Raw genomic sequence first — 62277 nt, 5'->3', positions numbered from 1 at the left:
TGGTTCAAGAGTAAAGTCTATGTGGTTCAAGAGTAAAGTCTGTGTGGTTCAAGAGTAAAGTCTGTGTGGTTCAAGAGTAAAGTCTGTGTGGTTCAAGAGTAAAGTCTGTGTGGTTCAAGAGTAAAGTCTGTGTGGTTTAAGAGTAAAGTCTATGTGGTTTAAGAGTAAAGTCTGTGTGGTTCAAGAGTAAAGTCTGTGTGGTTCAAGAGTAAAGTCTATGTGGTTTAAGAGTAAAGTCTGTGTGGTTCAAGAGTAAAGTCTGTGTGGTTCAAGAGTAAAGTCTGTGTGCTCACAAGAGTAAAGTCTGTGTGGTTCAAGAGTAAAGTCCATGTGGTTCAAGAGTAAAGTCTGTGTGGTTCAAGAGTAAAGTCTATGTGGTTCAAGAGTAAAGTCTGTGTGCTCACAAGAGTAAAGTCTGTGTGGTTCAAGAGTAAAGTCTGTGTGGTTCAAGAGTAAAGTCTGTGTGGTTCAAGAAAATGTCTGCGTGATTCGATAGTAAAGTCTGTGTGGTTCAAGAAAATGTCTGCGTGATTCGATAGTAAAGTCTGTGTGGTTCAAGAAAATGTCTGCGTGATTCGATAGTAAAGTCTGTGTGGTTCAAGAAAATGTCTGCGTGATTCGATAGTAAAGTCTATGTGGTTCAAGAGTAAAGTCTGTGTGGTTTAAGAGTAAAGTCTGTGTGGTTCAAGAGTAAAGTCTGTGTGGTTCAAGAGTAAAGTCTGTGTGGTTCAAGAAAATGTCTGCGTGATTCGATAGTAAAGTCTGTGTGGTTCAAGAAAATGTCTGCGTGATTCGATAGTAAAGTCTATGTGGTTCAAGAGTAAAGTCTGTGTGGTTTAAGAGTAAAGTCTGTGTGGTTCAAGAGTAAAGTCTGTGTGGTTCAAGAAAATGTCTGCGTGATTCGATAGTAAAGTCTGTGTGGTTCAAGAAAATGTCTGCGTGATTCGATAGTAAAGTATGTGTGGTTCAAGAAAATGTCTGCGTGATTCGATAGTAAAGTCTGTGTGGTTCAAGAAAATGTCTGCGTGATTCGATAGTAAAGTCTGTGTGGTTCAAGAAAATGTCTGCGTGATTCGATAGTAAAGTATGTGTGGTTCAAGAAAATGTCTGCGTGATTCGATAGTAAAGTCTGTGTGGTTCAAGAAAATGTCTGCGTGATTCGATAGTAAAGTCTGTGTGGTTCAAGAAAATGTCTGCGTGATTCGATAGTAAAGTATGTGTGGTTCAAGAAAATGTCTGCGTGATTCGATAGTAAAGTATGTGTGGTTCAAGAAAATGTCTGCGTGATTCGATAGTAAAGTCTGTGTGGTTCAAGAAAATGTCTGCGTGATTCGATAGTAAAGTCTGTGTGGTTCAAGAAAATGTCTGCGTGATTCGATAGTAAAGTCTGTGTGGTTCAAGAAAATGTCTGCGTGATTCGATAGTAAAGTCTATGTGGTTCAAGAGTAAAGTCTGTGTGGTTTAAGAGTAAAGTCTGTGTGGTTCAAGAGTAAAGTCTGTGTGGTTCAAGAAAATGTCTGCGTGATTCGATAGTAAAGTCTGTGTGGTTCAAGAAAATGTCTGCGTGATTCGATAGTAAAGTCTGTGTGGTTCAAGAAAATGTCTGCGTGATTCGATAGTAAAGTATGTGTGGTTCAAGAAAATGTCTGCGTGATTCGATAGTAAAGTCTGTGTGGTTCAAGAAAATGTCTGCGTGATTCGATAGTAAAGTCTGTGTGGTTCAAGAAAATGTCTGCGTGATTCGATAGTAAAGTATGTGTGGTTCAAGAAAATGTCTGCGTGATTCGATAGTAAAGTCTGTGTGGTTCAAGAAAATGTCTGCGTGATTCGATAGTAAAGTCTGTGTGGTTCAAGAAAATGTCTGCGTGATTCGATAGTAAAGTATGTGTGGTTCAAGAAAATGTCTGCGTGATTCGATAGTAAAGTATGTGTGGTTCAAGAAAATGTCTGCGTGATTCGATAGTAAAGTATGTGTGATTCGAAAGTAAGACTGCTGGTTCGTGAGTAGCCCTATGTTGTGTGGTTCGAGACTTAACTGTATGGTTAGAGAGCAATAAAAAAAATCTACGTTAGTTGAATCTAGAGTCTAGTATCTTATCTTATAAAGTACAGACGTTACTTTGAAAAAGATGATTACGTCCTACGAGAAGATGATTATTACGTATAGTAGATTTTATATATCATATATATACATGTATACATTAGTATATCTAGCCTTAATCAATATCTGCTTCTAGATTGTCTGGTGATGCTTAGTTTGCGTAGTCTTGGGAAACATTGCACTTTAGACCTTAATTGGGGGGGGGGGGGGGGGATTGAAGACATTCATTTGCCATTTTTAGGCTTATGTTCTTTGTCTTGATCTTCAATTTTGTTTATAAATTACCTCAAACCTAGGATGTAGGCCCATATTCTTTAGTTATAGATCTAGACATCATTCGTCTACTTACTTGTTTCAAGTTCTTTTACTGGCTATTAAATACAAACTAATTTGTCGATAATTATACCATAAAGTTGAGAATTCTCTTAGACTGGTTGGTTCATCTTGCACTTCCTGAAGGTGAACTGCTGGTACGTCATCTCAATTTTGCACACTTTGACGGCGCGCATCAATTTTTTGAATTGGTTTCATGCCGCACTTTATTTGAAAACTCAGTTACAAGTAGAAATTATGGACACTCTCCAATACGTACTCTAGACAAGAATCTAAATTTAGCATTACAGTTTACTTTCTTTGCAACTTTAAAACTAACAGTAGATCTAGACATAAACATAGTAACAGGCTAGAGTCTACAATGTTTAGGCCTAAATAGTTTTCAATGATCTCATCAGTTGGATCACAGGTACGTGAAATGGTGAAGAAAAAAAATTAAAGCATATCTCGTTATTATTATAATTAGATCTAGATATATCTGACCATAACAAACGAATATTCACATTTGACTAGAGTAACACCTTTGTTAAATCACTAAATTTAGAAAGCCTTCAGGACAGAAGACTCAAAAGTAAAGTAGCAATTATACATAAAACACTGAACCATAATCTTCAAATATAAAATTTAATAATATACTCAGAAAGACACAAAGATAAAGGCACATTCCTCATCCCATATGCTAGGACAAATTTGTACAAATACTCCTTCTTCCCTAGTGCTATTAGAGCATGGAATGGGTTGCCTGAGATAGTCAGGAAAACCAGTGTCTTGGCAGAATTTAAGTCATTGGTTAATATGCATGACTGAATGCATGACGCGTAGGACGTAATCATCTTCTTTTTTGAAGTAACGTCTGTATTATATAAGATAAGATATCATCTAGACTAGACCTACTGGCCTATTATTAGTAACAAAGTCACAATGTCCTTCTATGGACATAACGATTTCTTCCTTGTGATTTCATATTCTTCTCAATACCGTGCCCAGGCTAAGCCAGCGGATACTACTGTGGTAACAAACATCGTAATGTTTTGTTTCCCAATCTTCAAGTACTTCTTGGTGAAGACTCCTAGTTCTCATAAGTTTGATTACTGAGATAATTGGCTCAATACTATGTTTGATAAGCAATATATAACTTTGCACTAACGTTCCCGTGTAGAGCTTATGGTTGGGAGCTTGCTCTCTAATTTATTAAAAACCTGTTTTCTCATTCAAAGCACGGGCTTCTGATCAGTTGCTACATTCGCCTTTTTGTTTCAAGCCAACCAACACTTTCAGCACAGTTTCTTCATTGGATTGAATAAATATTTGCCTAAGTTTGTGTCTTTGACTGAATGTTTCGAAATATTGCCAATAAGAATAATCTTTATTTACTTTAAACTTTTTAGAAAGACGTAGAGACAATGCGGCCCGCGGGTCGTAATTTGCCCACCCCTAATACTCTAGACTAATACTCAAGATCCAACAGTCCACAAATACGACATAAGAAAAAGCGAACGAATAATAATCCATAAAATAATCCAAGAAATGATCGCAAACATAACAACCGACATAGTGAAACATAGCAAGAGTTACACCTTTAGTCAAATCACTCAATTTAGAAAGCCTTCAGGACAGAAGACTTCAAAGTAAAGTAGCAATTATACATAAAACACTGAAACAATCTTCAAATACAAAATTTAATAAAATACTCCGAAAGACACAAAGATAAAGGTACATCCTTCATCCCATATGCTAGGACAAATTTGTACAAATACGCCTTCTTCCCAAGCGCTATTAGAGCATGGAATGGGTTGCTTCTGCTAGCCAGGAAAACCAGTGACTTGGCAGAATTTAAGTCATTGGTTAACTAAAGCATGGCTAACAAAGAAATAAACTAGAGTTTCTTCTTTTGGTATCCACGGAGATAGGGTTGTAGTTTCTGATAGTCTTTCTGAAAATATTGAAACCTGCCTAAGCGGACCACTTAGGCGGCAGATTTTTGTGTTTTCACACAAACTGTCTCTGTAGCCTAGTTTTTAAATCGTAATCTGACACGTTATTAGTGAATACCGGTCTCACTTCCATATACAAAGCTGTATTTCGCACGATGCCAACTTTCATTTGGTCGCTCACTTCATCGTTTTCTTATCAACGGTGGAAGTACAATGTTCTATATAATATCTATAGATGATTCTCAGCTCGAGTTTTATCCTGATTTGTCTGCGCTAGGGTAAAGCTTTATTTGTCCGTCCAGAAGCGTGCATGCAATCAATTTGATAACTTTTGTGAACAATATCCTAAAGGGTGGCGGTTTTACCAACGTGTCACTGAAACCTAAAAGGACGTCTACATAATTTGTGGTAGAATTCATTCTATCAACGTGTGTTAACAATAATATCAATACGTCAAAATACTATTCTTTTTAAGCATCTGCATCTCATATTCTTTTACAGTTCATATTATTTTCAAATATTTGTATATTATTTTAGAAAAGTGACCACTAGGTGTTAGTAACAATACATTTTCTTTCAATCATAATCACTGAAAACATTAAACAGAAACAAATCAAGCAGTAATTATAGAAAGTTTAGATCAGGGATGATTTTACTAAAATGTTTAATTTTATTTTTAATTTCTTTAATTTTATTTTTAATTTCAATAATCAACTAATAATTCACACAATGACAAAAATAAAGCACAAGTGAACATATGGACATCAACGACAATACACAAATACCGAAAGATTTGTAGAAAACATTAAACTTGACTTCAACAGTAGATGATGATGGCTTGTCACCCCTACAGAACACAAAATGTAAAAACCACTTATGACATTAGGTTCACTTGTTTTTAAACTTAATGTCAATAAATATAACTGGCTCCTAAGCTGCAATAATACCTGCATTGCAACAGTAAATCAACATCATAAGCTGTACAGTATTAAACAAGGATTCCTATAAATTAAAGAAAGAGCATAATTATTTTTAAAACTTTAAAAGCAGATTTTTCTTTCATCCATTCACAGCTTTTCAAACCTTATACTCAATGAATCAGCAGATGACTTTACTTATGGTCATGCTGGAGGCCAGACACCATTTCCCTCAGTCAAATATCCACAGAGATCAACATCCCTTATCTTGGATGGGGGGAGAATATTGATTTGAACAAAAAATAAAACAGCTCGTACCCATTTGGTCAAAACTGAAAGATTCTGTGCTCAAAGTAATTAAACAAAAAGTAAACATTTCACAAACAGAAATTTATAAGTAGAGGCTATGCAATCTGTCCGTGGAGAAATACAATAGGCCATCTGCCTAACCCCCCACTCACACATGAAGAAGTTTGAAATTTTGTTTTTCATTGCACAAGAAAGTGAGGTGAAAAGAATTCTTTTATTTTGTGATATCAATTATATTTTCTACATTGGAAGCATCCTGCCCTACAACCAATACTCCAACATACTGACTTTGTCCTTTAGACTTACTTTCTTGGTCCATGGGTAAGCCTTCTTGTAAGATATTTCCTTTGATTCTCTGAGAACTTTTCAATGAGTCTGTTTGAAATGAAATTAAACTATGATCAGAAACCAACAACGATTTTGAATATTTTTTCTCAGTGTGATATTTGGAAGTTTTCCGCCTTTTCTTTTCAGGGCTGGTACAAGAATCAGCCTCAACCGTTTTGGTCTTTTCACAGCCAGTTTTCAAAACAGTAAAAGAGTGTCTCTGTTTGATTTGGCTAGAACCATTTTCAAGCTTCTCAATGGATATGATGGGAAGTTTATAAGCACTATCCTGAAACAAATTAGTAGAGATCAAAGATTTCACATCATCTTTTGAAAAAACACTCAGCCAATTTCTGCTGCCATCTATTTTTGTCTTCTTCATTTTTGTTGTGTCGATGTCTGGGCTTGAGTCAATGACAATAACTTCATTCTTTTTGGAAGTAACAGGAGACATATTTTCCACTTCTCTTACTTTTGAGTCCAAACGATAACAATCCTTTAAAAGAACATTACAATTCACTATTTCAACACAGTCATCATCATTTACTTTGGAGTCTTCTTGATCGCAATCACTGTCATTTACAATTACATAGGAATTCACTACTTTAACACAGTCATCATCATTTACTTGAGATTCACTGTCATTTGCAAGTACATTGGAGTTCACTACTTTAACACAGTCATCATCATTTACTTGAGATTCACTGTCATTTGCAAGTACATTGGAGTTCACTACTTTAACACAGATATTTCCTTTAGATTCTTCTTGATCACAATCACAGTCACTTGTATGAGTGTTATTAGAATCCAGCAGGGCTACTTCCTCCTCCCATGAGGAAAACACTTCTGCTCTGTCAGGTAAAAATTGTTCAGAACAGATTGAGTCACAGCTCTGTTGACTATCATCGGAGTTCAGGATTGATAATCTGACCTCATCTGCTGAGAAATATTTAGGTACTGTTAATCTATTCTTTTTCACACTCTTTGCAGTTAAAGAATTTGAATAATGTTTGTCACTAAACAAGTCTCGAAAACAATGGTTATGGTTACGTCTTCGAACCTCCTCAAGATGCTCAGAACTTTTGGTTTTCTTTTTGAGGCAGTTTAATTGGTCCAAATTTGATTTGGATCTGTCGTCTTCTATATGAATTTCATTTTTCTGGGTGGAATATGAATTTACAAGTTTGGTCTTGGATGCATTTTTAATATTTGATGCATTTAAGTTGACTTTACATTTCTCATGAGTCTTAAGAGGAATATTACTGGGCTCAACTTTGGTATTTGTAGCTTCAATTAGTCTTAACGACTCCAGTGGCTGTCCTTGTTTCTGTAAAGAGAAATATAAATATTTATATTAAAGAATTAACATCTTAACTTACTAGTTATATTAGTTTAGACAAAAAAAAAAGCAAAATACAAAAGAATATTTCCTTTCATAAACAAAGCTTAAATTAAGTGTATCAATTGGTTTGGATCAGTCATGTAATTAAATTTGTAATAAGACGTCAATCTGTAAAGGGAACTAATTCAGCTTATACCACCTCTTAAGCCAAGTACTATTTCTTTCCCTTAGAAAGGGGACCAATTTAGTTTATACTACCACTTCAGTCAAGTACTATTTCTTTCCCATGTTTGATATTAAACAAAATAATTTACCAACAGTCAATCAACTAATTGGTTAATTTTTCTTGTGTTGTCATGTATAATTATGCAAAATTTCAGCTTGATCCGAGATTGGGTATCAGAGAAATAATGTGTAAAAACTTTTGGTCAGACAGAGTGAGTTGATATAAGTTTTGAAAAAATTATTGTTAGTCAAAGAAAATCTTAGATTCAACTTACTAATAATAAATATATTTTACAAAATCATGCTCAAGATAAACTGTGATAATTTAAGGTCATCTGCCCACTACCACACACACATTAAGACGTTTGAAATGTTTATGATTCACTCTCCAGTAATTACACAAATTACCCTGCATTAATTATATAATAAAGAGTAATATTGGTTTTACTTGCCAATAAATTAGTAAGTTCTTGGATTATATTATGTAGCACTCTATCTATGTTTTTTTCAAGTGATGAGCTCATAAATAGTAAACCTTGCTGTTTCATGAATTCAGTCCTCACCATTCTCTTGGTTATAACACTAGAATCACACAAAGAAAAAAATTCTGTTACCATTTCTTTGTTAGTACTAACAAAATCTTTATTATTGTTAGATAGATAAGAATCAGTCTATAAAGCTGCATAAGGATCAATAAAGCAGTCATAGTCTTAATATAGAAGTTATGACAATACTTTTATTGTGTAGTACAAATAAATAGTATATTGATTATAAAGTGTAAATCTTGAGCTAGCGAGTGTACTGGCCCCTGGAGTATGTATTATATGTACACTACATCAGTACATAGCTGCTTTAAAGCAGCCATCTAGATCATTACTCTCAGGCCAAACTAGATCTCTTCTAGATTTAGACATTATTCTAGAATCCTAGTAAATGTATCACTTAGATTAGAACTAAATTTAGAGCTAGAAAAGAACAAGTTTCATGTATACTACCTACTTGACATCTGATCTTGATACAAAACATCTGATAGATTTTTCAATGCTGTTATAATCCATCTAAGTCTGATGTCTCTTGAGATGTGTAGATGTTTACTAATTTCGATCCTAAAAATATAGAGAGAAATAATTATAAGTCTCTACTTCTCTATAGATTATAGATGTACACATTGTAGTATTTTAGTAATAGATAGATACTAAAAGTAGTTACTAAATTTTAAAGTATAGATTCTAAAATCTAGTTAAGATTTTTAAATCATTTTAGGCTTCTAAAGGAGGACTCTAGATGACTCTTCATCTAGATCTGTATATCTGTAGAAAGATTGTTTTCTTTTTTTTTTTATGTGAATAGTAAACAGATCTAGAATATATAAAATAGATCTATAAATATATATAGATATCTTTAAAAATCATTTTAAAAAACTAACTTAAGAGTTAGCTCAAGCAGCCTTCCATTGATCTGCTTAAGAACACCTGGATATCCAGGGAAATAAGCACCACCACCAAGATCAGGTTCTTCAACACCACTGCCATTTGTACTACTTTATGGAGCAGAGACATGAAGAACCACTGACCCACTGTCTCCACCATGAAAAAAATTCAGGTATTCATCAATACCTGCCTCAGGAAGATTCTTATGATAGAATGAGAACTGTGGCAAAGAACAAACTCACAGCCCATTGAAGTAGAGATCCTTCAGAGATACTGGAGATGGATGGGCCACACCCTTCGCAAACCTGCGTTCAACATAACACCTACCCCCCCCCCCCAGAAAAGAGGAATTCATCATACATGATGGTATCACATGGTGCTGCAATATCTGTATATATGGAAGCAGATGCCAGGCGAATGGGCACAATGTGGGGACAGTTGGTGAAAATCACTCAGAACAGAGATGCTGGAAGGAAGCTGGCCGGAGGGTTCAGCCCCCATCGTCTCAGCGTGGCACCCTCGTTGGGGTGTCTAGTAGTGGAACTAGATAGGCTATGTATGGGAAGTGAACTAAGCCACTTCCGGGCTACCTAGGGCGAACTTGTGTTTTTGGAATAAGTTGCCCGGAGACCCAGCCCCAAAAAAGTCTGCCACCCGTTTCACAAAGAGGAAGACACCAGTGTCCCATCAGCTGGAGTGTGACTATCCCTACATATAACAGTGGCAGTTACTGTATAAGAATATGAGGAAAATTCCCCATGGTTAGCACTGCCCTCTGCCACTTATAGTTATAGTGAGTGGGAGCCAGGAACGAGGCGCAGTGCGCTCTGTACACTGTACAATCCCCTTACTCAGTCCATGGCCCAGTGGCGTAGCTAGGAAGCTGCCATCATTTGGGGCCCCGGGGGGCTTGATGTCTATGCGTCTATGGGTCCCATGCATTTTGCATAATATTTAATGTAAATTTCTCAAAGCATTAAGTATATTTTAAGCATAGCCATATGCATGGCATATGCCATGATATGCCTGATAAATGGCTGATTATCTGATATAGATCTATATGGAACGAGTGACTAGTCTAGTCAGTCTAGAGTAGAAATAAACTAGATAGACCCCCCTATAATTAGATCTAGTATTAAAATTAAGTATAGATCTAATCTAGAATGACTAGATTGACTAGAACTTAGAACCTATTATTATAGAGTCTAGATTCTAGTAGACTAATACACTAATACTAATAGGCTATTAGTATTACTACTAGACTCTAATAGAGATCTAAGTAGATTCTAGAGATCTAGATCTAGATCTCTAGCTAGAGTACTAGACTTAATACTAGAGAGTAGAGTCACAAGAGCAGTAGAGAGTGTAGAATTAAGACTTGTAGAATTAGAAGACTAAGTAACTAACTCACTGGCACTGGTTACTAAGAGATCGAGATACCCTGTCCCTTGCGTCAGTCACACCATCATCACTAGATCTCAGTCATTTGAGTCATAAATTGATAAATTTACAGTGGAGTGACGGTCTTCTAGACTTAGAAATATTGAACTTAGATTCTAGATCTAGACTCTCTATGATCTATATTTACCGCCACTTCGTGATAATCACAAGTGCTGCCAACTCTACATATTTAAGCTAGAAAAAAAACAACATATTCCTTATATTATATAGACTCTATCTAGAATGATCTGTGTCTATAGGTCCATGGGCGTAGCCAGGATTTTTTTCCCCCCACCCCCCGCCATTTAAAAAAAAATATATGTGTATTTATTAGGGGTGCAAAGGATAGTACTTTTTGATATTCGGCCTAAGCCAAATATTGCCGGATAGTAAAATATGATATTTGGCCATTGCCGAATACCTACATGTCTTGTAAATATTATAGCTTGTGTTGCTGAGCATTTTGCAAAACTGTTAAATAACATACATATATTCGTAATAATTGTTTTCCTTTTATTTACCTTATTGCTTAAAACTCTTTTAATGATTGGTGAATTAAAGCTTAACAGTATTTATAAACAGATAGGCCTATCACAAACCACTAGCGGATCTAGAACTTTGGAGTGGGGGGGGGGCGATTTTTTTCCAAACCCTAACCCTAACGCCCAGTAAACCCTAACCCTACGCATAAACGTGCATACAGCGCGCGCGCGCACACACACACACACACACATATATATGTATATATATATATATGCCTATATATATATACTAGACATATGTTACCCGCGACCCGCGGGTCTTTATTTGCGCATTACTGTCGATATAGTCACTGAGAGTGTTTGTAAACAATTAAACGAAATAATAATGTAATAAGTAAAGCGAATGTGTCAATGTAAAAATAGTGCGAATGAAGCTATCAAATCAAAATAGCTAATAGGCTTAAATCCATTTTTTTTCAAATTAAAACATTTGCTTTTGAATAATCTAGTGGATTGGATTTAGATGTATGTTAAACGTAGCTAATGATCCTTTCACGTTATTTCTCTTTCGCTACGAACATAAAATTAGTTTTGCGAAAATGGTTCACCCGAAGTCGATACATTGTTATCTATTAAAAACGAAATATAGCTTTGTTAAATAAATTGGATTATAAAGTAACAATAAAACGAAATAATTTTTAGTACGCGATTCATGAATGAATATATGGTAGATTCTTATAACTGAACACCGACTTTCGGGAACTAGGTCAATTTTTTATTTTATTTTTTTATTTGGTGACGGTTTAACTTACAAAAAAACTGAAAGCAGATTCTTATTCTGCAACTAAAGGACTATAAAAATAGCTGTGTTCCTTTGTATTACCACCCATAGTCAAGATTTTATTTTAAAATAAATTAGGTCACTTCATGCTCCTATTTTGAACGCAGTTTTTGGGCTTTCTCCTTTAGTTGAACAGTGAGCACCGGTGTTGAACACCACTATGTAATTGCTAATAAATTATATCGGTGTTACTTAAAAATTATTTAGATTGTAGTAAAAGAAGTAGATTCAATTTTGCAATATGTATTTATAGTCTATTTCCTCATATACTCTCTCTATTTCTCTCTTTATATATATATATATATATATATATATATATATATATATATATATATATATATATATATATATATATATATATATATATTAAATACCTATATAATCTATGTGTAGAAACAGACAGAAATAAATTTATATAGATTATAGAGCTATAAATTAATTATTTTAATTTAATAAACATGATATTTTCTACTAGGCTACTTGTATTTTCTCTCTGTCTTTCTTTTAACTCCCATCCAAGGACCCTCTTCTTGTTTTCATAATTTGGATGTTCGTTTTGTGACACCTTAACATCCCCTCCCTCCCATAGATGCTTATAATTCTTTTCATGACTCTCTCCCCCTTCCCTCCACTGCCTGTTGGATAGTTTGTGACACTACTCGCTGAGTGTAGCCTATACCTCTCCTTATCTTGCGTGATCACATGCAGTGGGCATGGTCTCTGGCTTCAAATTAGCAGCCCACACTTTTTCTTTCATTCATAAGTTATATATTCTAGATATCTCTATCTAGGTCATGTTTATTCATTGAAAAAATCATAGATTTATTAATCCCAATAATAATTCTTAATACGATTTTGCTGTGTTCAAAAAGGAGAATGAGCTGAATTCATTATTATTTGTTTGGACACCCCCTTTTTTAATTTTATTTAACAGCTAACGGTATAAATGTGATTGGAATGTCTTTCTAAAGATGTTTGGAAGCTTATTTTGATATGCCCATCAGCCTACGATCAAACAGGCTCATGATATAGCTTTCATCCCTTATATGGGTATGAATTGCCGGGGGAGGTTAAAACAACAGCTTAACATACATGGTTACCGAGAATCTAAATAACTGCCATCTGCTTTGGAAAAACGGAACAAAATTACCAGAACTTATCTAAAATTGGACATGATCAGTCCCGAATCGTCGATTTTAGCTCCAAACATAAAAACAAATGAATTACAAACAAAAAAAAGCGACCCGTTTAGAAAGGAGAATCCGATGGGGTGTTCAAACTATAAGAGCCTCCTCTAGATCTAGGCCTTTAACTCGGCTGCGCAGCTTTCGAAAATGAATGTAGCTTTAAAAACCAAATTTGAATGTTTATTTGATCAAAATATGAAATGAATGGACTTCATTTAATATGTTTATGTGTTAAAGTATAAAACTATCTGTGCGAAGAGAAGTTTTATCATCTTAGAGTTGAATTAGAGTTTTAGATCTAGGGATGGGATTATAAAGTAAACAATTAAACGAATTAATATTTAGTACGCGATTCATTACTGAATTGTCTAATGAAAGAATGTTCGTCAGGAAATCTGTAATCACAGATATAAGGAACTAATTAATGTAAAAAATGCTTTTGAAACACAAAATTGAAGGTTAATTTTATTATATAATGAAATCAATGGATCTTCTTTTGTCTTTTCATGTGTCAAAGTAAAAAACTATCTGCGCAAAGTGTATTTCTTAAAATTAGATCTAGGTCTAAATCCTTTCTATCTTTTCTCATGTCAACATTGTAGACATGGCCTAGATCCATAAAATACTATAGCTGTAATAGAGTCGGACAACTTTATTTTTTTTGAGGGTCTTAAGTTTGTTTTAGGGCTACAATACATACACTACGGTCTAAGTTGGTACCCAAGGAACATTCCTGCCTAGTTTTATCAAGATTGGTCAAGCGGTTTTGATGTCTATAAGTAACATACATACATACATACATACCCCTCACATTCTACTTTATAATATAGATATATATAAAAATATGAGAATAAAAAAAGCAGCATTTCTCAACCTTCGGCGAAAAACAAAACAAATGGGGCAGCGCTATAAGGTTCTCTGTTTAAGTTCGGGGCGAAGCCCCGACGCCATAAGCGTTTTCTTGCTTTTTTCACTGCAGAAACGCATTCTCCTGACAAGTACAGCTCATTATTCATCAATGGAGTTCGGGGCGAAGCCCCGACGCCATAAACGTTTTCTTGCTTTTTTGACTGCAGATACGCATTCTCCTGAGAAGTACAGCTCATTCTTCACAATGTAGTTCGGGGCGAAGCCCCGACGCCAAAAGCGTTTTCTTGCATTCTTCATTGCAGAAACGCATTCTCCTGACATCTACAACTTGTGACAAGTCAAAAACTCGCTGTCAGAGTCACTCAAATTTATCACAGCATTAATTATTATTTTTCATTATTTATTTATCTTATTTTAATTATCTCCCCATCCTACCCCCAAATTATTCACCCGCCACACCTTTTCCGCTCCAGGCTAGACTTAGTTGACCACATTGGAGATAGCTAGGCCGCGTCTTTCGACTTATCTTCCCTTGACCGGGGCAAAGATAGCCACGTTCTCTTTGATCGTACCGGCCGGATGTCTGACGGGCGCAGATGAGATGACACCACCTTGTGTGGAATGCAAGTCACCCCCCCCCCTTTCTCCCACGTCTCTCTTTGATCTAAAAGATTACCCTGGTCAACACACCGCGTGATATTCCAAGGTGCGACTCCCACCTCGAGTCTAATCCACCCACGTGTAAGATAAATCTTAGCCTAGGACATTTCCTGTCTCCGCCAACATTCTCCAGGCCTGTATATAAGGTAAATTAAATCAGGCCAGACTCTCTTTCATTTCTCATTCGAGCTGAGCAATCGAGTCTGGACTATATCATTTATTCGGGAGAGGAATACCTGGTGCCTCCCTCAGGTGTCTGCCTATTTATTTATTGGATCAACGATCTATTTACCTGCCTATTTACCTATTTATGTGCTTAGTGCTATTCGGCACTGCACTTGCCTACTGAGATCTACTCAACTCTACCACTTGGCGCTATCGGCATTGCCCGCCTATTCGACAGCCCACCTGTCAAGCTATTAGGTGCGACGTCCCTATAGATTCAGATCTGTGTGAGACGTCATAGCTACGCCAACCCTCTGCAACTCACTGGACATATCCTGTCAACTACGCTGCCCACGACAGATCAGCTCTGCCCGCAGTAACCTTGTGCCCACGGTAGCCGGCCACCCGCCCTACTGTGCCCACTACAGGTATTAGATTTTGGGGATTGAGACTCCACAAGAACTCTAGGCCTATCACCGGCGTCCCTCTATCCGCTAGAGCGCCACCTCCAGCTGCAGAACCTCAAGCCAGGACACAGCCAGCTGCGACATCAACAGGACAACCAGCTAAGTCAGAGGACAAAGTGACATACTCTCTTATTAAATGCAAGAGTGATGATTAAAGCTAGTATTATTTAGAGATAGAGGCAAACCCTCCCCCTTTTTATTCTTATATGTATATTTATGTAAATAAATATTCTTCATTTTTAACTTTTGTATCTATCTTTCATTGCTTTGTCTCGTTGCGTGTCTGCTCCCGATTCATATTATGATAGGTTGGTGTGTGATAGCTTTAAAAATAATCATCCCCTAGACATAAAACGCGCCAAACACACGTCACATTTCCCCACCTGTCACACAACTCATTACCCATAAATGAAGTTCGGGGCGAAGCCAAAAGCGTTTTTTTTTGCATTCTTCTCTGCAGAAACGCATTCTCCTGACATCTACAACTCATTACTCATAAATGGAGTTCGGGGCGAAGCCCCGACGCCAAAAGCGTTTTCTTGCATTCTTCACTGCAGAAACGCATTCTCCTGACCTGAAGCTCATTATTCATACTATTAAAAAACGACCTTTCGAATAATGTTGTACTTGAAAAATATTCTAATTTGAATTTATAGGCCCATAATACATTGCAAATAAAACCGATTTGTTCCTTGAAAAGATAGGATACCCCACGTATTTAGATTTTTGCTTTCAGGATCGCCGCCGAAAAAAAACTTATTCGATAAATAGTATTCAAGAAAACTCCAGTATAAATTGTGAGTAATAGTCCCAAATTTATTTAGCTAGAAAAATATCAGATTGAGTAAAGGTTGGGAAAAGGCGACTATGAAAATGTTATTTGAGTTTAGAACTCATCTCAATCATGACTCTTATACTGAAAAATTTCGTTTGAATTCTAACTTTTCCAATGCAAAGTCTTTCTTAAAATACTTATGATAAATTCATGTGAAATTACATAAAATCTGTCTGGAAAGGGGAGGGGCGATTGAGTGAAAACGACTTATCCTCGCTTTTTAAAATAATTTCTGCTAATGATTGCATTTGGCATTAAAGAATAGGGGTGGGGCGACTCGATATAAGAATTTAATTTATAGCATATTTAAATTATATCAGTGACAATTTTTTAATTTTGTAATTTCTTAACTATAATACAAAAAGAAAAAGTATTGATTTGTCCGATGGGGGAAATGCGATAGCATGTATCGCCCCTCCCACCTGGTACAACCCTTTTTCATTTAAATTTACTAATGATACAATTTGAGATTAGAGTGTGGTACGACATATTTACAATGGGTCACATATCAATACGTAGTTTATATTATATAGATATTCAACTAATTTTATTCACAAACTATGATTCTCCACAAAAATAGGACCGCCCCCCCAGCACTCAGAGGGCTAGAGTGAGGAGGGCAGTACATGCAATCGCCCCCCCCCCCTCACCCCGCCGAATCGGCCAAAATACCAGAAAGGGAGCGACATAATATAAAATGTATATATTAATTTAACTAATTTTGTTCACAAACTATGATTTCTCCATAAAAACGGACCGCCCCCCCCCCCCACTCAAAGGGTTTAGGTGGGAAGGGCAGAAGAGGTATTCGTCCCCCCCCCCCCCTCACACCAATCGGCAAACAGGGAACGACATAATATAAAGATCGGTTAAAATATCAATAACAAGTTACAAGGATATAGATGTTTAATTGATTTTGTTAGCAGGCTGTCATTTCTACCAATAAATTGGACCGCCCCCCCCCACTCGAAAGTGTAGGGGGGGGGGCGGGATTGATACCATCGCCCCCCTCCCGACCCCACCAAATCGGCCAACATACTAGAAAGGGGGGGGGGGCGAAATAATCTAAAAATAGGTTGAAATATAAATAATTAGTATATATTTATAACATAAGTAATAAATTCGTATACAAATTGTGTGAATCCTATACTAAAGTTCGTCCGCCCCCCCCCTTCGGGGGGGGGGGGGGCGGCCGAGTGGGGGGGGGCGATCGCCCCTACCGCCCCCCCCTGGATCCGCCAGTGTCACAAACTAATCTGTATAGTATGAGTGTGTGTATTATTCGTACGAGTCCACCAACTGTAAAGGGGTGTGTGGCATAGTAAACTTCCACTTTTAGACCTTTTTTAAGTCTTTTTCAATTTTGGTAGATGACTATTCACTGCAATTTATTAATGGAGCCCAGCAACTGGTAGAAATTTATAACCTCTCTAGGCCAAGCTCTTGGAATTAGGTGACTGTAGTTTATTTTAGATTTTAAATCGAAAAGGGAAGTTCTATCGACAAATTCATCTGTTGGGGGGTTTTAAACTTAACAAATTCTAAACCCCCTTAGCTACGCTCATCGGATTTATTGACTGTATTTTGCTTTAGAAGAATATTGAAGAGAGAGCTTTTCAACCTCAAAACTCATCTTAAGGGTGTTTTTAAACTCAAAACCATCTTTTAAACTTTAAAAACAGCCCTCTGGAGGAAGGAGGATTAAACCCCCCATTAGCTTGGCTACGCTCAAAGAATTTTTAGTGTGTAATTTTCTTTTTTTTTTTTAATATTGAAGAGGTATTTTTTTTAGCTTTAAACCCCACTGAAGGGGGATTAATAGACTCAAAACCCTTTTGGCTACGCTCATAGCATTTTGAGTGCCTATAAATTTGCTTTTTTTTATATTGAAGTATTTTTTAGCTTCAAACCCCACTTAAGGAGGTTTAAACTCAAAACCCCCTTTGGCTACGCTCATTGCATTTTGAGTGCGTTATTTGCTTTTTTTATATATATATTGAAGAGGTATTTTTTTTTTAGCTTTAAACCCCGCTGAAGGGGGATTTAGACTCAAAATCCTTTTGGCAACACTCATAGCATTTCGAGTGCCTAATTTGCTTTTTTTTTTTTATTGAAGAGGTATTAGTTAGCTTCAAACCCCGCTGAAAAATCAATGCCTACCATGCAATGGTTCTCTCAACTCTTCTGAGACATGGGTGTTATACAGAAACCAACTAAGACTACTTGAACGCTTTCAGCAAAGATGCTTGCACTCCATTATGGATATACGGTGGCAAGACCACACTTCAAACAGCAATGTCCTTTTGCGAACGCCGGTATACTCTAGACTATAGAGAGACAGTTACGCTGGACAGCACGAACACGTATCCCGTATGGGGGACAAACGTTTGCCAAAAGCAGTCTTTTTCGGTGAGCTGAAAGGTGGTCGACATAACAGAGGTGTCCCATGGAAACGCTTTGAAGACCAGCTGAGGCGCCAACTTGCTTTAACTGACATATTTTGGATGAGAGCATCTGGTTACAGGCGGCTTCAGAACGAGACAGCTGAAGATCGCTTACAAAGGCTGCGGGATACACATTTGAGACCAAAAGAAAATCCGCTGCCAAGGACAGACGTAGACGGTGAAAAGAAAATCTAAATCGACCACCGGCGGATAATTGTTTTGTATGCGCTACATGTGGCAAAATATGTAGGTCGCATCTGGTGCTGCGTAGCCACGGGAAATACTGCATTCCTCATTAATCTTCGAACTCGAAAACAAGCTTTATTATTATACACTCACACTCCGTTACGTTGTGTGATAAAAATCTTAAACATTGATACTGACCATTGGGAAGACAGTCTTAGACCGCACTAGTTGGAAAGAGATGGTGACCAAGAAAGCTATATATAGACAGCGAGAAAACGTGGGCTCGATTCTTGAAGAAAAGCGTGCCACACGGAAAATAGCCAGCTCCTCTACCACCAAAGCGAAAGCCACATTGACATGTAATATATGTGGACGGGAGTGTCTCTCCAAAATAGGGCTCCACAGCCATATGAAAAAGTGTTCGAGATGAACCATAGTCCTTTCACGACTTAAGGAGGCCAATGATGATGATAAGCCTACACTTTATACTATAGGCTATATCTAATAACCATCGTACCATCTGTACCTATAACCATGACACCACACAACATTAAGTCTAAAATACTTTTTTTTTCATTGCAATTTTATTTTGGTACAGTTATCTATATTACTTATATAGTTATCCATGCTGGTCCCAAGTGGTTCAAGCCGATTGTCTCTATTGTTTTTGTTGGTTTCGCTAGCGAATGCGCTAATTGGCCCTAGTAGTGCCCAATGTATCAATGAGTCACTATATACATAAATGTATTTTAATAACACTAGGATGCTTTCATTTTGAGACAAATTCATCACTTTGGCATCGAGATATCGGGCTGCCTTATGTTCAGCATCTATGATCTACTGTTGTACTGGCCTATTCTTTGCTCCTTTTCGGCCCTTGCTGTGGTTGACCTCAACCCACAGGAGCTCCAGTATGTCTCTGATCATCTGACCAACCAAAAGTGTAATGAACTCATAGATGCTCTCAACCAAAAAGGTTTTCAGGTAATATTAATAATTTAAAAAAATGTTTGGATAGACAAAAGTTGTTCTTGATAATATATAAATATATATACGTGCTGTTAAGCACTCTTTTGTTTTTTTATTTTCAACACCAACTGCACAGTCCGCAAAGTAGGCCCATCTCAATGCAAGAAAACTCAAGGACTAAACTGCGTCTTCCAGCCTCCACAATTGTAAAATTGTAGGGCCTGCAAATCAACTCAAATCTTCTTCCTTGTCAATCAAGATCTTATTCTTCCTCTTATTTTACTTACTATTGATAAACTGCCCTGGAATCAGACATAATATATAGGGCCTAGGCCTAAAACAACCTTAGTTGAAAGATGTCAACAGCACATTATTGCATTATTGGTTTAGTTTCAGATGGCAATCGAGTTTTTTTTTTCTTTTAGCTACACCCAGAGCTCTTCCCTGTTCATACCAAGTTCAGAGGTCACCCACCAAGACCTTGCCTTGTCCGACTCCGAGAATGGGGCAAAGGTCAGGGAGGAAACATGACCTTTGACTTTCTGGCCTTACGATTGAAAGAAATTGGATTAGAAAAGGTTATTTTATTTATTTAAGGTTACCGTAATATTGTGCACACTATACAAAGATATTGACTGTCATTCTAAAAAAGTTATTCGCCAAAAAAAGTTTAGCTATTTGTGGAAATAAGTTAGATATTTATTTCTATCAAAAGAAATTATAACGAGGTCTGTATTAACTGATAGGGGAACTGAAGAGAACAAGAGAAGATAATTACATGTCAGTCTCTTCTTCTAGCCTCTAATTATTCCCTCCCTTTTCTATTGAGAACAAAATCATTTTTTTTTAAAGCACACGTCTTATAATACTTAGTTTCTGAGATAACTATATATAGTTCAAGTTGGCATCCACAAAGGCATCAGCAGTTTTTACTGTCCCCATTAGTTTAACTTTTTAAGAGCGCATTCTCAAAGTGTGTAACCAGTAAGTCTTGTGTGACATGCCAAAATGTGATCAAAACCTGCAGTATAGTTTTAAAAATTGCATCTCATTCACCTAGCATTAAAATACTTGACTCTGATTAACAATGTGAAATGAAATATTTGATAGAAAATTAAAAACATGTGCCAATCCTTTCATTAGGTAGCAGACAAATTGTCTGGCCTTGTGTTGGGAGAAACTGTCAGGGAGCTCCACAAGTTTTTCCTTGATGACCCTTATAAAGACATGGTGCCAACAGATTCTCTGATGGTGGACAAACAGGAGGATACCACAAAAGTGAGTGTAAGGTGACCCAAGAAACATGTGTAACTAAGAATACAATGGCATACAAATGACTAAATCTTCATGGTATCAAAAATAGATTTATCTTGCCTATGTTCTCACTTTTATTTATATATGCCATTGAAGGTTGACATCTTTGAACATTCATTATTCTATAATATATAGATCTATATCTTCATTATTTGGTAAAACTCTGTTAGCTTTAATGTATTAACCCTAACCCTATTTGGAAAATGTCAGAACAGGATTTCCTTCACTTTCCTTGTTTCTAGATGATTCCTTCAGATGAAGGTGAAGACATCAATGAGTCGCTGTTTGTGGCCATTGTGATATTGACGGTCATCTGCCTAACTCTGTTCATGTGCATCACTGTGTGCCTGGTCTGTCCGAGACTTGGACACATTATTTGTCAGTTCGCCTGCCCTACGCCCTGTATGGTCATGTATGATACAATGATTAATAACTGTCTAAACTGCTGGTCGATCACAAGGAGGAACATGGATAAGTACATGCTAGTGGCGCCCAAAGGAGGGGGAGGACTGATGCTCTAAAGGACACCCACCACAACATGGAAAGAGAACAGGAAAAAATTAGTCTTTTTAATCAATCAATGAATCGAATGCCCTTCTATTCAACTAGAAGAAAGGTCACCATTGGATTTAATAGATTTTGAAAATATTCGATATATTTAGATGAATTTTAAATAAATGGAACTATAGACCTATGTTCATTTTTCTTAAGTTTAGATTTAATGTAAAAAAACAACAATTTCACAGTGATGTTATTCAGTAGTTTGAATGCCCAGTGATTGCTGTGACAATAGGAAAACTAATGCCAAATATTATTAATACAATATTGTATAGACATTTCTTAAATTCATAGGCAGTTTTTCATTGGCAAATTGTATAATGTGCATATTAATGTGTAATTTTAAGCATTTTTTTTACTTTGTTAGTTAGGTTTATGAAACTTAAAAATTGTATGTTTCTATTAATAATATTTTCAATACAAAAAAGTGCTATAAACATTTGCATTCGATATTGCTTGCCATTATTTCCACCAATTTTCAATTGTGTCCTAAAGTGTGGATTTCATTCACAAAATAAAAACAAAATAAAACATGGAAATAATCTTTATTTACAGCCAACAATTAATGTATTAACATAAAAATGACAACAAATGACAAATGTATTTATATAGAGATTAATTAAAATTATGAATTTCATGACCTATGAAATGATAACTGTGCCAACAGTTAGCCATCTTTTGGCTTTCTAACCAAAAATGTTGATTAAATGGCCTCAGTTCAGAAACATTTTTTATGCCCACATGCTCATTATTATTTTTTAAACAATTTCATTTTCTTACTTTCATATTTTTTCTCATCTCATCTGAAAGTAAAAGTTCAATAATGAACTAACTTGACATAACATTTAATGAACTAAATTGACAGAACATTTGTTCTAAAAAAAAAAAACAGCAGATCAAAATGTCTAAACATATTCTTTAACAAAAATATCTTGTTAACTTCAGAAAAGAACTGTCAAGTTCTTGATGTCCTGATGGCTTCATTTTTACAATAGAATTTACCAATAATTTTAGTTTTTTCAATAAATATGTAAAGTTGAGAATTAAGTTGTTGCATTGTCCTCACTTTCAACATTGCACTGTGGGCTGTTCTGGTGTGTATAATCTCTGTTAGATTCACCTTTGTGACTTGATTGTGTTTCATTATGAGTTCTTTCATCATCTTGGTTGGACTGAGCATCATTATCAGGATTGGATGTAGCATGATTGGATAGGGCTGTAGCATGATTGCTGTTGTCCTCACTGACTGATTGGTCTTCTTCACTATCACCACCACTTTCAGAAGCGTCACTGTCATTGTCACTCTCAGACTTTGTTTTGGAATCTGGTAGGAATGAACAAAGCCATGAGAACATCTCAGGAGTAGAGCTACCACTAAACACTCATAATGTTCTCTTCCCTTAATTGGTCATAAAGCATCCTGATGCAGTCCCAGCTGCGATGGGCAGGCCACATCAGCAGAATGGAAGACTCTCACATCCCTAAAGGACTACTTTATGACCAATTAAGGGAAGAGAAGTGATCTTGTGATCTTGGTCAAAGAAAATGCTTTAGTGACAACCTCAAAGCTTCTCTGAAAGCCTTCAGCATTGACCCCGCCACCCGGGAGACAGAAACACATGATAGAGCATCATGGCATCACTCTGGGAAAACTGACACACAGATTGCAGAGGACAATTGGACTGGACTAACCTGCCCAGAGTGCAGCCAAACATTTCGGGCTCACATAGGTCTCACCAGCCACAAGAAGAGGCACAAAACCCCAGTGCAAAGCCCTCAGCCCCCCTGGATGATAAAAGTGGTCCTCATCAACCACGATGGATAGTTATACATAAGTTATACACCTTGAATACCCAGTCCAGCTACAACCAAAATAACTAGATGAATTGAGTGTGTACAGAGTAAGTTTTATTTACCTGACTGATAGTGTTAATAACATTAACTAACAAACTGAGTGTTGATAACATTACTAAAAGACTGAGAGTTGATACAAATAATGGATATAAATAATCACTGACTAAGGGTGTGGAAAAAAATGTAATGAGCTCACCTGAACCAGTTTTCTTTTTCATTTTCTTGGCTTTGAGTTTCTCTTTCTTTTTTAATCTAAGAAATAACAGAATGGAACAATGGTCATTACATAAGGTGCATCTCTTTTTAAAACATTACAAACTACACATTCTTTTCAAGCTTAAATAATAAATTTCAAGATGTACCCAGTAGCAGCAACATCTTTTTTTAAGTAAAATAAAAATAAAAAAATAAAAAAATAAAAATATATATATATATATATGATACTGTAAAAAAAAAAAGCTTTTACAAAGTGCAGACCTGCCTACCAAAAAAAAGTCCAAATGCGTAACGCTGATGGTCCAAATGCATATTTTGGCACCAGAATGCGTTACACGATCCACTATTTTTATTTTGTCATATATATATATATATATATAATATTAGATCTAGATTTCATGATTAGATCTACAATCTAAATCTAGATCAATACGACAATAGAGATGATATCTAGACTAGATCTGGATCTATGTCTATATAATCATAATATAATGAATGTAATCTACTCTAGATCTGGGCTCAAGAGTGTTACCTGTTACAAACGTAGGTCTACTCCAAACTTTCGTAGGCCTACCTTCATCCTCGATCTGTTCTATACTAAGACTAAGAATCTAGTCAAGATCTAGACTAGATGGTAGTAGATTCTAAGTAGATGTTATCGATCTAGATCTAGTCAATCTAAATTGACTAAATCATACTACAACTAAATTGGATCTAGATTGTAGATTGTAGAGTAATGTAGAGAATCATGACATAACATAATGTCTAGCTAGACTCTAGCTAGATTATCTATTCCTGTATAACAAGTTATCTAGATTCTAGATCTAGAATCCAGATCTAGATCTAGACTAGATATCTACAATGTCACTCAATGTGTTTTGAATCGATAGCACTTCGATATTTTTTTCTACACAAATGAATACGGGAATCAGGGATTCAACATAATTAACCATAATGAACTTACAAAAAAAAAGTCACGTTGGTGTATCAGCTAACTGATGGTACCAACCCGCCACTCCCTCACTCTCGCATTCTTCATTTCTTGACTAAATCTAATTGCTTTTAAAAACCAATCAACGTATAGATCTGGACACAATGTGTTCCCCCACCTTTTCTCCTCCCCCCCCCCCCACAGGACAGCTTAGCGTGACCTCCGAAGCTCGTAAGCTAGTCTAGAGAGGAAAAAAAAAAAGGATACGAAATGCGTACCGCGACGGGTTAAATGCGTATTTGCGTACTGACTGTCATTTTCTGGACATTTTGCGTAACGAATACACATTTTGCGTAACAGTAGGCAGGTCTGAAAGTGCAATTGTATCAATTAGTTTGGATCAGTCATGTAATTAAATTTGTAATAGATATATCACTTATCTGGACCAGTTGGGAACATTATAGGGATATCTGGCTGAATTTTTGCTGTAAACAGTTTATAAAAAAAATAGAACGTCCTGAATTCAAACTTTTGGCTCACACCTGCTCAAGCTGACATAATAACACTTTGCTTATACCACCACTCAGTCAAGTACAATTTCTTTCCTTTATTTGAAATACCAAACAAAGCAGCTAATTACCAATAGTTAATTAACTAATTGGTTAGTTGTTTTTTTTTGTTTTTTTTTTTTATTGATTCTTGTGTTGTCAGTTAAAAAAAATAATACTGCAAAATTTCAGCTTGATCTGAGATTGGCTGTCAGAGAAATAACCTTAACAAACTTTTTACCAGAGAGACAGAGTGAGTTGATATAAGCTTTATAATAAAATTTAAAGGCAAATACCTTTTTGCTCTCTTCTTAGATGTCCTCTGTTCAGCTTCAAGTTTATGCTGCTCCAAACTTTTCTTGTAAGCTAAATCAGCTTCTTCCTATACACACATACAATTTAAATACACTGGCTTAGAATTATTTTATTTAATTATTTTTAATTATAATAATGCATTGTTTTCAAGCACCAGAGACTAAAGAAGATTGAAGAAATGCACAATGAACCATCTGCGATCAACTTATTTAGCAACATACTGCAGATCAAGCAGTTGAAAGGTTTTCTAATTAAAAGCTAGGGACACATTCCTTGATGGAAATGTTTTAGAAGCTTTTTATGTAACATCAATGTCCATATAGCTAATGACTGTGTGGTAGACATGTCTGTTTGTCAAGAGTCAAAGAATTATTGCACCAACCATTTTAAACATTGGGACCAAGTAAATGCCATTGGGAGTTCTGGAACATGACTTCTATTTTTAGTTTAATAGTCCAAAAATATGTATGAACTCTATCATTCCCCATGATAAAAACATCAGATTCAGTGGGAGCATCTAAAGTGCAATTGTTGAAGTTCTATAAGGATCCACTCTTTGTTTTAATAGGAGACAATAATCACTGCAGGTTAAACATAAAACCAAAGAAATAGAAGAAAAAGTTGAGGCAAATACACAGTCTTCTTTTACATAATACTTCATAAAGAAGTGTGCAGACAGGTGACCATTGTATACAATTAGTATAATCAATGGGGATCAATCATAAAGTGAATTCAAACTTTGTACTCTTAGATTATTATTATTTTAATTTTACATACATGTATCAACCAAGATTAGTTACACAAAATTAGCAACTGAGCAAGTGCTTTCATTGATTCATAAATGAAATAGCACAGCATTTTTTAAAGAACTTCATTAACTAAGACAAATGTTGACTAAAATAAAAAGAGTCTTTGTAATCACACAAAAATTCCAATAAAGATCAATAAAACTGTCTTAGTCTATTCTTCATATAATGTTTTAAATTAGTTTAGCACAGAAGCCTTTCTATATTCTTTAAAACCAATTAAATTTTTGGTCATTTCAACAAGTCATTATAATTTAACAATAAATAATTCAACTAAAATCAGCTATTTTATGAAATCACCTTATCAGCCATTTCTTTGATAAATTTTTGACGAGCATATTCCCTCCTTCGGACACCTCGGTAGACATGAAAGTCCCCACTGCCAGCTCCAGCACTGGATCCTATTAGACAAACATTTATTTGTATATATACTTGGTGACAATTTAACATACAAATAAAATTATTTCATCAGTATGGTATGTGCATATTTTGATATGTTTGTTGCAAGCTAATTTTTTTTTATTCGGGCTATTAAACTATTAAGAATGAAAAAAAAAAGGCATATAATGATTGTTAAGGTCAAAAGAAAGTAAAGTAGCAAATGTGTTTGTATGCCATAAACAAAAATGTAAATTAGATCAAGAACAAAACCGATTTTACTGATTTGGCAAACAGCGAGCTTGGAAATACTGTCAGTTGCAATATAATGAATTGGTTACAGATAACAAATAAATCATCATACTTTTGACTCCTAGTGGAGTATAAGGCCTAATAGTACTTCGAATAGTACTTTGCCATCGAACTCTAAACTGGGGAATTCCCTAGAGTTGGGTCCAGCATTTCTTTTGTGCTGTGGGTTCCAGTCAATCACTCGCTTTGCACAATATTCTTCTGTGCCCTCTACATAATTGAAATATTTCTTTTTATTCACATGGCATTTCTATTAATTCATTAACCCTCTACAACATTAAAATGCAATGCCATTTTCAAGACTACCACATTGTGAAAATTTGAAAGAAACTATAGGTAAAACATTTAGGAATTAGTTCAGGTGTCAGCTTGCCCTTTCTGTCACAGAAGAGAAAACATACAAACTTAAGGCCTCCAATACTGATAGAGAACTCTATATATTATCTTATCTTATATAATACAGACGTTACTTTAAAAAAGAAGATGATTACGTCCTACGCGTCATGCATTCAGTCATGTATATTAACCAATGACTTAAATTCTGCCAAGTCACTGGTTTTCCTGGCTAGCTCAGGCAACCCATTCCGTGCTCTAATAGCACTAGGGAAGAAGGAGTATTTGTACAAATTTGTCCTAGCTTATGGGATGAGGAATGTGCCTTTATCTTTGTGTCTTTCTGAGTATTTTATTAAATTTTGTTTTTGTATTTGAAGATTATGGTTTGGTGTTTTATGTATAATAACTACTTTACTTTTGAGTCTTCAGTCCTGAAGGCTTTCTAAATTTAGTGACTTTCAAGACTCTGGGTCATACCACAGAAGACAAATTCAGATCTTGAAAAATAACTTAATCCACCAGCCCCAGCGCAACCTGGCAATCAAAGACTTCTTTGAATGAGATATGAAAAAATATGCAGTTGGGTCAGTGTAGTCATGTGACATGCTGCACTATGTCTTTACCTTCAGACTTGAAGACAAAGCAACTTGACAAATTTCTGATTAACACTTGAATATCAGCCTACATGATTAAACATCGAGATAAAAGCAGATTTGCCAACATTTAAAAATAAACTTCTTCTATCATTTCTAATAAAATAGAATTTCTGATAAAAGCAAAGTAGATTGATAGAAGCCAACAGTAAAAATGATTATGATAGTCTGCAGCGCAATGTTTACTGTATTTTTTCATGTATTGGCAAAATGGTGAGTGACTGACAGATAAGAAACAAAGTTAACTTCCCCAATGGAACTTAAAACCTTTGATCCTGGTAGCCCAAGTTGACTGAAGTTATCTAGGAAACAATCTCAAGACTTCTAGATATTTAGTTGTTACACACATTTCTTATTACCCCAAATATTTCTGATGAATTCCAAAGGAGCCCTCAGTGCTTTTTCTTTGGACTTTTCAGGTATGACAACTTCTTTGGTCTGAAAAGTCATGAGAAAAACAAAAAGACATTTACAACAAGTGTAAAACATATTAACTCTAACTCATCATAAGAAATATTTTAACAAAGCAACACAAATTAATATATGTAAAGAATCAAGTGAATGTTTTGAAAATATCTCAAAGTCTTTTTATTTCAACTTAAGTTATAAACAGTAAACAGAACCTTTGAGTAAAATTATCTTAAAATTCTTTTTCTTCAAATTATGTTCATAATAAATAGTGACTTAAGAACTAAAGAATAAAGAACTAAAGAATTTTAACTTATAGCTTTCTAAGCCAATCTAATTAATCTTGATCTTCTGCTATTGTGTCAGTTAGGGTGTTTGATATATATAAATAAATATCAGCCAGTGCTAATGGTGGAAATTGATCATTCTCTCCCATAGACAATACTGTTTCACTTTTTGCAAACTATTATATTTTGGAACAAAGATTTACTGCTGCAGTAGTGAACAACTGTTTAGAAAGCACACACTAAACATACATCTAGGTAACCTTGCCAGACCAAGTCAAAACAAAGAACATTTGGGTCATGAGGATAATAAAGCAAACAAACAAAAAGACAAACAGTTAACACAAAATAGGCTTAAAGACCAACTGAAGAGGTTTTTTTCGAAATTGAGATAGCGATTGATTTAGATAGTAGATAGCATCAAAGTTAGTTCCTAAAAATTTGAGATTTTAGAAAAGCGTATTTATATTAGAAAAAGTAATTTGAAAGTGTAAAAAATAACGAGATTTGAAAATCAGCTTCAATGGCCGAAACCGGAAGTGACGTATTGTAATGGACTGAGAAAATGTAAATAAAAATAGACATGGCTGGATACGTTATTGATAGCGATTCAGATGAAAAACTTATCTAAATGTAGCTGTCCAACAGTTTTAAATGATACTTATCATGGGATGCACCAAAATGCCATGAAGAGAACTCTTCTACTTTTTCAAAATATATTCTAGAGCAGACTATTGAATTAATATAATTATAGATAGATTATAATAATAGGACTAGCTAGTCACTAGTAGATTGTCACTAGACGTGACTAGATCACTAGAATCTAGATCTACTACTCAGATCTAGACCTAGTCTACTCTAGTAGTAGTCTCTAGTATCATCAAGTACTAGTAGATCATCTAGGTCTAGGTATACTATACTTAGACTATACTAAGTCTAATAGTTATAACAAAACTAAATGGTTAGATCTATCTATATTATTTTCTATATCTCTAAGTCTAATTCTAGCTAGGCCTTCTAACAATTTTACTAGTCACTCACTAGAATTCACTAGATCTAGAGTTTATAAATACTTGACTTGTATTATTGTACTAATTGTAGTAATACTACTAGTAGTACTAGTAATAGTTTATAAACTAGTAGATTTAACTAATTAAGTAGATCTAGAGTAATCTAGACTAGCCTCTATGTTAAGTCTAAGCCCAGTCGCCAACATTTTTTGGTAATCGGTAATAGCTTGTAATAGTAAGACCTAGTGAGTAGTGTCCTAGCAATAGCATAAAGATTATTCATAGATATAAATATAATATTATAATAGTCAAGGACTAAACCTAAAGCCTAAGCTAAATCTATATAGAATATATTTATACTCTTTACTAGCCCTTACTATACTAATTAATAAGGCTAAACTTTAGATCTAAAAAAATAATAAGTCATCATTTATATTGGTAATATAAAATACAGATTTTTACTAAACACATGTGACATTTCTTTAAGTCTTAAACTTAAACAGGGCCGGTCCTAACGATTGCGGGGCCCTATGTGAAACTGATTGCGCGGGGCCTAGTCTGGGTGGGAATAAGGATAATAAGTGAAAATTAAGATTTCGTATTTAAAAAAAATTCGACTTTGAATTTTATTAAATCTTTACTAAGTACAAGATTACGATCAAATTAACTTTACTTTACGAACTTTGCAACCTATGGCATATTAAAATGCCAGTCACTCTATTAAAGTAAATAAAGTATGGAAACTTCTGATTAAAGTGAAAATTTGCCTAATTATTACATTTTAGTACATGAAAGCTGACAATGTCTTATTTCGTTTATCGCGCGTAGGATTAGCGTTTTCGGAATGAATGACACCCACAATTTTGTCTATTTTTCAGGAGATTTTTATGAGATTTCCAGGTTTTATATATACCGATATATATATATATATTGCAATTTAACTATTACACCTAGAATTAGCACGAAGCCTATGAAAGTGCAGGGCCCACTGCGACCGCATAGGTTGCAGTGGCTTAAGACCGGCCCTGGTCTTATATATATTAGATTGCCTAGACCTAGAGTAGAGTAATTTATTATTATTAAGAACAATAAGAGTTAGATGTTGATGTTAGATCAGATAATCAGTATAACATATATAATATATATATATATATAACCACTAGTTCTATATATGTATACATAATTAAGTATAAATGTTAATAAATAAATTTTTTAAAATCTATTTTACAGAAAACATATATGACATGTGGCGTACAGACAAGTTTACTAGATGGATCTTTCATCATTTTGGAAATACAATATTCCCTGTGAAACAAATCACAGAAACATTCTACAATTTTATTTTATATAATAAATACCAATAAATGTAAATACAAAATCACATTTTAATAGAGTTCTTCATTATACACACAACATTATTTTAGTATGTTCCTTTTCACTTGCTAGGTTTAGACAAAGTTTCGAATCAGGATTTAATACTATTAAGTCATAGCCCAAAACTCCAGCAGGATGTTAGTTAATGGCAGTGGTCAATGTTTGAACCTGAGACCACAGAGAAGACAGTTCGGAATGCAAACCACACAACTTTCTGCGTTTCGAAACCTATTCAAATTTTGATCATTTTTATGTTAATGCAGATCTGAATGTCCATTGCAATGATGACTTGATCTGTAAAGGGGTTACATTTTTAAAAAATAAGTTGGATCTCATTCTTCGAATGATGCTATTTATTAGAAATTGCAACGTGGAATACATATTAGAGGCCAAAAGAAAATCCACTGATGAGGGAAGACGTAGACGTCGTAAAGAACATTTAAATTGACCACCAGCTGAATATGGTTATGTCTTCGCTGGACGCGGCAAAATATCTAGTTAGCAGCTGGGGCTGCGTAGCCATGGAAAATACTGATTTCTCATTAATCTTTCGACTCGACTGCCAGCCTTATTTATTAAACACTTTAAATTATGAATAGCTCTGCATTTTTTAATAACAATAAAAAAAAAATATATATTCAGTGATTAACTGGCAATAATTGAGTTACTAAAATTTAATAAAATGAGTTGCATAATTACATCAACAGTAGCCTATATGCATTACTTAACATTATATTGATACTATAATTTATTTTCCACTTCCCTGACTTCCCAGAGAAAAGAAAAAAATGACAACTCCTTCTCCAATAGGATAATCTCTTTCATTTATAGTCTAAACACAATTTAAAACTTTGTTACCTACAGTTACAGATTAACTTGCTAACTTAACTATCTAATAATCTAATGATTCTATTCCAATCAACAAATGAGTCAAGCGTGAGATAAATGAAAACTCTTAAATTTTTAGATACATATTTATAGAACTATGTAAGTATATAGGCCCGAATATGCGGTACGAATATATTTAAATAAGAGTGTAATAAAATCCATATTTCGTATATTAATAATATTATAGAATTGGTAGATCTAGGTATAATTTTTGCCTTATAGATTAGTTTTTAGAAATTTAGATCTAGTACTTTTTTTACTAGTAGATCTAAATCAGACTACTTTTAAGTCTAAGTTAAGGTTTAAGTTAAAGCTATTTGCCTAGTGTTGTACGGGGTTGTGACTCTAGATTCAAACTAAATATAATCGTATACTACAATAACTACATTGAATGAGCTCAACATTCACATTTAATAATTGTTTTTTTTCCCATATTGGGCATATTTAGGGACGACTATAGGTTAATATTCACTAAGTGTATAGATAGAGTATATAATTTTAAACTTTGTTTTTCTAGATCTAGGCCCAGCACCTCGATCGGATCAGTCTAAATAGATAGGTCTTATCTCTAAATATCCAATACTACTACTAGATCTAGACTTCATCTAATTGGATTTAGATCTAAATTTAGGTCTACTTCGTACATCATTAATGATCTGAGAAAAGAACTCTGCTCTTGATCAAAAGCAGTAGATCTAGAACTAGAATAAGCCTGAAGCAGTAACATAAGCCATAAATTGCGTAACTTGACTAAAACGAAACATGTGAACTGAGGCTCGCGGTACTGTGTGGGGTGAAACGCTGTTCGCTTGACTAGATCAAGAATAAGCCGACAAACAGTAGATCTAACATGCAAAGCCATAAATTGCGTGATTTGACCTAATTTCCCCAACTCTTAACATCCCCTTTTTATAAATTGGCGTGTTTTAGTCGCCTTTGTTTTTAGAAACTAGCATTCCTGTAAAAAGGAATAGGGAAATACGCTAAGCCATAAACTGAAAAATTTGACCTAATTTCCCTTAAACTACGTCATCGACCTTGGTTGTCTGGGAAATACTGATCTCGAATGGCTTCGAGATTGTGAAATTTAATAGTCCCTAAAACTCACATTAAATTGCTTATATCTAAATAATTACAAAGAATATATGTCTAAAATTTCGTATGTATGTTTTTTTAAGCATTATGAATCTAAAAAAAAGTATAACACCGGTTTCCGCGTCTGACCCCAAAACCTCTTCAGTTGGTCTTTAAGCTAACTTATCTGTCCGATGTTGTTCTCTATTGAGGCAGAAAAGAAATGAGCTATGCTGGTGTAAAAGTGATGGAAAACGGAAGGGGTGGTGATGTCAGACAAAGATAAATGGGAAAAAGGTGGAGTGTTAGTCCCCATCTCATATTTATTTAAGTGTGTTGGCTGTTGAGTCCATGAGGGTGAAGGGTGCATGACATGTAAATAAGTTTATTTTTAATCTGCAGACAGGTGTTTCTGTCATTGCATTTCTGCATGAGGAGATCAGTGTTATCCCTATTTTGTGAGCAATTTTTATTTAAAAACATCAATTACAAAGTTATTATTGAAAAGAAAACAAAAAGAATAATATATTATTAAACTTAAATCTGTAAATAAAATCACATGTTCTATCTAAAACTGTCAAAACATCGGGGTTTCCTTTTCGCCTTTTGTATTTTAAGTCAAATACCTGTAGACCTAGACCAATCATCATACATTCATAGTAGGCCTAAACACTGACTTGTGACATTGCAACCTGTGGGCAGGGGAGACCAATAGCTTGTTGCCCTGTCGCATAGTCCTATGACGTGGCAGCAAGCTATTGTTCTAGTTAGTAGATAGACTGCACACAGATTGTGACAGATGCGACGTTGCAGGTCAGTCAGAGTTCAGGCCTTCTTAGACTAAGACCTAAGACTAAAAATAAGGCTTCTAATATCTAACAAGTGAACTAAGTCTAAGACGTCTTAGTCGTCTAAGTAAGTTTAGTAAGTATTAAGACTTCACTTAGTCTTAGAATTGACTTAGATCTAGTTCTAGATTCTAGGTCTAGATGAAGTAGATTGACTAGACATAGAACTAAGAAGTCTTGACCTTGATGTAGGGAGGGGAAATAAAAAATTGATCTTTGAAAAAACAATTTTTCGTTAGTACATCATTAAAATACTTATATCGAACTTTCCAATGGTGTTTAAATTATGACTGTATGTCTAATAGTTAGAAAGTTATGAATTTTTTTTTGTCGTTTTGGCCTAACATTGTTGCCATGGAACAAAAGAGATGAGTCATCATGAGAGCGTCTCTCTCGCTAAGCCAGCGAGACACACCCCCCGCTCAAAAAGTTAAAAAGTTGGAATTGAGTTTCGTAGAGGATAAATCTACTTATTAAATAAGAAATTTAATAGTAGATTTAGTATTCATAGTGAATTTCTAGCTCACAAATCTAATTTCATTTATATTTATGAACTTTACTTGTTTAAAATGTAAATATTGATGTAATAAACAAATTATCGGGTCTAGATCTACAAGAATTGTCAGAGAGGCGGGGACAAAATGGCGGCGTTCTGATGGCAGAAAATAACAAAATATTTAAAAAGTGGGATCAAAATCGTCTGAAACAATTATTTTTCAAATGCGCTTTATAATTCATGCGACGACGATTAATACATAAAATCTATTTGAATATATCCAGAATATTAGGCCTTACATGGCCTCCAGTGGTTTTACATTGATGACGAAATTTTCTTATCAAAATTCAGTAAATTCTGAAAAACCCATAGCCCCCAATGGTAAACCGTATTTTCAAGTTTGTGAGCGATGCGACGGAGATATCGAGATAAAACTTGGCAGAATTATAGCCAGGCATGATATCTACCATAGGAAAAAAAATGAATCATTGATCATTTTCCTGGACCCTGCATTGCTAAAAACAAAAAATGAGTATTTTTTATAATAAAAGTAAAAATGACAAATAACTTTTAAAAAAAAGCCGTAATTAAGCTTTATATAGGCCATGGTCTAAAGTAATCGATAACACAAGTTTAAAACTTCTCTTATTTCATTCAAAAGTGTACTAAATTTGCATGTGTGGTTTATGTGAAAAAAAGTCAAAAACGCAATCTCAAGTTTATCGGTCATTTTTTACTTTCACACTTCCGCGTTTTTTCGCCTAACTACTTGATGATCTAGACCTAGATTTATCATCATCTTTAGATTTTACTACTTTACTGTACTGGTCTTTAGACTTAGACAATCTTAACTGACTTAATTAATGATGATGATTAATCAATTAATCTTCAATTTATCTTGACTTGACTCAGCCTTGTCACTGAAGACACTGAACTTACTGAAGTTTCAATTTTAGTTTGAAGTGAATGTAACTCTTCAGACTCTTGTTTTATTTTAATCATTTAATTTTAAATTTAATGATTTAATTGGTAATAGTTTAGATGCCAGAACTTACAGGATTACTCATCAACTTTTCTAATTTGAGCCTTTGTAAGTCGACAGGAGTTTTAATTACTTTTACTCCATCTTTGTCTTTTTCTTTCTTGGAGCTTTCTTTCGATACTTTTGTGTTGTTATTCGCCATTTTTTAGAGTTACTCTCTACCTTCAAAAGATAAGAATATACTTAAAACTAGACAAATATTACTTTCGCACATTTAAAAAAAATGTTTTACATGTTTCGGATGTTCCTTCTGAGTTGTAGTTTACTTCCTAGCCCAAACCTCCCGCAGGACGACGGGGGATGGGAGCGGGCAGGATTTGAGCCCGGGACCATCGATAAATCCAAACGACAGTCCAGCGCGCAAACCGCACGACCAGGCAGCAATCCACGATCTTGATTTCTTAATAATCACTTTCGAATGATTTCCTTTAGTTTGACTTTGACATATAATCTAATTTAGTAATATTAAAGAAAGAGGGAGAACTTCTGCAAGTGCAAATGAGGCCGTTAAGGTTAGAAAATCTTAATTTCTTTTATTTATTGTCACAAGAGTTTAATAACTAACCACTCATTGCTTTCATGGACAGCCTTCAGTTTAGATTGCAGTCAGATAGCCTATATAGATCTAGGTCTAAGTCAGTTAAATTTTTGCAATGATCATTTTCTTCACATTGTTGGCCTACATTGGAGAAGATTAACCTCTAATTGAGATTTTTGTTTATACTTTAAATATAATCAACGAAGACTTGCTTTCAACGTTAAAAAGCCTTGAGAAAAAAATGTCTGAGTGATTGTCTAGAACGTCACTTGATAGGTTTCTTGTTACCAGCCTTAAATAAACAAATATGTGACATAGAGGCTTGTCATCTTTAAATCTATTTATAAATAATTCGTTTTATATGCTTAAATCATGATGATAGTTCCATGCTTAAACCATAAAATATGAACTATTTAATTCGATTGATGGTCTACATTAGCAGTAAACAACATAGTCTAGTAAAAGACGGGCATTTTCACGCAAAAAGATGACACGTCTTATATAGATAAGATAATTAGAGACCCTTATACTGGTCCAAACAAATAATATTCAGTTTGACTACAATTGTCCACCTCAGCAAAATCCAATAATTATTTTTAATATAGGCCAGTTGCGTCACTAGGGGGTGCCCCGGGGGGGGGGGTCCGCACCGGGTGACACCCGTTAATAAAATACAATAAAACAATAAAATTAACATTAGATAATGAAGCTTTAGAAAAAAATGACAGCCCTACATACCTTGGAGTCACCTATGACCCGAGACTAACCTGGAAAAGCCAAATAGATAAAACACAAAGTAAAGGCATCCAGAGACTATCCCTCTTGAAAAAAATAGCTGGCACAGATTGGGGAGCTAATCACAACATCCTGATAAAGACCTATACCAGTTACGTAAGACCTGTACTAGAATATGGTGCCACAGCATGGGGCTAAGCAGCCCAAACCAACCTAAGAAAAATAGACAGGGTTCAAAATATTGGTCTAAGGATAATGACAGGAGCAATCAAAACAACACCCATAAGAGCTATGGAGGAAACCGCTGCCCTGATTTCTCTGGATGAAAGAAGAGAAATAAAAATCCTTTCCTAATTCACTAAATTGGAAACCATGGAGAGGCACCCACTCAAAACAAAAACCCACAAAACTGGCACAAAAAAAAAAAGTTTCAAAAGGACCAATTTCATACAGGAATCTCTAAGCCTAAAAAAGAAACAGCAACTTGAAAAAATTACTCTGGAATCCTCGATACACTATAATGAATCTCCACACTGGGACGAAAGCTCTCTTCCTACTATAAGGGACCATATCGAAAGCATAAAAAGAAAATCTGATTACAGACCAACAGAGCTCAAGAAAATAGTGAACTGTTTTCTACATACCAATTATCCTAGCAATCAGTGGATCAGAGTTTACACGGATGGCTCAACCCATAAAGCCACCACAAATGGAGGAGCTGGAATACTTATCGAATGGCCTGATGGAGGAAAACTAGAAAAATCCTTTGCAACTGGAGAGCTCTCTGACAGTCACAGAGCAGAAAGGGAAGCACTAGCACTAGCTGCTACCATGCTAGCAAATCATCCAAGTTCCCCACACAGTCAGATTGTCTTTCTAACCGATGCAAAAACAACCCTCCAAAGCCTGCAAAACTCTGATTCCTCATATATTAAAAACCTCAGAACAGCACTTACAAAGCTCAACAGCAACAGCAAAAAAAACTGTAATTCAATGGATACCAGCTCATATAGAACTAGAAGGAAATGAGAAGGCTGACACACTCGCCAAGAGTGGGAGAACAAACTCACAAGTAAACTCTGCACTCTATCCAGAAGAAATTAATTGTAGATAAAATAAATGAGAAATGGACGAGCTCCCATCCAAATCACAAGAAAGATGATGCTTACTATAAGCTATCCCGACAAGACTAACGTCTAATCTTTCGACTCAGGACCGGACACAACAGAATGCGACAACACATGTTCCAGAAGCTCAAAATTGGAACCAGTGAAATCTGCCCATGTGGAGTATCACCAGAAAATGCCGACCACGTCCTCCAAAACTGCTTTCTCTACCAAGAGGCCCGTATAAGACATTGGCCCCAAATCACCCCAATAGAAAGAAAACTATATGGAGAGCTCCCTGATTTGTAAACCACTGCGCAGTTCATCTCATGTATTGGTCTAGTCATATGAACACTCCAACATAACAATGAGAACGATGAAGAAGAAGAAGAAGGATTGATAAAAAGAGACTTCATAAAATTTAATTTGTCAAAACAAAATCTTGAAAAATTACATTTATTCCTGTAAAACAGGCAACATATAATAATTAACCAATACCGGTATTAGTAAATTAATCTTATTTGTTAGAATAGAGATATATTTATATTAGATTCAAATGGTTTACCTGAAATAGTCAGGGACATTGATGAAGTAAGCAATTCCAACTTAGTAATTAGGTATTAATTAACTCACTAATAAACCCTGCACTCTATCCAGAAGAATTGAAGAAATTAATCATAAATAAAATAAATGAGAAATGGACGAGCTCTCATCCAAATCACAAGAAAGATGACGCTTACTATAAGCTATCCCGACAAGACCAACGTCTAATCTTTCGACTCAGGACCGGACATAACAGAATGCGACAACACATGCACCGGAAGCTCAAAATTGGAACCAGTGAAATCTGCCCATGTGGAGTATCACCAGAGAATGCAGACCACGTCCTCCAAAACTGCTCTCTTTACCAAGAGGCCCGAATAAGACATTGGCCCCAAATCAACCGAATAGAAAGGAAACTATATGGAGAGCTCCCTGATTTGGAAACCACTGCGCAGTTCATCTCATGTATTGGTCTACTCATCTGAACACTCCAACATAACAATGAGAACGAAGAAGAAGAAGTAGAAGGCCAAGTGGTGGCTAAGCTAGAGCACTTCAACATTTACTCTACGAAATACTCCTTCTTCCCTAGTGCTTTTAGAGCATGGAATGGGTTGCCTGAGCTAGCCAGGAAAACCAGTGACTTGGCAGAATTTAAGTCATTGGTTAATATGCATGACTAAATGCATGACGCGTAGGACGTAATCATCTTCTTTTTTGAAGTAACGTCTGTATTATATAAGATAAGATAAGAAATATGTGACAAGTTAGCTCAAAATGTTATTGAGATTACTTTTGTCAAATCAAACTAGCATGTTATTGCAACAGAAAAATACGTTTTTTTAAAAATATGAAAATATCAGGAAAGTAATCTTAAGATGCCGGATTCACTATTCAAATAGAGAACAAGAGGTTAATCTCTTTTATACTGAGCCATAAGACAAGATATGTGAACTACAAGACACCTACAGGCAGCAAAGACGTCAACGAATACCTACCAGCCTTAGATTTAAGCCTTATTTCTTGCCAAATGCATGTCTACGTGGCATATGACAAACCTACGTGGCGTCATGTGAAAGAAGCTTTTCAAAACTTAAGTTAATTAACAACTATTAATAACTTTTGAAAAACGAATTTCAAATCAAGCAAATCTGTCCATTGATAACGAAGTCGCAAAATATATTAAAGTTAAAGTTATTTATAAGTATCCAAATTTTAAATCCTAAAAAGGAAATGTAAGTTTTTATTTCCTAAAGTTATTGTAGACTTTTAAATGTTAAGATTAAAAAATAATTTCTTTTTAAGTTTTTGTACCGATCAATATACTTTACATAAAGTTTTTTTTTTTTTTCAGTAGTCGTCTTCAGGAAACTAACACTGTAATGCTAAAAAGTTTCCGTTAGGAGCTCTTTAAAGTTTACTTAGTAATGCTTGTTCAGCTGATGTTTAATTTGTTTCTAATTTAAAAATCTTAGATGTTGATCTATGTAATAATTAACGATAAAATGTCAACGACAAAAAAAAAAAAAAAAAAAAAAACAGAATACACATTCATTTTAACTTTGTGTAACAGCAATCAACGAACTGTATTATTGCGCAAAAAAGAACGAACCGACGATAGTTTTTATTGGGAAGAATAAGAGGAACGCTGGCGGGGGGGGGGGGTTGATTCGACACCCTGATCTTACCGCACCGGGTGACACCCATCCTAGTGACGCCACTGATATAGGCATCGATATTAATCCTACATGCGACATAACCCGGACTCTGGGCCTAGGCCTACTATCTAATTTTATTCTATTTATGATTTAAACAGGAGACATTTTATTCTTCTATTGGTTTTAAGGTAGGAGACTCGATCTATTATTATATAAATCTAAGAGATGGACGCTTTATATTATAAGGCATATAGATATAATAGGCTAATACATAATTGTTTTGTGTCATTTATTTTAGGCTTTTTTTAATATACCGAAATAAAAAATGTCGTTCAAATTAAAATTCGAATTCTAGTTATGAAATATCCAGCGTCTAGACTAGCGCGACATTTTTATAGATTAAGTTCTAAGATTTAGATCCAATAGTCTAAACTAGCGAGTAGCGCTTATATATGGATCTTCGTTTAATAGTATTATAGTTAGTTCTAGAATAGTATTATATGCGTAGACGGTAGATCTAGATCTACACCACACACACTTCGCTCCACAACAAAATATCGTATTTCTTGGGGGGCGTGGCGTTCATGCTGAGACATTACTCATTAACACCATAAAGTCAAGTTATGCAGTGTCTTAAAGATCTCAAGACCAGAAGTGCTAGTTAGTAGATATAGGATTTTTTATTTATTGTGCAAAGGATGCTAGATGTTTAAATTGTTAATGTATTCTAGGTCACAAAAATAGGTCTACATGCATGTTTTCTTCAAATATCTGCATCTGTTATTCTATAGATAGTATAGGGTATAGCTCCAAATTTACTTGATAGATTTTATTACAAATCCTAGAATTATAGATATAGAATAGCCTATAAATTATATCCATATCTAGGTCTAGTATTTTGACAATTCATGAAGACATATTCCAGATAGATATAATAGACTCTTAGATCTATATAGAAGAACCTACATAGACTAGATCTGGCTAAGGTAGGCTACATTCATTGAAGTTGAACATTTTGATCATTAAAAATGTATCAGTTGTTTATCATTTTAGAATAGCCCAGTGTTATCTAGCTATATTTTAATTGGGATTATCATATCTTATGAAATACAGACATCACTTCAAAAAAAGAAGATTATAAATCAAGGTCAATCTAGTCATGCATGTTAATCAATAATTTAAATTCTTCCAAGTCATTGGTTTTCCTGGCTGACTCAGGCAACCCATTCCATGCTCAATTTAAATAACATTAGGAAAGGAGCATTTGTACAAATTTGTCCTAGCATATGAAACAAGGAATGTGCCTTTATCCTTGTGTCTTTCTGAATATTTTACTAGGATTTGTTTTTCTATTTGAAGATTATGATTCAGTGTTTTATGTATAATTGCTACTTTACTTTTAAGTCTTCTATCCTGAAGGGGTTTCTAAATTTAGTGATTTTACTAAAGGTGTTACTCTAATCAAATGTAAACATTCATTTGTTATGAATCTCACTGCTCTATTTTGTGCCTGTTCCAGTTTCTTAATGTTTTCTTGAGTTGAGGGGTTGCAAACAGAGGATGCATATTCTATTATTGGCCTAACCAGGTTAAATAACATTTTAGTTTTATGTTCTTATTTGATTTGAAGACATTTATTTTAATAAACCATAATGTTTTGTTTGATAGTTTGGTAGTTTCATCAATATGTGGATTCCATGACAATTTTTCATTTATTATAACACCTAGGTATTTTGCGTTTTTAGTCTGTGTTACTGGTTTACCATGTATAAGATAAGTGGTATTAGTGTTACTATTGTTACTGTTGTTATAAGATGCATGAGAATTATTTATAACAATATTTTATAAATCTAGTTAGTTAAGAATAAATCTAGACTAGAACTAGGACCAGTGGCGTAGCTAGGGTTATATGATGACTTGTGCAGCAGCTCTTATTGATGCCTTTGAAAAAAAAAAGAAATAAAACAGAGAAAATACTGTTGTTGTTTTTTTTCAAAATAATTTGTGTTCCATTGTTTAAGCATTGCTATTTCACAAAAAATCTATTTTACAAAAAGTGAATCTTACAAGCTTTCAATGCTGGCAAACTAACAATAATTTTATCAAAATCAATTTTTTCAACTAGCTTTTGTTCAATAGACAAAATTGACAAATCGGTGAGTCATTTATTTGTTATTATTGCTCACAAGAAATTCTTAAGTAAGTTGGAAAAATTTTGCTTGCATGCTAGCTACACATACCACAATAGTAAAAAAATATGTGAATCTAGATGGCGATATTTGGGGACGGTTATATTTATTTTTTATAATACTTAAGAGCTGAACAGATTCTGGTTTCTGAAGTTTGGAGGCTTCTGAAGAAACTTCAACAAGTTGTTGAAGCCTCTAGACAAAATTCTTTATTGTCTTTGTTGCTAGGAGAACCATCAAGATGACAATTCAATTAAAGCCACTAAAATTCATAATTATCTGCCACAGCTTGATGTTTTTCGAATAGTGTGATTATTTCTTGAACAATACGGAAGAAATTTCCATCAGCAGCTCTTTCATGTGTGTTAATATAGAATCTACATCTCTTTTTGCTTGGCATCTTTTTCTTTTGGCCAATATGCCTATCTTTAAGTTTCTGCACAATTTTATTTTTTTACTTTATTTTTTTTTTCAGGTAATGCTAATTTTATTTTAACGATCTTCTGTAGGTCTTTCTTATATTTTCTATCATAGTTTGTATGTACCATTTGGTATATGTTCTTTTTTTAAGTGTTTGCAAGTTAAATATAAATAGGTCTATTATGTTGTTTTTTTTCAGTTGTAATAAATTTATTTTCAGCCTGAACATATTCATGTTAAAACAAGATAAGAACATCTCTAAAAGGATATCATGTGTAACAGTCTTTTGAAGGTCAACACTGATTAGAAAAACAAACAAGAAGGACTAAGGATGGATAAAGTAGCTTCTTATGATTCTAATATTGTTCCTGTAAGTTATAATTTTAAATGTATTATTATAATATTATTAATTTAGTTATGTATATAATATAATATAAATATATATACAATGCTTTTTTTGTAAAAAAAATAGGTGCTGGCACTCAGTGATGGATTGCCTAACTTTTAACTACTAATTAATTAATAGTAAACGTTAAAACACAAGAAAAGTAATAATTTTTTCCCTGCATTGAAAAAGGTGTCGGTATGCCATACCGGTACGTACCGTCACAAAAAAAGCACTGTATTGGATTGATAGAACTAGAAGGAAATGAGAAGGCTGACACACTCGCCAAGAGTGGGAGAACAAACTCACAAGTAAACTCTGCACTCTATCCAGAAGAAATGAAGAAATTAATTGTAGATAAAATAAATGAGAAATGGACGAGCTTCCATCCAAATCACAAGAAAGATGATGCTTACTATAAGCTATCCCGACAAGACTAACGTCTAATCTTTCGACTCAGGACCGGACACAACAGAATGCGACAACACATGTTCCAGAAGCTCAAAATTGGAACCAGTGAAATCTGCCCATGTGGTGTATCACCAGAAAATGCCGACCACGTCCTCCAAAACTGCTTTCTCTACCAAGAGGCCCGTATAAGACATTGGCCCCAAATCACCCCAATAGAAAGAAAACTATATGGAGAGCTCCCTGATTTGTAAACCACTGCGCAGTTCATCTCATGTATTGGTCTAGTCATATGAACACTCCAACATAACAATGAGAACGATGAAGAAGAAGAAGAAGGATTGATAAAAAGAGACTTCATAAAATTTAATTTGTCAAAACAAAATCTTGAAAAATTACATTTATTCCTGTAAAACAGGCAACATATAATAATTAACCAATACCGGTATTAGTAAATTAATCTTATTTGTTAGAATAGAGATATATTTATATAAGATTCAAATGGTTTACCTGAAATAGTCAGGGACATTGATGAAGTAAGCAATTCCAACTTAGTAATTAGGTATTAATTTAGTATTAGTATTAGTATTTAGTTATTTCAGGTCATATTAATCAAAAGTGTAAAAAGCAAAATTATTATAGAAATAAATTAACTCTTTCGCTCCTAACTGACAATACCAATGTTGATTTGACCCCATTAAATTAAATTAATTTATGGCTTTATAAAGTTTAGTTTGTGTTATATAAAAAGAGCATGCATTCTTTTATAATATACCTTATATTACATTTCCTGGTTGCATACAAAAAGTTTTTGAAGTTTAATCAAAACATGGTAGTGAAACACAAATGAACAAAATGAGTAATTCCATCGGAACGTGGAAAATAATTATGGAGAGAAAGAGTTAAAGGGTCTTATAACCCTTATTTAAAAAAACAAAAAAAACAATTTCAAACGCAAAAAAAAGCAATACAAAACAAACATTGATACATATTTGTTTATAGTCAACAATCCAAATGAAACACAAGTTAATTGAATAAGAAATAAGTGTATGCCACTGTACTTAAAAAAAAACTATACAAAATGTAATTATAATAGTCGACCGGCAGCGTAGCATACACCACTATTTTGCAGGGCCAACCTTAGGCCACTGCAACCTATGCAACCACAGTGGGCCCAGCACATTTATAGGACCCGTGCTAATTTTAGGTGTATAAATTATTAAATTAAACCATTTGATAACTTATAACAGTTTTCCCGCGGCCTCCTGTCGATTTAACTGGAGGTCCTGGAAATCTCATGAAATTGCAAAATATAAGAAAAAGTCCTGGAAATATCCTGAAATTATTTTGAAAACTCATACCAATCTCCTGAAATATACAGATGAAAATTGTCTTTTTTTTTCACTGTTTAATTACTTAGGATAACTCCATCTGTCTGAGTTGCAAAAATAAAAGAGTGATCTTTCCATTGTGTCCAAACTCTTGAGCGTGCTCTGTCGCTTCAATAGTTACTACAGAGTAGATTACTCCCCCCCCCCCCTTTTTTTTTATGTGAGCTAGAAAAAAAAAAAAAAAGAGTGATATTGCACCGGTCCTGCCCTGCTATTTTGTGACTACGTGTTCTACCCCCCCCCCCTTGTTTTCTCGTGGACTATCCGCAGAGTGATCTTTCCTTTACTCCTTACTACTCATTTAAACTGTTGAGGGAAGAAGAGATTTATATATATAGATTAAAGGTATTGGTTAATAGATAGATTTAACTAATCTTCTTTAAAGAAAATGATTAAAAAAAAGGATTTAGCTCTTGATAACAAAATATGGGAACTACTGTTTTAAACTTCTGTAATGTTTACACTAGGTATTACAAAATCTTAGATGAAGGAAGTGAGCTGAAGTAGTTTAGTGCCTAGCTTTCAAAGATTTAGCAACAGTTTTATTTTGATTAAAAGCTAGAATGGATGTACAGTGAGAAGCGGAGTATTCTGCATCTGATTGTAACTAGGAAAATTGAAACAACAGCCATAACCCCATCAAAAAGGGAAGATAATATAACCCATAATAAAAAAAAAAAGTGGCTTTTCCCTTTTCAGGGGCCACAAAAATATAATTTTGCTTATATTTATATAAGACCAATATAAGAATATCCATCTTCTGGGATTGGGATTCCTCAATTCAAGAAAACTAAAGAAATTAGAAAAGATGTAAATTAAAGAAACAGAGTCATTAGGTCTATCACAAATGAATACTTATGTGGTGGGTTCAGCACAGAATATGACAAGCAAAATGACGAAGCAAGTCAGGAGGCTTATTTCAAGTTTAATGTACACAAAAAACCTGCAGCCTTGGTTAAAACAATGGACTTAGGAAAAACACAACAGGATCAGACAAGGTGGTATTGGAGTGGATGCGGCCCAGTGAGTTTTAATGCAGGATGCCAGCAGGAAAAAGGAATTCCAATTGAGGATGTCAACAGGAAAAGGAATTCAAATCCCGGCTTCTGGGGCAGAGGTCAACTTGATCTTTTGCTGACCGGTGCTTGCTCAAGTTCAGCCGACCCGTATATTATGTCCTCCCCACTACAGAGCCCCTAGCTTGAAACGACCCGTCTCGGGGCGCTCTGTCCTAGAATGACTCTTGAAAATCAAACAACTGGTTCGAGTTGGTGTGCACAGCCGCTGGGAGGTGATACATATTGTTATGTTGCCCTGCGGTCAGTCGTTGGGCCCTCGGGGTCCCTCTGGTACTTCATTACCCTCCTGGCCTAGTTCTGGGTGCTCCTCACTACCTCGGCACCAGTCAGGTGGAGCTTGGTAGCGCTTGATCTCCGTTCGGGTAACACGCCTTGGAGTTCCTTCTTCATCTTTTGGGCTCACTAGGTATGGATCACCATCCTTCCGAGGTAAAGCAATTACCTTGAAATGTCTAGGATCCCAGTGGTTCTGTATCTTGTTGCGACCCAGCCACCGCTTTCTAATCAGTACAGTATCACCTAGAGATATGATCTCTCCCGTCTGTTTAGAGTCTTGTGCTTCCCTCCCTTTCAATGTCTCTTGTTCTAGTTTTGTATAGGCTCTTCTGTGAGTTTCCTTGAGCCTATCAATGTGAGTGTGGAGCCACTTTATGTCAGGCTCTGTGCCCATGTCATCTGCCTCTGCCCTAAGAAGAAAATCAAGTGGAAGCTTTGGTGGTCTACCGAACATTAGCTCATATGGAGCAAATCCAGTGGTCGTGTGTGAGGTACAGTTGTACATGAAAACTAACTCTGGGATGTGGTCGGGCCACCTTTGCTTCTTGCTGGGTGGCAACGTTCTAAGCAGTTCATGCAGGGTCCTGTTGAACCTCACACTGTCCATTGGCTTGGGGGTGGTAAGGTGTTGTGCGTGACTTGTTAATGCCATAGGAGGAACACAGTTCGGCAATTAATTGTGACTCAAAGTTCCTGCCTTGGTCTGAGTGGATCCTCAGTGGAATCCCATAATGTAGGAACCAATCCTTGATGAGGACCTAAGCGACAGTACTAGCTCGTTGGTCTTTCGTTGGGATGGCAATAGTGTACTTGGTAAACACATCTGTAAGGATGAGGACATCCTCCCTCCCATCTGTGGAAGGTTCCAGCCTGGTAAAGTCAATGGCTAAGATTTCCAGAGGCTTTGAAGCTAGTATTCTACCGGCAGGCCCCTTTGGTATCCGTGTGGGTAGTTTAGCCTCCTGGCATCGTTTGCACCCCTGTATATAGCTTGTCACGTCATGGTACATTTTCGGCCAGTAGCATCTTTGTCTCAAAAGCTCAATAGTCCGCTCCCTGCCTTGATGCCCCAGTGAATGTGCTGATGCTATCACTTGTTCACGAAGTTGGGCTGGGAGTAGAAACTGGTTATAGGTCTGTCCATCTTGCTGGTACTGTCTATACAAGATGCCATCTGATTCCTTCAGTTTCTTCCACTGATTTAATAGCGTTTGCGTATTGGGTGATAATTTCCTCCGTTCCCCTGGCTTGGGTTTGAGGCCAGAGTGCCAAAAACTGGATAGTGCTGCAATATCTGGGTCTTCCATCTGTAATTCAGCGAATTCTTTCTTGCTATAGGATGGAAACATGTCTGCAATATCAGTTGCTCCTACTAAAACTGTGGCCTTTTCATTAGTGTCCTGGTGCCCACAAGTCACTATTTCCCTAATCTCCCTTGGCACGGTCAGGGATGTTCTGTTGCAGCTTATTGCATTCTCCTCGTTGTCTTTGCTGTCCTCTCCGTTTTCAAAAGGATTCCGTGACAGAATATCTGCATTTACATTAGAACGTCCAGACCGGTAGAATATTTCGTAGTCAAATATTGCCAAATCAGCTGCCCATCGCTGTTCGACTGCTCCCAGCTTACAGGTTTTGAGGCGAGACAATGGATTATTGTCAGTATAAACTTGTACTTTTGTTCCAAGTAGGTATCCTCTAAACTTCTCAGTCATTGCCCACTTAAGTGCTAGGAGTTCTAATTTGAATGCGCTATAATTGTTCATGTTCCTTTCAGTGGGTCTTAATGTGCGACTGGCATAGGCTATCACTTTCTTGTGGCCATCTTGCTCTTGTGATAGCACTGCTCCCAATCCCTGGTGGCTTGCATCTGTCTCTAGTATGAAGGGTCGTGTGAAGTCGGCAAACCCTAATACTGGGGTAGTAGTTAAGGCTGCCTTGAGCGTTTTAAAAGAATCCATGCACTCACTGGTCCACATTGCTCCAATCGAGGGCTTCTTTCTCTTAGGCTTTTGGGTGTTGTTAATGTGTCCAACCAGTTTATGCAGTGGTGATGCTAGCTTTGAAAAATCTTTCACAAACCGACGGTAATAACTAGCAAAACCTAGGAAAGACTGGAGTTCTTTAAGGGTTGATGGGACTGGCCAGTTTACAACTGCTGCTATCTTGCCACGATCAGTTGAGACACCACCAGCAGAAACTGTGTGTCCCAAATAGTTAACTTCACTTCTCATAAATTGACATTTCTCTGGGTTCAGCTTCAAACCTATTGTCCGCCTCAACACCTTCCCTAGGCGAGCAATGTGGTCTTCAAAAGTAGAACTGTAAACAAGGATGTCATCTAAGTACACCAGCATACTCTGCATGATCAAGTCGCTCATTTGAGATTGCATGAGGCGGCTAAAGGTGGCAGGGGCATTGCACAGGCCAAAAGGCATTCGGTTATATTCAAATAGTCCAAACGGCGTTGTGAAAGCGGTCTTATGCTTATCCCTCTCATCAACTTCAATTTGATGGTAACCAGAGGCCAGGTCCATTGAGGAGAAAAATTTAGCACCATGCAATGTGTCTAATGCTTCATCAATTCGAGGTAGCGGGTAGGCGTCCTTCTTGGTCTTGTTGTTTAGAAGACGATAGTCCACACAGAATCGAAGACTACCATCCTTCTTTCTCACCAGAACTATAGGGGAGGCAAATGAGCTTGTGCTCTCTTTGATTATTTGTTTGTGGAGCAACTGGTTAATGTGTTCCTGCACTTCTTGAAACTGTGTGGGTGGAATCCTTCTATACGGTTGGTGTACTGGCGTCTGGTCTTCTAGCTCTATTCTGTGCTTTACTGCCGTTGTCAGCCCTAGGTCATCTTCATTTGTAGCAAAACAGTCAGCATACTTGATGAATAGGTCTCTTAGTGCATCCTTCTGTGGCTTAGTGCAATCGATTGATTCCAAGTCAACTGGACACACGTAGGTACTGAGACTCGTCTGTTCTGAAATGGCTGTAATGCAGATCTCTGATGCTGATACCTTGAGGAAGTTGGCAGCCTTAGGCGTTGGCCAGTCAAAACTTGTAAATGTGCCAAGAACCATGGATTCGGAGAGAACAAGATTTTCCCTTGAGAGGTTGATAATTTCAGCTTGACAGATGCCATTTGTAGACTTAACAATCGCTCGAGGAACAACCAGTGCCCTTGGGACAGACTGGGATGGTTCTAAGAGTAGGTCACCACTGTAGTCCCTGGGGCATCCCCTCAATTGGATTACTTTCTTAGATTCTGCTGGCAGCAACAATTTACCTTTGAGAGCAAGTCGAGCTCTACCCCATACTTGCTTTTGGGGTTTGCTTGAAGTTTTAACAGCTATTTGGGAGACAAGCACTCCCAGGCCCTCTGCACCTAGCACGTTCATTCCTAATGTCACAGGGACTTCGTCTTTGTGACGCTTCCATCCGGGGGAGTTTTGATCTTTGGTCACCAAGAAACCTCGGTTTCTTATAACCTTATCCATGAGTTGTACATCCGCTTCAAAGTAACCAACGTATGGTATTGGAACCAATTGTCCACGCACTGTAGCACATGGCCTTGAGATCGAAAGTGTTCATTAAAAAATGACTCTGTGAGCAAAGATACCTGTGACCCGGTGTCTAGCAAGCACGTGACTCTTACATTTCCGATGACTGTGACTGTAATAGGACAGGTGCCAATGGCATTCTTCTTGATATGACTAATTGAGTCATGAACAGCCCCTCCCAGCACTTGACTCCTCATGCCAGGGGGCTGGAGTTTGGGTGGTTTCCACAGCGGCAAGCAATGTGACCTGGCTCCCAACACTTCGTACAGACCGGAACCCCGTCGGAGGTATATGGAAAAAATCCCCTGTCTGTCTGTGTTCAGACAAGTCCTGCAGGAGCTGTTTGGCGATTCATTGCTGGTGTTGTGGTACGGCTGTTTACAGATGCCATTGGGCGATTAGTTGACCACTGTCCCTGGTTTGTCGTCCTTCCTTGGTTGCGAGGTTGGCCAGTCCTTGTGTAGTTTTGCTGGGAGCTCCTCAATGCTTCCAATTGCTCTCCAAACTTGGTCAGCTGGGAACTTACCAGTTCGCACCACTGGTTTTGTGGTTGGGAGTTTCCTTGATCCTGGCTTTCCCATTTGAAGGCTTGGTTTCTAATTGTAATGAATGGTACTGCTGGTTCATCCTCCACCAGTTTCAACAGTTCCCTGCGTAGGACAGAGTCGCTGAGCCCTTGGATGAGTTGGTCCCTCAGCCTTGCCTCGCTGAAGCACTCAACTCTCTCCCGCCTTTGTTGGCTTACCGCTACCGAGTGTTCGCCGAAGAGCCTGTGCGAGAAGTCTCGAAGGGACTCTCCTCTGCGTTGGCGTGATCCCAGGAAGACCACCTCTGCTTCTCGCACTGGCATAGTCTGGGCGAACGCCTCAAGGAGGGTTTCCAACAAGGCTTCCGGGTCGCTCTTTGTCCTTGGGGTTTGCAGGTCGATTTCTTTTCTGGCGGGGCCGCCGATATTGTTCATTATCACGGCCACCTTTTCTTTGGTAGAGTAAGGCCTGAGCTCCCAGGCTTCCCTTACTTCCCTTGCAAACTCCTCAGCCGTTGGTTCATCAGCGGTGCCCCTACCACTGAACTGCCGTATCCGCTTTGTCGGTTCTGACAATATGAGAGGCCGTTGGCAGGCCATTTTCAGGGCCTCTAACTGTGCCCGGAGGGTGGCGACTTCTGTTTGGTTCACTCCTGCTTCCTCTGGCTCCCCTTCGGCACTCAACGGATCAACCTCACCCCAATCCACTGCATTGTGTTTCATCCTGTTCTTCTCCATTGACTGCTTTTTTTTTTTCTTAATACAATTATACTCTTAACTTAATACAATTATATATTAAAAAAAAATAACTAACTTAACTACCCTGAAAGTAAAAAAGAAACGGAATATCTCAAATGGTACAATATAAAATAAAATAGTACTTGTCAGCTTCTGACTTGATTGGAAGGTTCCGAAGGCTCCATTTATCGTCTGACAGGGAGGTCTGGTAGACTCTTTCTTCGGATCCCACTTCTGACACCAAAAGATTCTGTGGTGGGTTCAGCACAGAATATGACAAGCAAAATGACGAAGCAAGTCAGGAGGCTTATTTCAAGTTTAATGTACACAAAAAATCTGCAGCCTTGGTCAAAACAATGGACTTAGGAAAAACACAACAGGATCAGACAAGGTGGTATTGGAGTGGATGCGGCCCAGTGAGTTTTAATGCAGGATGCCAGCAGGAAAAAGGAATTCCAATTGAGGATGTCAACAGGAAAAGGAATTCAAATCCCGGCTTCTGGGGCAGAGGTCAACTTGATCTTTTGCTGACCGGTGCTTGCTCAAGTTCAGCCGACCCGTATATTATGTCCTCCCCACTACACTTAAATGAATACTTAAAAAAACAATATAATCAAAATTACTAGATTCAGAAACCCTCTATAACTTACAAATACAAAAAAAAGGGCACTTTTCTTAGTCTTGTTCCTAGAACTAATACTTAGCAGTACTTTGATATTACAGCAGGATACCTGAATCAGTGATGAAAACCAATGGCTCTTAATAGGATTTAAGGCTTTTAACATGAACACTTAGTTTGATACATGGAAATGCATAAGACATAATAATGACTTTTTGGAGGAAAGCTTGTAATTAATAAGATTAGAAAAGACAATATGAAAACTGGTAACATTCACCCAGATACCCTCTTCTTTCCTCTCCCCTTTCCTAACTGGTCCAGACAAATGATAGAGTCATAAAGCATTGAGAAAGCTAAAGCAATAAATTTAAATAAACAAAAACAATTGGTAATTGCATGTATTATATATTTTTGTATATCCTGATTTTCTTCTTTGGAAGAGTCCACTCAAGTGCATGTATTTTCACTGAAACATACAACTTTAATTTCAATATTATACATTTTTCATTTTAGTAACTTTAAAGAAAATTGCAGATGTAAATGTTCTTTTTTTTTCCAGACTGACCAAAAACTTGTCTCAAAAAAATCACCCCAACTAGAGCTCTCAAAAAAATCTACACAAATAGATGTCAAATCTCTACTTGAGGAGCTAGAGGATATTGTGCCAGCACCAGAAGAAGAAGTTTATTATAGACCAGACACATTAAGAGGAAGAATCTATATCAAGTTGAACTCTCCTAAATATATGGTAATTTAAAAATAATCTTTTGAGATTATTGAATTTTAATCATATTGCATTTTGACAATCGACAACATGACATAAGATAATGTACTTTATAAATAGATGTCTAATGTGTGGAATGCATGCAACATGGTCACTAATTTACATAACAACATGAATAGCAAGATAACATCTCATTGGCTTAATATTTAATGTAAAAAAGTTTTGGACACTCATTTGAGGGTCCCCTCAAGTGGGTGCCCCAGGGGATTTACAAATTTGGACCCACTTCCCCCTACACTAGCTACATCCCTGACTGACCAAACAAAGGTTGGTGGGCCACATTCAGCCCATGATGCCATGTGGCCCACAAAATGGTAAAGGCTCGGCATCATTGACCTAGACGTTTTTGAATTGATAAAGATTTAATGTAGAAATTTAAAAAATTATCTTTAAAATAGTAAAATATAATTATTACAAAATTATAACAATAAAAATTAAGTCATTTCTTTTTTCAAAACTTAACAGCATGAGAAAAATATTTATGTATCCAAAAATTATTTTTTTATTACCGTATAAATTATATGAGAAAGTTTAATCATCACACTGTTGGTAACTAACTATTAAGTTGTTTTTTTTACTGATCCCCTATCAGATTCTCTTTTTCTCTCTTCCATATTCTTATACAATTTCTCACACTTACTTACAATATCTTTGAATTTTTACAAAGCTTACATCAACTCACTCTGTCTGTCTGTCTGGTAAAAAGTTTGTACTTGTTATTTCTCCGATGCTCAATCTTAGATCAAGCTGAAATTATTTCTTTTACCTGACAACACAAGGATCAATAAAAGTACCTCACTAGCAGATTTGTTAGCATGTTGGCCTGAGGGGGCTTAAGCCACAAGTTTGAATTCAGGTCGTTACCCCCTTTTTTTTTTGTAAATGCTTTTAAAAATCTATATTGGTCAAATTTACCCAGATATCCATCCCTTCCTTTCTTTTCTCCCTCCTCCATTTTCCCAACTAGTCCAGATAGAATCATGCAAAGTTTCAAAATTTTCCCACTGACAAAGAGTTTTCTTAACTTACCTATGTAAATTGATAAAGAAGTATTAAAATTGGACTCAAATAGTTGATGTTGAAAAATATTTTATTTCAGATGGTTGTTATTGTTTTGGTAATTGTAGACATCTGTTTGATCCTAGTGGAACTGTTTTTGGAGCTGGCCTATATGAAAAAAAATAATCATATGCCTGAAGAGATTACAATGGTTTGTAGATTTCATTTTGCTATGAAATATATTGGAGCCTAGTTATGTATATTGTAATAACTGAAGTGAGGCAACTCAACGAGGCACATATATATTTATTTACAGGACATCACATATACATGTAGAACAACATGTCTTGATCACAACGTCTATATCTAGGCTCTCAACTTGGGTGGAAATCGTTCTCCTTCTCTTCCTAATGTTGACATCCTTCTCAGTCCAGTTTATCACAGTGCGCACCTTCTAGTTTAGATGGTGGTGCGCATAGCAGAGTTATAACAATATTAATAACACTGAGATTAAGCCATACTTGTAATTCAGCCAAAACTTGACTAATCTGTCTGCCATAGCAAACTTCTGGAAGAATTTTTCCAGGCAGGCATGGACTCGGGGCTCCTCACCCCTAGTCCTGTCTGAAGGTTCCACAATGACATTAACCATTACTATGATTGGGTCCTGCAATATATTATATGTAATATAGTATACTGCAATATAGTATGTAGTGGAACCTCTGGTCCTGGATCTACTATAAGTGCAAAAGGCAATACAATTATTTCTTTCTTTTATTCTGTGTATGGCAGTTTGATGGTGTAGCAGATTTTTGGACTTTAGTCATCAGGTCTCTTTTTTCATTCCCAACTTGGAACAAAGATTTATTTGATTGAAATAACTCTAAAGTAACAGATTTTGTGTGTGTGTGTTGTGTTGAATATTTCAAAGACATAGCATATGTGATGAATACTCTTCCTTAAAATGTATACTACCAGCTTGTTTATTATTTGTTAAAATTATTTAAAAAGAACTTTTGACTGGTCTAGACATAATTTGAACAATACAACAGAAATAATATTGAAATAATTTTCCACATATCTAAAACAAGTTGCTGGAACAATAGAAAGCAATCCTGGAATTCAATATTCATTTTTAAGCAATGTAATGACAGACTATGGTAATCACTTGACATAGAGGACTTAATCTAAAACTAATAAATATAATTTTACAAAATAATGACATAAGCTAGTTAAAATTTTGCACTTCAAGAGTTAATATCTATATTTTCTAGAGTCACTTATTTTAGTTGCTTGCATGTTTTGTTTGGTTTATATGTTTTGGATGTTCTTTTAGAGTAAGATTATTACTTCCTAGCCAAAACCTCTTGCAGTGCAGTGGGTATGGTGTCAAGTGGGTTTCAAACCCAGGACCATCAAGACAACAGTTCATAGCAAATACCACTCAAATTTGTTAGCATTTGGACTTAGCCAAATTGTTAGACTGCAGATGCTGACTGCAAATCTTGTACAGTTCAAGTTATTGAAAGTTTTTATAAAGTTTTTTTTTTAACCAAATACAAAATTTGATCTTCTTAATCCAACTATCTGTCATAGGTTGTAGTTCATTTGTTTTCAAGTTTGCAGTAAAGTTTCTGTGGAATAACAATCCTTTTGCAAATCAGAAGTAAATAGTGCAATTTTTGAGAATTGAACTTAGGATAAAGTAACTAATACTTACTGCATCAATATAGCAACAGTTTGACTCCAAATTCAAAAAGCTTAGGGTGTAGACATTAGTGTAGACATACACTGCTAGTGTAGATATCAATGTAGGCAGTGCCGACCTTAGGCTGATTTGACAGATTGCCTGGCAGGGGCCCCACAATTTACATTCAGTATATCCCTATCAGTCATGACGCTTGTTAAAGGCTTTTAAAGATGTAAAACTTAGCATATTTAGTCTAGGTCTTATGTACAATTGAAATAACTTTAATTAACACACTGGTGTCTATTGTGTTTGAGTTGCTTCCTATGTATGTTGTATAATAAATGTTGGTATAATAAACTAATTAATAGTAATACTTATTATTGTAAAAAAAAATTAGAAGAGCGGCCTCACAAGAATCCATAAAATGGGCCCCGCAATTCGCGAGGCTGGCCCTGACTGTAGACATCAGGGTAGACATTAGTATAGACATCAGAGTAGACATTAGTAAAGACATTAGTATAGACATTAGGAGGGTAGACATTAGTATATTTTCAAGTAGCATTTACTTGTCTGCTTTATAATGTCCTTGAAAATGAGGCATATAAAAACCAAATATAAACTCCAACTTGTGAAGAATATTTTTTTTTTAATTTAGTACATTTTCCACTAAATTAATTAATTATGAATTATTGATTAACCAACAGGTAAATTTTTTTTTATTCATGTGTTACCAACACAAATTTAACAATCAAATAAGAACATAAAACTAAAATGTTATTTAACCTTGGTTAGCCCAATAATAGAATATGCATCCTCTGTTTGAGACCCCTCAACTCAGAAACTGGAACAGACACAAAATAGAGCAGTGAGATTCATAACAAACGAATATTCACATTTGACTAGAGTAACACCTTAGTAAAATCACTAAATTTAGAAAGCCTTCAGGACAGAAGACTCAAAAGTAAAGTAGCAATTATACATAAAACACTCAACTATAATCTTCAAATACAAAACAAAATACTCTGAAAGACACAAATATAAAGGCACATTCCTCGTCCCATATGCTAGGACAAATTTGTACAAATACTCCTTCTTCCCTAGTGCTATTAGAGCATGGAATGGGTTGCCTGAGCTAGCCAGGAAAACCAGTGACTTGGCAGAATTTAAGTCATTAGTTAATATGCATGACTAAATTCATGACGCGTAGGACGTAATCATCTTCTTTTTTTGAAGTAACGTCTGTATTATATAAGATAAGATAAGAATAATTATGCAAAGTCTCAACTTGATCCAAGAATGTGTATTGGGAGAAATAAAGAGAAATAAAGTGTATAAGATTTTGACAAGGCAGGGTGAGACATGAGTTAATATAAGCTTGATAAAAAATGTTTATTTTTATATGCTGAAATGTGTAAGATACAGCAATATGTTAATAAACCATTTTTTTGGTTGTTAAAATCTAGTTTAAATAAATTTAAAAAATATATTCTTAACTTCTAGATCATTGGTAAAAATAATCATTGTTTGTTTATTTTTTAAAGAAATTTTGTGCATACACACAGTATTTGATGCATCTCATGTGTATTTTTTTTTTTCAGACATTTCTTCTTTTGTCAATATCAATTTTGATAATATTCGTTGTTGAAATAATTATGCGAATCTATGCTATGGGCTTAGCTTACTTCACACATTTGTTAGAGGTCTTTGATGGCACAGTGATTATTGTCTCCTTAATACTAGACCTTGTCACATTGTCTCAGTCAGGGCTGGAAGTGATGGCAGCTGATATGATCATTTTGTTCAGACTCTGGAGGGTGACACGTTTGTTTACAGGTACAAGTAGCTGGATTCATTTGTTTTAATTTTTTTTTAAAAGAGAATCTACTTCTCTGGTATATTATGGCTGCAAATTTAATTTTTTTTTATTCCCCAAATTTCTATAAATATACTATACCAAAATAGTATTTTAAAAAAATGTGTACTGAATAGGAAATCAAAATAATAGGTATTGATTATAAGATACAGGGCAACAAAAATAATTCACTACCAGTAGGACTTAGGTATAGGATTTCAGTATGATACTGGTACTTATAGAAAAATAATTATGATCCAGAATAGGAACTAAATCTTGATGTAATAGATAATAATAATAGATGTAGAATAACTAGATTTATCATTTAGAGGGCATAAGAAAAAAAGCCACATTACTGGTACTGTATTAAGTTGACTTTGGGATTAAGAAGAGCTTTCTCTGATATGGCACTTGAAGTGGTCTTCAAAAATAAACTGGTTGGACAACAAGAAAATGGTATCTTTGTCCTATCAGTAATTGTTGCCTTTCATTGCTGGGAGAATCAAACTTGAAGGTTTCAACAAGAGATTTAGGACTTCTAATTCACATTATTTCTATGGCTTTGTTTAATGAACCACATGTTCAGAATAATTGTATGCAGTTCAAAGCTATTTGGATTTCCAAACTTGTGGTTACTTGTATTTTTAATGTTTTTAACATTCTGAAGCATACATGACAAACTAAAAGCTCAGCTCACTTAATAATAGTAATTTGATTTATAGGGCACTGTTAACAAACAAAATGTAAGCTCAAGGCTCTGTGATAACATTACAAACATAAACACAAGAGCTAAAATGACAAACTAATCTAAAAAAAAAAGTTTTAAACAGATTTGTCTTAATGTTCTTCATGAATGTAGTGTAACATTTTGTCTGTCTAAGAACAATAGGGAGTGAGTGGACCTTTGGTCCATGCACCGAAAAACCCTGCAGACCATAGCTTTTGAAGGAGAAACGTGGCTCCACTAGAAGCGTTGAGTCCATTGAGCACAGGGCTCTCTGAGGGGCAAGAGCATTTCTTAATTATAGATAGACTGATGACAAAGTGTGGCCACCTTGTACTGGATTCTCGCTTTCACCAGAAGCCAATGACAACAAATAATCAATAAAATAAAATTTGCATAAGCTTGAAATTCATAGATAAATAACTATGACACTCAGCTAGTTTTAATTTTGATTGGATAACTTTCAAAATGAAAGTGAGGCTAAAATGCTAAATAAGAAATTGTTGTAGCATCTGGAGTATTCTTTTATAGTTGTCAATGTTTCAAAGCATCCATTATAGTTATGTTGAGGCCATATGATTTTTTATCCAATAGTCAATTTAACTTCATCATATACAGACTTTATACTGTCTAGTACCATACATACTTTATACTAGTCATCCTTCTGAACTTTTTATAACAGTTGTTAGCTTGTTGCCTTTGTTTCAAAAGTAAGAATCTGTTAACAGCTAAAAAATGGAGTCAGGATTCAGACTCAAGCCTCCAGCAGTTGAAGCCATTCAGCTACACATCTTATCTTATATTATACAGATATTACTTCAAAAAAAAAAAAGAATATTACGTCCTACGCCTCATGCAATTAGTCATGCATATTAACCAATGACCTAAATTCTGTTAAGTTAATGGTTTTCCTGGCTAGCTCAGGCAACCCATTCCATGCTCTAGTAGCACTAGGAAAGAAGGAGCATCTGTACAAATTTGTCTAAGCATATGGAACGAGGAATGTGCCTTTATCTTTGTGTCTTTCTATTTTATTAGATTTTGTATTTGAAGATTATGGTTCAGTGTTTTATGTATAATTGCTACTTTACTTTTGAGTCTTCTATCCTGAAGGCTTTCTAAATTTAGTGATTTTACTAAAGGTGTTACTCTAGTCAAATGTGAATATTCATATGTTATGAATCTCACTGCTCTATTTAGTGTCTGTTCCATGTTTTCTTGAGTTGAGGGGTCCCAAACAGAGGATGCATATTCCATTATTGGCCTAACCAAGGTAACATAACATCCCACATCAATATAAACAAACCAGCTGAACACCTCTCCCTGAAAAACAAATATTTTAGATAAAGTAATAGGGACATGGTGGCTTCCAAACCTGGGTTCAAATCTCTATGAAGACTGGGATTTTCAATTTTGGGATATTTAGGGCATCCTAAGTCCACTCAATAATTGGTACCTGACAATAGTTGGGGAAAGTAAAGGCAGTTGGTCATTGTGCAAGCTAGATCTACATAATAAACCTTGCTCATCAACCATTGACCAAAGAAACAGATGACCTTAACTAATCTGCTCTATAAATTGCAAGGTCTGAAAGGGGAACTACTTTTTAAATAAGATAAATAATTTGAAAGAATATCTCATTCATTCTCTAAAAACTTCAGGCTAGACAAACTGAAATAAATGAAGCTTAGTAAGAACGTTCAACATTAAAAGTCTAACTGTACTTTGTACATTTGTTCTGTAACATCTCTTTCTTTGTCTGTATTTTAGGGTTCATCTCCTCACTGAAGCGTCAGGCTGCAATCAAATCCATGGAGATAGAGGAGAAAAAAAAGGATTTAGAGAATCAGATTGAGCAATCCAATACAAATTGTAGAAGGCAAAAAGAGAGAATTGACTATCTGACAAATCTTTTAAAAGATAACCATATTGTCTTTCAAGAATGGTTTGAAGACCCTACATTTATAGGACAAGAACTATGAAGATGTGCCTTTGATTTTGTACTAACATTTTGTTCTGTAAGGAATGCCCACCCATTCTCAGCTGGGGATACAAACACAAATGTGTTATCATGATGTGTGACTTACTCTTGACATTACTTAACAGGTTGTGAATAGTATGGTTACTTTTTTGCAGTTAGCTCTTCAAAGTCTATAATTCCTCTCTTATGCTGTTTACTAATCAGAGAGAGGGGGGTAATTTTTTATCTGTTCATTAATTTCAAGCCTACTGAATGAGTATCCAGCAATGAAATTATTTTTTTAAAGAAAATAAGTATTATTTGCATTTAATCTCTATCTTTTAGACAATGAGTTTGATTGTGTTGTGATGACTGCATTTACAATTACTTGGTTATGTCCTCATGACTGCCTAGAATTGCTTGGTTATGTTCTCATGACGATGCCTAGCATTGGTTGGTTATGTCCTTATGACTGACTAGAATTGCTTGGTTATATTCATGACTGCGCCTAGAATTGATTGCTTATGTCCTCATGCCTGCTCATAGAATTGATTGCTTATGTCCTCATGATTGCGCTAGAATAGCTTGGATATGTCCTCATGGCTGTGCTACTCATGACTGCACCTAGAATTGCTAGATTAAGTCCTCATGACTGACTAGAATCACTTGGTTATGTTCTTATGGCTGTGTGTAGAACTTTACTTAAGGGATGTACCTGATCATGTTTAGTCAAGATTAAAATATTTGGCCATTTAGTAGAATGTAGTGTGTATTAGTTAAATATTTGGACACTGTTCTTATCTTTGTTTGTAACAATGTATAATCTTAATGAAAAAAAAATTATTTGTTAAGCCCAGGTTGTGCAGAGATTTGTTTTTTCTTTGATGTATCACTCACTCATCAGCAGGTGTCACATACATATTACGCAGGTCTATTTAGTTCTTCAACAACTAGATGTAGCTTGTATGAGGTTTGTTGTCTAAATGTATCCCAACATGTCTTAGTTGCAGTGCAGTTTAGGAACAACTGAGAACTGTACAAATCAACTACTTGGACATTTCTCTTTTAGACTTACAAGGAAAGTACCATAAAAAGAATGTTCAATTTCCAGTTAAAGACCTCTCAATGTATATTTCAAAATGTAGATATACAAAAACTAGATTACATGATCATGTAAATAAAACATTTTATGCAAAAATAACATAACAGTTTATTTGTTATTTAAAAAAATGCTAGTTAAAAGACCACGAACATTTCAAACTTGTAGTCCTATAGAGGTCTTTATATTGTTATAACTCTTGTCCTGCACATCGCCTCCAGTACAGAAGGTGTGCCTCCAGTTCAGAAGGTGCACACTCTCTTGTGCATGGGACAAGAGTCAATGGTTTAAGAGAGGCCAAAGTTTTGCCCAAGTGACCAGAAGGAAATAACAGGCCTGTTGACCTGCAGCAGGAGAGAGATTCCCTTAGTCTATCTGTTCTGTTATTATGGTGTGACCTTAAAAATGAAGTACAGTTGTGTTGGGGCTGTAGTAACAGCGGAGGTATATAACTCAAAGTAAGAACTGGTCAGTGGTGAAACTGAAGATGCACTGCAAAGGCTAAGTTAATCCACACAAAGAAGTGGCCAATCAGATAATTGGACTAAAATGGTGCACACTGTTTTAATAATTTCACTGCAACAATTTTTAGTATTTAAAAATTTGTGATTTCTAAAACAGGCCTACTTGTAGATCTAGTCGTTTTAACATTGTGTTACATCTATTGATACACATTGTGTTACATCTATTGATACACATTGTGTTACATCTATTGATACACATTGTGTTACATCTATTGATACACATTGTCCTTCACTAGACTTAACATTTCAAATTTTCTCATACAGATGTTCCATGTTCTTTGTAAAAACACATTGGCTGGATAGTTGAAGGGACAATGTAAATAAAAAATTTCTTAAGATAGTTATAGTTTATCACTTAACTGTTTGTTGTTTTTTAAATTATGGCCTGTCAACATTTTTTTTAGTCTGTACTTAAAACAAACAACAACTGTGTCAATGACTGGACCAGTGCTACCATTAACATTTCCAACATGCATGCCAAGGGCCACACTACCACTACAGATTATGGAGCCCACTGGAACATTTGCGAGCCTATGATGTATGGGCACAAATGGTTTAGACTAAAAAAATAATATGAAAATGGCATTTACAAATATGACCTGCTGTCGAGATTATATTTTGAGATTGAGAGGATTTGAGCAAAGAGCTAACAAGGAAGTCAGCAGAGAGAAACATTGAGCATGTAGTAAGTTGTTTTTTTTCTAGACTTGCATGTCTTGGCTTCAAAATAGATCAGGAAGATCTAATGAGTTATTGACACTCAGTTTGAAAGAAGGTACACGCTGCTGGACACATTTCATAAACAGATCATCACTACACAATCGATACATTATGTCAAAAAGAAAAACATTTTACACTACAATTAGCAATCAGTTTGTTTATTATTTTTAAAAAAGTTATTCAAAAGACCATGTACAAAAACATAATGATCATTTGAGATATATATATTATATGCACATTATAACTGAATATGATAAAAATGATTCATTAAAACCACATTGATAAAATCTTTAGTTTGGTATAAATGATAGATTGAAGATTTCACCCCGTAGCATAATTATTATGGGTTCAGGAAGTGCCAATGTTATAAACACTCCATGTAAAGAAGTGTTAAACTATAAAAATTTCTAATATAGTTTGTCTTTTAAAAAGAATTATACACAATAGGGAAAAAAATCAATATTGACACTTTCTACACAAAATTATTTTGGTTAAAGCAGAACCCATTCACCATAAGTGAATATCTTGGTTACAGTACTTGAATCACACAACTGACTAAACACTGTAAGGAAAAACCTCTCAAATAAACTATTCTATGTACATCACCATAAACCTTGTGTTAAAAGAAACACTAGCATTAAA

General features: G+C 35.4%; 4 protein-coding genes across 16 annotated transcripts in view; 1 reads left to right on the top strand and 3 right to left on the bottom strand.

Moving 5' to 3' along the window:
* The first annotated feature begins 2614 nt into the window (after positions 1-2614).
* Positions 2615-21779, top strand: LOC106071416 (uncharacterized). 2 transcript variants are annotated; one of them, XM_056006109.1, is made up of 5 exons: positions 2615-2843; positions 19258-19479; positions 19890-20042; positions 20608-20742; positions 21021-21779. In XM_056006109.1, the coding sequence occupies exons 1-5, from the start codon at positions 2820-2822 to the stop codon at positions 21297-21299; spliced, it is 813 nt and encodes a 270-aa protein (XP_055862084.1). In that variant the 5' UTR covers positions 2615-2819; the 3' UTR covers positions 21300-21779. The 2 variants fall into 2 exon arrangements, with proteins under 2 accessions (XP_055862084.1, XP_055862083.1); XM_056006108.1 differs by lacking the exon at positions 2615-2843 and adding an exon at positions 10740-10853.
* On the bottom strand, positions 5029-10621 carry LOC106055977 (uncharacterized). Of its 4 annotated transcripts, none has more exons than XM_056006106.1 (4): positions 10507-10621; positions 8488-8594; positions 7941-8070; positions 5029-7248 (listed from the first exon to the last, which is right to left on the bottom strand). In XM_056006106.1, exons 2-4 carry the CDS (start codon positions 8544-8546, stop codon positions 5809-5811), a joined length of 1629 nt encoding a protein of 542 aa, XP_055862081.1. In that variant the 5' UTR covers positions 8547-8594; positions 10507-10621; the 3' UTR covers positions 5029-5808. The 4 variants fall into 4 exon arrangements, with proteins under 4 accessions (XP_055862081.1, XP_055862082.1, XP_055862079.1 ...); XM_056006107.1 differs by having other exon boundaries at positions 10430-10507; XM_056006104.1 differs by lacking the exon at positions 10507-10621 and adding an exon at positions 10330-10500.
* An 88-nt stretch (positions 21780-21867) lies between the features above and the next one.
* On the bottom strand, positions 21868-35281 carry LOC106071417 (PRKR-interacting protein 1 homolog). Its single transcript, XM_013231507.2, has 6 exons — positions 35123-35281; positions 28045-28123; positions 26307-26407; positions 25182-25267; positions 23387-23442; positions 21868-22660 (listed from the first exon to the last, which is right to left on the bottom strand). Exons 1-6 carry the CDS (start codon positions 35249-35251, stop codon positions 22380-22382), a joined length of 732 nt encoding a protein of 243 aa, XP_013086961.2. The 5' UTR covers positions 35252-35281; the 3' UTR covers positions 21868-22379.
* A 26496-nt stretch (positions 35282-61777) lies between these two features.
* Positions 61778-62277, bottom strand: part of LOC106071414 (uncharacterized) — a 58232-nt gene continuing 57732 nt past the window's right edge. For all 9 annotated transcript variants that reach the window (XM_056005149.1, XM_056005144.1, XM_056005150.1 and 6 more), the window contains one exon: positions 61778-62277. This exon is cut by the window's right edge and continues 4189 nt beyond it. The gene's annotated coding sequence lies outside the window, so the exon portion shown is untranslated.

Source organism: Biomphalaria glabrata, chromosome 12, assembly GCF_947242115.1.
Source record: "Biomphalaria glabrata chromosome 12, xgBioGlab47.1, whole genome shotgun sequence".
Taxonomy (NCBI): domain Eukaryota; kingdom Metazoa; phylum Mollusca; class Gastropoda; family Planorbidae; genus Biomphalaria; species Biomphalaria glabrata.
Note: the sequence above shows the minus strand (reverse complement) of the source record. Positions and strands in the feature narration are given on the sequence as shown.

What these genes read in the sequence shown, in the direction of transcription:
- LOC106055977 (XM_056006106.1), bottom strand. Translation starts at nt 8,546, where the DNA reads ATGGATTATAACAGCATTGAAAAATCTATCAGATGTTTTGTATCAAGA. An exon ending in GTATCAAGATCAGATGTCAA is followed by an intron (nt 8,071 to 8,487) that starts GTAGGTAGTATA and finishes GTGTGATTCTAG; the next exon opens with TGTTATAACCAAGAGAATGG. An exon ending in AAGAACTTACTAATTTATTG is followed by an intron (nt 7,249 to 7,940) that starts GCAAGTAAAACC and finishes TTCTCTTTACAG; the next exon opens with AAACAAGGACAGCCACTGGA.
- LOC106071417 (XM_013231507.2), bottom strand. Translation starts at nt 35,251, where the DNA reads ATGGCGAATAACAACACAAAAGTATCGAAAGAAAGCTCCAAGAAAGAA. An exon ending in AAAAGTTGATGAGTAATCCT is followed by an intron (nt 28,124 to 35,122) that starts GTAAGTTCTGGC and finishes ATGACTTTTCAG; the next exon opens with ACCAAAGAAGTTGTCATACC. An exon ending in GAAAAAGAAAACTGGTTCAG is followed by an intron (nt 22,661 to 23,386) that starts GTGAGCTCATTA and finishes CATTCCTACCAG; the next exon opens with ATTCCAAAACAAAGTCTGAG.
- LOC106071416 (XM_056006108.1), top strand. Translation starts at nt 10,755, where the DNA reads ATGATATTTGGCCATTGCCGAATACCTACATGTCTTGTAAATATTATA. An exon ending in TAAATAACATACATATATTC is followed by an intron (nt 10,854 to 19,257) that starts GTAATAATTGTT and finishes TAATAACACTAG; the next exon opens with GATGCTTTCATTTTGAGACA. An exon ending in AAGAAATTGGATTAGAAAAG is followed by an intron (nt 20,043 to 20,607) that starts GTTATTTTATTT and finishes TCCTTTCATTAG; the next exon opens with GTAGCAGACAAATTGTCTGG.